Genomic DNA, 67,599 nt, shown 5'->3' with positions numbered 1-67,599 from the left:
GGGAGCCGGACTCCCGCCAACAACTTCACGCAAGGAGACTCCGCCCGGACTCCTACAGGAGCCGGGCTCCATCCCCAACACCAGCTGCCGGTAAAGCCTTGTCCGGTCTCCTACGGGAGCCGGACTTCGCCCTAAGCTTTAATTGCAGGAAGACTCCGCCCGGACTCCTACGGGAGCCGGGCTTCATCCTCGACTCCAACGGCTGCAGACAGACTTCGTCCGGACTCCTACGGGAGCCGGACTCCGCCAACAACTTCAACCGCAAGGAGACTCCGCCCGGACTCCTACAGGAGCCGGGCTCCGTCCCCAACATCAGCTGTCGGTAAGCCTTGTCCGGTCTCCTACGGGAGTCGGACTTCGCCTTAAGCTTTAATTGCAGGAAGACTCCGCCGGACTCCTACGGGAGTCGGGCTCATCCTCGACTCCAACGGCTGCAGACAGACTTCGTCCGGACTCCTACGGGAGCTGGACTCCACCAACAACTTCAATCGCAAGGAGACTTCGCCCGGACTCCTATAGGAGCCGGGCTCCATCCTCAACATCAGCTGCCGGTAAGCCTTGTCCGGTCTCCTACGGGAGCCGGACTTCGCCTTTAACTTCAATTGCAGGAAGACTCCGCCCGGACCCTACGGGAGTCGGGCTTCATCCTCGACTCCAACGGCTGCAGACAGACTTCGTCCGGACTCCTACGGGAGCCGGACTCCGCCAACAACTTCAACCGCAAGGAGACTCCGCCCGAACTCCTACAGGAGCCGGGCTCCATCCCCAACATCAGCTGCCGGTAAGCCTTGTCGATCTCCTACGGGAGCCGGACTTCGCCTTAAGCTTTAATTGCAGGAAGACTCCGCCCGGACTCCTACGGGAGCCGGGCTTCGTCCTCGACTCCAACGGCTGCAGACAGACTTCGTCCGGACTCCTACGGGAGCCAGACTCCGCCAACAACTTCAACCGCAAGGAGACTCCGCCCGGACTCTTACAGGAGTCGGGCTCCGTCCTCAACATCAGCTGCCGGTAAGCCTTGTCCAGTCTCCTACGGGAGCCGGACTTCGCCTTTAACTTCAATTGCAGGAAGACTCCGTCCGAACCCCTACGGGAGCTAAGCTTCGTCCTCGACTCCAACGGCTGCAGACAGACTTCGTCCGGACTCCTATGGGAGCGGACTCCGCCAACAACTTCAACCGAAGGAGACTCCGCCCGGACTCCTACAGGAGCCGGGCTCCGTCCCCAACATCAGCTGTCGGTAAGCCTTGTCCGGTCTCCTACGGGAGCCGGACTTCACCTTAAGCTTTAATTACAGGAAGACTCCGCCCGGACTCCTACGGGAGCCAGGCTTCATCCTCGACTCCAACGACTGCAGACAGACTTCGTCCGGACTCCTACGGTACCGGACTCCGCCAACAACTCCAACCGCAAGTAGACTCCGCCCGGACTCCTACAGGAGCCGGGCTCCATCCGCTGATGAACTTCGGCCGCGGATCTGCACTCCCTAGCAGGCCACAATAACGGCCACGATCCTGCTCCACTTCCTGCGACGGATTTCGCGCAGCTCCATCACTCCCCGACAGGCCGCAGTAACGGCCGCAGCTCTGCTCCACTCCCTACGACGGACTTCGCGCAGTTCCACTACTCCCTGGCAGGCCACAATAACGGCCACGATCCTGCTCCACTTCCTGTGGCGGATTCTGCACAGCTCCATCACTCCCCGACAGGCCGCAGTAACGACTGCAGCTCTGCTCCACTCCCTACGATGGATTCCGCGCAGTTCCACTACTCCCTGGCAGGCCACAATAACGGCCATGATCCTGCTCCACTTCCTGCGACGGATACCGCACGATTCTCCCATCTGCTGGCAAGTCGTGGCAACAGACGCCGCTCCACTCTCCGCGACAGACTCCACGTGGCACTCCCCGGTGGTAGCCACGCGTCCACCCACTACTCTTCGCAGCAAACTCCACCTGACCCTGGGCAGCCCACTGCCAGACGGTTATAGATGTCGCTATCAGGTTACTGTCCCCTCCGCCTATAAAAGGGGGCTCCAGATACGTTATTCTATAAGCTCTCATCTTTTTTATCTAAAAACTCTGCTAAATTCTCCGTTCGAGCACTCCATTCTTGTTGAGGCAGAGAACTGACTTGAGCGTCGGAGGGTCTTGCTGGAGCAACCCCACCTTCAGTTTAGACTTCCTTTGCAGGTCCCAGCGGCGACCGCGACTTCCTCGACTCCAGCTTCTCCGGCGCAAGCAGATTTTTTGCACCAACAGGATTGGCGCTAGAGGAAGGGGCCTATGTCTTCGCAGCACCCTTGTTCTTAAAGGAGCGCTCAGCGGATCCACCTCCGATCGTCTCCTCCGGCACCCACTCCTTGTTTCCCCCCATGGGAACCGTACTTGATGCCTCCTCACAAGGCGTCCACGCGACGGTCCACGACCTCCGCGGCCAGATCTCAGGCTCCGGCCTCCCCTCCTGTTTCTCAACCCCCTCCTCCTCCTCCGACGGCGGCGGTCGGCGCGGAGCAGTTTGACCTGCTGGCGCAGCAGGTCAGAGGCCTCACCGAAGCTGTGCAAGCTATGCAGCAGCAGCAGCCGCAGGCATCGGTATGCCTGGTAAGGGCATCCCCGGAACACCAGAATCCGGTGGTGGGGCGGGCCACCTGGGCCAGCCGCTCCGTCCTTCCTGGGAAAATGAACCCGAGGGTAGAGAGCCCTCAATCAGACCACGACTCCACCCCTGGAAGATCCCTGCCCCCATTCTGCCAAAGAACCCTCGAGACTCAGAGTCGAGAGGATTTCCTGGACCGGAGGCTCCAGGAGATGAACCGACGGATCGAAGAACTCCGCCATGCACCTCCCGCTTACGGTGAGGATATTTGTACTGACCCTCCCTTCTCCCAAATGATCATGCAGGAACCGATCCCGCCAAACTTCAAGCTTCCCCAGTTCGAAAGCTACGACGGAACTTCGAACCCGGTTGATCATCTGGAGGCCTTCCGGATGATGATGCTGCTTCACGGTGCTCCTGATGCCATTCTATGCCGGGCCTTCCCGTCCACCTTGAAGGGAGCGGCAAGGAACTGGTACTCGGCTTTGAAACCGGGTACCATCTTTTCCTTCGATCAAATGAGCCACCAATTTGTGGCCCATTTTGTCAGCAGCCGGCGCCCCCGGAAGGGTTCGGAGTCCCTCATCAACATCAAGCAGAGGGAGGGGGAGTCCATACGGCCTACATCAACCGCTTCAACATCGCGGCGCTGGAGGTCCGAAACTTGGACCAATCAGTCGCTATGGCCACCCTGAAAGGCGGCCTTCAGAAGAATGATCTTTTGTTCTCCCTGGAGAAGAAGTATCCCAGGAATTTTGCTGATTTGCTGACCCGGGCTGAAGGATACGCCCGAGCGGAAGAAGCCTTCAAAATGAAGGATGAAGAGACGGCGAGGGAGCGGCAAGCGGGAGACTCGAGTAAGCCCGCAATGAAAAAGGCCAAAGGAAGCCCGGTTGCGTTCTCGATCCCCTCCTGGGCATAAGCGCGCCCATACTCCACTCCGGGCACGCAGGCGGAGAAGCCCGGATCGTGGGGTCCGGCGTGGTTCCCCACCAGGGAGATTCCGCAACTACGCCCCCCTCAACGCCTCGAAGGCCCAGGTGCTGATGGAGGTCAGGGAGCAGCTCCCTAGGTCAGAGAGGATGCGCACACACCCCGGGAAGCGTAACCCCAACAAGTTCTGCCTCTACCACCGCGACCACGGCCATGACACAGAGGAATGCATCCAGCTCCGGATGAGATCGAGGAGCTCATTCGGCGAGGTCGACTCGATAGGTTCATCCGTCGCAGGCCTGAGGGTAGAGGAGATCGGCCAAGGGCCCTTCCACAGCCTGAACCGCCAAGGAGGGAGGAGCAACCTGGGGACCGGCCTCCCATCGGGATCATCGACTCCATCATCGGAGGGCCTCAAGGAGGAGCGGGCCACCCGTGACCATGGAACTCAAAAAATCTGTAAATGTATCACTTACGATTTCACCTTAAATCTAAATTTCTTTCTACTTGACATACTCTTCTCATCTGGTGCGGATTTATTACGACTGGATAAGACCCCTCCAAACGCCTGAAACAAAGTTATGTTAGGAACAGGGGAGAACCCCGTCCTAACATACCTGAAATGAAAGTCCGACTATCTCGAAATTGAATCGGGGGAGAGGCCTTACAGCGCCCTAATGTGCCCCCACAGCTATGTCAGGAACAGGAGGAGAACCTCGTCCTGACATGAGCAAAGTCGAAGGCCTGGTTCTTTTAGACCGGATGGGGGGAGAGGCCTTACAGCGCCCTAATGTGCCCCCACAGCCATGTCAGGAACAGGAGGAGAACCTCATCCTGACATGAGCAAAGTCGAAGGCCTGGTTCTTTTAGACCGGATGGGGGGAGAGGCCTTACAGCGCCCTAATGTGCCCCCATAGCCATGTCAGGAACAGGAGGAGAACCTCATCCTGACATGAGCAAAGTCGAAGGCCCGGTTCTTTTAGACCGGATGAGGAGAGAGGCCTTACAGCGCCCTAATGTGCCCCCACAGCCATGTCAGGAACAGGAGGAGAACCTCGTCCTGACATGAGCAAAGTCAAAGGTCTGGTTCTTTTAGACTGGATGGGGGGAGAGGCCTTACAGCACCTTAATGTGCCCCCACAGCCATGTCAGGAACAGGAGGAGAACCTCATCCTAACATGAGCAAAGTCGAAGGCTCGGTTCTTTTAGACCGGACGGGGGAGAGGCCTTACAGCGTCCTAACGCGCCCCCACAGCCAAGCCGGGAATGGGAGGAGAACCTCGCCCTGGCTCGAGCAAAGTGGAAGGCCCGGACTCCCACGGGAGCCGGGCTCCGTCCACAACGCCAAGGAAGACTCCACCCGGACTCCCACGAGAGCCGGACTCCGTCCACGACGCCAAGAAAGACTCCACCCAGACTCCCACGGGAGCCGGACTCCATCCACGACGTCAAGAAAGACTCCAATCGGACTCCTACGGGAGCCAGACTCCGTCCACGACGCCAAGGAAGACTCCACCCGGACTCCTACGGGAGTCGGGCTCCATACACGACGCCAAGGAAGATTCCACCCGGACTCCTACGGGAGCCGGGCTCCACCCACGACTTCTGCAGCAAGAGCTGATGGTGGCGAAGCCCGGCCGCCCAACAAGATCGGGTGAAAGGAAAAAGTCCCTCATCGGCACCTCCTCACTCCTATGCAACCCCGCAAAAAGCGGGGGGAGGGCCCTCACTCCAAGAAGAGGAGGAAAATTAAAAAGGAAGGATGACGAACTACGACGGGAACAGATGAAGGATGAACCACACCAAAAGACCTAAAGGACTTCGTCCCAACTGAAATGGAGAGTTCCTACCGAACACCTCCGACCGCTAAAAAGACTTTCGACACTGGTTAGGAAGGCAACGACATCCCCGAAATAATGCGGAGCCCGGACGGCCAAGCTCGGGCATGCGGCCATATACGACGAGAAAGGCGAGCTAATGCATCGACGACCGGGCGCCCCCTAATGACGTCTACGTCAGGCAAGTCAAATGACAAGAAAAGTTCAGCGGATGGCAATTTAGTGCAACGCGTGGACGAGGTAACATAAATCGCCCGTTTCATTCCATTTCCGATATACACGCTACAAAGCCCGGAAGGCCAAGGAAAGAAAGGAAAAATGACAAAAAGGAAGTAAATACATGAAAAGACAAAAGGACGAAAAGAGCTCTAAGAGGGCCCGGCTCCCTCCGACCTAGAATTATCTACTCCATCCCTTAACCAGGACTGCCTTAGATTCTCAATTTCTTCTTCTAGCTCTCCCCTTTTCTGCAGTGCGTCATGGAGCACCCGACGAAGTTGCTGGCTCTCGGCCTCCGCCTCTTGATGCCTCTTCTTCAAGACCTCGGATTCCACCTCCGCGTCCGCGACGGCCCGCTGCTCGTATGCCAGTTGGATCTTCAGTTGTTGAAGTTCAGCTGTCTTTTCCCCGAGGGAGACAGAAATCTCCTCAACGGTGCCTCTTAGGGCTTGGAGCTCATCAGAATCTCGGGCGGAAGTAAGCTGCGCCCTGCTAGCCAGCTGCCTCTGGAGACGGACGACTTCGTCGGCCGCCGCCCTGAATCTCCCTTTATACTCTTCCACCTGCCTGCGCCAGCTAGCCCGATACACGTCGTGGCTCACCTCGGTGTCCTGAAGCTGCTGCTGAAGGTCAGAGACCTTCTTCGACCACTTCTGGTCACCGTCGACCCGGGCCAAGAGTCGGGATGAATTTCCTTTCAGCTGGCCGATCTTCCCCTTCGTAGCTGACAGTTCCACCTTGAGGGCGCTGATCCTGGCGGCTTGGGCCCAAATTCGATCGCTGGCGCTCTTCTTGCATTCCTCGAGTTCCTTCGAGAAGTCCGCCTTCCTACGGCTATACTCCATGATCCCCTTCACGTGGAGATTCTGAAAGTGGGTGGCCTCAGCGGTGGCTTCAGAATGACCTTTTCTCGATCGACGGAGCTCGCCTTCCATCTTCTTTAACTTCTTCGTCAGGTGAAGGACTTCCTTCTTCAGCCGCTGGATCATCGATTTCAGCGGGACCCCCAGGGGCAGGGGGAGTGCTTCTGCAGGATACTGCCATCGGAAGGCAAAAGCGTCAAAACACGACTCATTACAGGGAGGAGAACAGAGAGAAGGAGGGGGGGGAGGAGAAGCCGTCCGCAACAAGAAATTCAACTTTATTGATTGGATGATTTTTGAAGACAAACAGAAAAGAAAAATTGCGATAAAATAAAGGTACAAGATCAGAGGTCTCAGACCTCGGGGGCGGGGGTTGGAGAATTCGGCGTTCCCGGCAAGGGGGCTGCGACGGCAGTGGCGGCTGGCGAAGGACCGGTCTCGTCTTCAGACTCCTCGCCTAGGAAGCTGAGATCAAGCTCTGGAAATTTTCTGGCCACCTTCTCTTGGCAGAGCTCGAACCCCTTTATGAACGCTTCCTGGCCGAATTGGACCTTCAGATCCCTCATCTCTACGGAGGCCTTGAATTCCTCTATCGCAAGGGCTCTGGCCTTCGAGACCAGGGCCGAAGTTTGCTCAACCAAGTTGGCGACCTCGACCTCCACCTTCCTCGCCGATTCCTCCAAGATCTGCCTCTCCTCCTCCCGGGCTCGCTTCTCTCTTTCCAGGGCCTCCTGGAGGGTGGCTACTTCAGCCGTCTTTGCTTGGAGGTGAGCGACCTCGGCCTGACAGCGTTCTTCCACCTGGAGGATGTCCCTCCTCGTGCGGCTCATCGCCTCGATATAGGCGAGGAGCTGGTGCCCAATCTGCAAAGGCGGCTAGGGAATTAGAACAAAGGCCGAATAGCCATGTAAATGAAGATCCGCTTACCTCAAGGAAGGACCCCAAAGAGTCCCAGGCCCGCTGCTCAGGATCGGCACGGTCGATCCTCTCAACGACGTCAGGCAGAATGCAGCCGTCGATCAGCCACCTGATCAAGTCCCTATCGTTGAAGGGATTCTCCGACCCCTCTTCAGAGCAGAGGGACTCGTCTGCAGCAGTTCGGCGGCTACTTGCCCTGTGGGCCACCGATTTCCTTCTTCGCCCCGCGGCGGGCGCCTCCGTGGAGCAGACCCCCAAAATGGGGGCCCCAGTCGGCGGACTCCTCGAGGAGGCCCGGGGAGCCGTTGGCTCGGCATCCGAGGGAATGTCGATGGTCGGGGCCGCTTGGACGGGTGCAGCTAAGCTCGACTCCTCCGCCCTGGCCCTCTTCGCCGATCCGGAGGTCGCAGCGCCCTTTCTCTTGTGGGCCCGAAGGCCCCTGACTAGCATCCACGCTGCTTCGGCGTCCATTCCTAAAAAAAAAAAAAAAAAAAAAAAAGGAAGGAAGAAAAGAAGTAAACCAATCAGTCAAAAAAAAAAAAGAGAAAGAAGAGAGAAAAGAGGGGAGGAAAGAGAGAGAGAAGGAGGAAGAAAGAAAAAGAAGAAAGGCGTGAAAAGAGAAGATAAGGTAAAAGATGAATACTCGCTGGATCCTGGGGACTCAGGCCGATGTTGAAAAGAAATTGCTCCCTCAGAAGATTGGGAAGGGAAGGAGCGGAGTAAGCTAGAAGCTTCCGGGCAGCCTGGAGGTCATCCTCCCCCAGGCTAGGGGCCCGGCGGACAGAATCCCTCAGAGAGCCCCAAGGGGGCAGGCCCAGTCTCAGGGTCGGGCAGTGGACGAAGAGGTATTTCTCCTTCCAATTGTGGATCGAAGAAGGGGCGCCTTTCAGCAACCCCTTCTTGCCGAACTGGGGGGAGAAGTACCACCAGTCCTTCATCGAAGGATGGCGCTTGAAGGTATAGAAGTGCCTAAACAAGGAGAGGACGGTTGGACCTCGACTACGTGGCAGAGGAAGAGAAATCCTATCAAGAACCTAAAAGAATTCGGGGCCACGGAAGCCAAGGAGATGTCTAAGAAGCGGAAGAGGGCAACAATAAAGGAAGGAAGTGGAAGCCAGAGTCCGGCACGGAATGCTTTCTGGTACAGACAAAAATGACTGGAAGGGGGAGTGCTGGCCCGGTCAGAAGGGCCAGACAGCTCCAGGTCGTACTCCGGAGGAACTCCATACTGAACCCTTAACAGAAGGAGTTCCTCCGAGGTCAGGGAGCATGGAATGGCGCCCGATGCGAAAACCGGGCGGAGCCCAGCCCCAGACGCAGGTTCGTCTACAGAGCCGGGGACCTGGGGGTTTGAGGCGGAAGAGCTCCCGGAACTGCAGGGGGCAGAAGAGCCAGAAGATATTTCGAGTAGTTTCGAAGGGGGGCTCTAAAGGTCCCTAAGAAGACGGACAGAAGGGGGGACGAGAGGCCACAGGAAACTAACTCGGAGGGATGCAAAAAAATAATGACAGAGAAAAAGTCCCTAAACGGTGGAAAGAAGGTTGAAGGTGCTGGAACTAACCTATATCGCTCTGAGGGACCAGAGGGACGAAGACAGAGATGATTTGGAAGACACCTACGGCTCGAGAAGATGCCCACTGAAACAGGGCTCTCGAAGAGAAGGCAGACACTGGTAGAAACTCTGGAATGGAATAGGGCGCCTAAAGGTGGGAGGACGGGTTTAAATAGACCCTGGGATCCGACGTCATAATGATCACGAATCCCTCCAAGCCAGTCCACATCCGGCACGTGTCCCACTCCCCCCGGCAGGCGGCTAAAAGCGGAAGATGAATCAGCAGGGCCATTATGGTGCCGTACCTGGGCCAGTGTACCGGCGAGAATTTCGAAGGGTCGCTTCGTATCGCCCCGATCCGAAAAGACTCCAGCATGCGCATATTTAATGCCAAAATATCTGGGGGCAGCAGTGCGCAGGATTCGAAGGGACGGTTTCGGCTGTGCCCCTCTCTCTCTGTACTTCCTTCGTTTGAAATTTAAACTTGAAAGTAGGGGGACTGGTGTTGGGTATAAAATACCCACAGCCGAAGTCCTCAGCAGAATCGGCTCCAGGAGGTCCGTCCGGACTCCTACGGGAGCCGGGCTTCGTCGCCAACGTCAACTGCCGGTAAGGTTCGTCCGGACTCCTACGGGAGTCGGACTCCGCCAACAACTTCAACCGTAAGGAGACTCCACCCGGACTCCTACAGGAGCCGGGCTCCATCCTCAACATCAGCTGCCGGTAAGCCTTGTCCGGTCTCCTACGGGAGCCGGACTTCGCCTTTAACTTCAATCGCAGGAAGACTCTGCCCGGACTCCTACGGGAGCCGAGCTTCGTCCTCGACTCCAACGGCTGCAGACAGACTTTGTCCGGACTCCTACGGGAGCCGGACTCCGCCAACAACTTCAACCGCAAGGAGACTCCGCCCGGACTCCTACAGGAGCTGGGCTCCATCCCCAACATCAGCTGCCGGTAAGCCTTGTCCGGTCTCCTACGGGAGCCAGACTTCGCCTTAAGCTTTAATTGCAGGAAGACTCCACCCGGACTCCTACGGGAGCCGGACTTCGTCCTCGACTCCAACGGCTGCAGACAGACTTCGTCCGGACTCCTACGGGAGCCGGACTCCACCAACAACTTCAACCGTAAGGAGACTCCGCCCGGACTCCTACAGGAGCCGGGCTCCGTCCCCAACATCAACTGCCGGTAAGCCTTGTCCGGTCTCCTACAGGAGCCGGACTTCACCTTAAGCTTTAATTGCAGGAAGACTCCGCCCGGACTCCTACGGGAGTCGGGCTTCGTCCTCGACTCCAACGGCTGCAGACAGACTTCGTCCGGACTCCTACGGGAGCCGGACTCCGCCAACAACTTCAACCGCAAGGAGACTCCGCCCGAACTCCTACAGGAGCCGGGCTCCGTCCTCAACATCAGCTGCCGGTAAGCCTTGTCCGGTCTCCTACGGGAGCCGGACTTCGCCTTTAACTTCAATTGCAGGAAGACTTCGCCCGGACCCCTACGGGAGCCGGGCTTCATCCTCGACTCCAACGGCTGCAGACAGACTTCGTCCGGACTCCTACGGGAGCCGGACTCTGCCAACAACTTCAACCGCAAGGAGACTCCGCCCGGACTCCTACAGGAGCCGGGCTCCGTCCCCAACATCAGCTGCCGGTAAGCCTTGTCCGGTCTCCTACGGGAGCCGGACTTTGCCGTAAGCTTTAATTGCAGGAAGACTCCGCCCGGACTCCTACGGGAGCCGAGCTTCATCCTCGACTCCAACGGCTGCAAACAGACTTCGTCCGGACCCTACGGGAGCCGGACTCCGCCAACAACTTCAACCGCAAGGAGACTCCGCCCGGACTCCTACAGGAGTCGGGCTCCGTCCTCAACATCAGCTGCCGGTAAGCCTTGTCCGGTCTCCTACGGGAGCCGGACTTCGCCTTTAACTTCAATTGAAGGAAGACTCCGCCCGAACCACTACGGGAGTCGGGCTTCGTCCTCGACTCCAACGGCTGCAAACAGACTTCGTTCGGACTCCTACGGGAGCCGGACTCCGCCAACAACTTCAACCGCAAGGAGACTCCGCCCGGACTCCTACAGGAGCCAGGCTCCGTCCCCAACATCAGCTGCCGGTAAGCCTTGTCCGGTCTCCTACGGGAGCTGGACTTCGCCTTAAGCTTTAATTGCAGGAAGACTCCACCCAGACTCCTACGGGAGCCAGGCTTCATCCTCGACTCCAACGGCTGCAGACAGACTTCGTCTGGACTCCTACGGTACCAGACTCCGCCAACAACTCCAACCGCAAGTAGACTCCGCCCGGACTCCTACAGGAGCCGGGCTCCGTCCGCTGATGAACTTCGACCGACGGATCTGCACTCCCTAGCAGGCCACAATAACGGCCACGATCCTGCTCCACTTCCTGCGGTGGATTCCGCGCAGCACCATCACTCCCCGACAGGCCGCAGTAACAACCGCAGCTCTGCTCCACTCCCTATGACAGACTCCGCACAGTTCCACTACTCCCTGGCAGGCCACAATAACGGCCACGATCCTGCTCCACTTCCTGCGGTGGATTCTGTGCAGCTCCATCACTCCCCGACAGGCCGCAGTAACGGCCGCAGCTCTGCTCCACTCCCTACGATGGATTCTGCGCAGTTCCACTACTCCCTGGCAGGCCACAATAACGGCCACGATCCTGCTCCACTTCCTGCGACGGATACCGCGCGATTCTCCAATCTGCTGGCAAGTCGTGGCAACAGACGCCGCTCCACTCCCCGCGACAGACTCCACGTGGCACTCCCCGGTGGTAGCCACGGGTCCACCCCACTACTCTTCGCAGCAAACTCCACCTGACCCTGGGCAGCCCACTGCCAGACGGTTACAGATGTTGCTATCAGGTTACTGTCCCCTCCACCTATAAAAGGGGGCTCCAGATACGTTATTCTATAAGCTCTCTCTTTTTTATCTAAAAATTTTGCTAAATTCTCCGTTCGAGCACTCCATTCTTGTTGAGGCAGAGAACTGACTTGAGCGTCGGAGGGTCTTGCCGGAGCAACCCCACCTCTGGTTTAGACTTCCTTTGCAGGTCTCGATGGCGACCGCGACTTCCTCGACTCCAGCTTCTCCGGCGCAAGCAGATTTTTGCACCAACAGCTAGCTTCGTCAGTGCCACTTCAGATGCCTCATCGTTGGAGTTTGCAGTGGTGAAGGAAGAGGTTGATTTATTAAAGTATTAATCAGAGTGGATAGAGAGAAATAATGGTGAACTAGCAAAAGAGCTCGGCTTCTTTGAGGAGGCCCATCAGGAAGCCCAGGAGAATCAATCATCAAGATGATGAGTTAAGGGGGGCTGAAAGAAGAATTGAAAACCTCAAGAGGCTGAGGTCTAGGACCGAAAGAGACTGGCACTGCGCTCGAAATGACCTAGAGTGCCTAAAAAGGATACTCGAAGGGAAAAGAAGTTGAGACCATACTTCTCCTAGGGCTCATGCTCAGAGGAGTCCTAGCGGAAGCTCAGCTAAGAGGGCTAAATCCTTGAAAAAGGAAAGTCACAGCGAGAGAACACCTCAAAGGGGGATAGGCTCCGCTTCCAGAAGGGTTCAGGCGACTCTGGAGCCATCCATCGAGCTTCAAGAAGTTTTGCCAGAGATAGAGTATTGGAAGAAGGAACTGCAGGAGGCAAAAGAAAGTCATGATCGTCTCTGATGCCAATTTAGAGAACAGGAGCTTTTGAGCATGTATGTCAAAAAAAGGATAGGTTAGTTGGCAAAAAAAGGGGCTAAAATTATAAACCAGACCTGCAGGATGGTGTTCTCAGCAGGTTTTGAGAGGTGCAAAAGAATGGTCCGAGCGCACCTCCCTACTGACAGCATTGGGCTTCTTTAAGCTGACATTGTGGATAAAAGCCTGTTGCCATAGCGGTGGATAGCACGAAAAAGTTCATCAGGGCATCTCGCCACTCCGCTGAGGTGAACAAGATCAATGTAGCCATCCAAACTGAAGAAGTTACTAGCGCTAAAGGAAGCCATTTTGAAGCAAGTCATCTTGATGGTGCTTCGAGGTGATAACCTATATCTCCTTTCTTTTTTCTTCTGCAATTCGAACTTTATAATTGCTTTGATATAAATGAATGAAATTCACCTTTATTAATATCCAGTGCTTGGATGTGTGAGTGCAAATTTTAGACCACAATGGTTAAATTTCTAGCTAAATCGAGAGTTTAAATACAATTAAAATAATAAAATATGATGTAAATCATAAATCAAGTTCTGATCCAAACTATATGACCCATACCTATCACACAAGCCTTGAAATGGTAGGAATTTGAATCGCATCCGTGTGGCAGGTATTGATCCGAGCTATATAACTCATACCTATCATGCAAGCCTTGAAAGAATAGAAATTTGAATCGTATCCATGTGGCAGGTACTACCGCATGTCTCCATACATCCCTTCGAAAGTGGTGTAGAATATGATTTACCAACCACTGGCATTAACTACCAAATCAACGACAGAAATCATATCCATCAGGGATTGCCATGCGTCGAGCGTCTGTTCGCACCTTGTCGATTCATGCCTCCTGCACTTAATGCCGTAATAGGAGGTGTTCTTTAGAGGCTCTACTGAACCTAGGACTATTTAAAGTTCTAGACAAGATCAGATGCAGATCTCTTTGGATTTCAGATTGTCCTCTCTTCTTTGCCACAGGTTCTCCTTCTCCCTTTGTTTTTCACTTTCACGATTTTCTTTTTAAGTGAGAGGAATGGCCTCCAGAGATCCTGACTTCATGCCACTGGGGTTCTAATCTGAGCTAAATGAGAGGGATATAGTACTACTCTATGAGCAGTTTCAAATCCCTCCAGCATTCTAGCTGGAAGTCCCGAGGCCTGATGATCATATCTGCCAACCACCCCTAAGCCAGATGAGCCTCTATGAGGAGTGCTTTTGGGCTACATTGCAGCTTCCTCTTCACCCTTTCTTTATGGCTCTCCTTCAATATCTCGAGATGTCGCCATGCTCGATGGTCCCGAACTCATGGCAATATATCGTGGTTTTACTGTAGTATGCGTGTTGGCAGAGATTGACCCCAACATTGTGCTCTTCCATTCCCTTTTCAGCTTCAAAAGGCATCTGAAGTCTCACGATTGATGGTACGTGATGCTACAGAGAAAGAAGGACATCCACCCACTATCGAAGATCCCCATCATCGTTCATGGTTGGAAACCATGATTCCTCTTTGTCTCTCAAACATTCGGTGAGGATTAGAGGTTTGTCACTTAGGGTGAACCTCAAGAGGCCGCACTAAAAGAGCCTTCCATGAATGAATGCTTGAGGCAGGAGTTGGCAACCATGCATGACTTCAAGATTTTGAAGTTGAAGGAGTTGCTATCGATCCAAACACTATTCAATATCGGCATCAGCCAAGTTGCCCCTCGAGGTGCATATCGCCCACCCCCAGGGTTTTATATTCTTTGATTTCTATCATGTTCTTGCTGATAACTTACTTGCCCTAGTTGTAGAGGTGATCACGGAGAAGGATATGGCCTCATCGGATAAGCTAGATAAGAAGGCCCGTCGAAAAAAGGTAGCTGAGCCTATGGGTAGTTGGAGCATCCGCATCAAGACTAAAAGTCCCCTAGCACTGCCAGCTTCTAGATCAGGAGGTCCTGAACCTCCCTATGCCAGCGACCTCAAAATGGTAAGGGTTGGCTCGACCTCTCTGGCCTCCAATGGAGATCGAAGGAGCCAAACGAGTCAGGCCTCTGAAGGCATAGTTCTAAGCTTGCCAGCTCCTCCTACCATTGCATTCCCCCCAGTCGAAGAGTCAGCCGAGGAGGCTAGAACTTTTGAGGCTGCATCTGGGGTCTCTAAAACTACACCGGCTAGTTTGAGGCTCGAGGCCTCAACCTTGAGGGACTATGAGCTAGCAAGCGAGCTTTTCTTTAGGATAATCCTTCCGACCAACGCAAACGAACTACTAGATGTACGATAGAAGGAGGTGAGGAAAGCAGCCATGGGGTGCATCATCTGGGTAAGTTGGGGCTCCTACAATTTTATTCATTTGCATATACATTTATGGTGATTACTAATAAGAACTACCTCTTACCAACTTTTTCATTATTTAAATGGATACATTGAGAGCTGCCACAACCTCTCAACTGAGGCAAAAAAGTACCAACTCGAAGCTGACATGCTCGAAGATGCTAAGGACAAGACGGTAAGGGAGGCGGGAGAGGCCTCCCTGAGAGCTGATGCCATCGAGAGAAGAGTTGAAGATGCTGAGGCAGTGTTGAGAGGGGCCATCGAGGAGAACTCTTAATTGTTAGAGAGAATAGAGGGCTTGAGGCTCAACTTGAGAGGAGTACGACCGCAGTCGAAGAGAACTCTCGATTGCAAAGAATAATAAAGAAGCTTGAAGCTCAGCTGGGGGTAACGGATAAGAAGGCAATGGAGGTGGCTTCCAAGGCCATTGCAGACTTTTAGGCATTAGTGGAGTATGAGGATGAGAAAGTAGAATTTTCTACTAATGCCTATGATACTAGAAAGCAGTCAATCCGAGACAGAGTCACCGCCAAGTATCCGAAACTAGATCTGGACTTCTTAGATGAGATTTGGGACCCTACTGCAGTAGATGCCTCCACGTCCGGCACCTCAGCTCCAAATGTTGCTTCATAGGCTCTTGTTTTCTTTTTTTTTGTACCTTGGACCTCTCGAGGTTATTATAAAAGCTTTTGAAGGAATGAATAAAATTTATTTTCTTTCATACCTTGTCTTTACTTGTGGTGTGCATACTAATCTGAGGTAACTTTCTACGCCTGCCGATCTGGGATAATTATTTGAGCACACCGATCTTAGATGAATATTTAGCAGCACTTTCATTCTATTTTCATTCTGCATTAGTGCGATCAGTCATGGAAAATGACAGCCACTGACTCTTCTAATAGGACAACGCATAAGTCTTGTAAAAGCATGCCATGTAGCTATGCTCCAGTTTGTGAAGTGTCACTTGAATTTATTTTTGGTAGTGGGAAGGCATGCAATTAATTATCTGGTGGATGGCTACACCCTTTCCAGCCATCGATTGGCAATTGATGTGGATGTTGGCACCTATAAATAAGGGCCAATAGGTGGAGAAACCCAATCTCTCATCTTTTTCCTTTGTAGATCCTCCTTCTTTCTATCGTGATGGCATCATCCCTGCATCCCCCTTTGCATCCTCCTTTGCCAGTGGTGAAGGCAAGGGTGAAGGAGAGGTGGGCCTTTATAAGAGAAATCTAGAGAAGAGCGAGAGCCAGGGGTGCTGGTCCATCTTCTTCTCGTCGGGCACATTCCACCTCATGATCTCTGTCGAGGCTCAGGGGTCATCACACCCTCCAGTTCGAGTAGATTTCTCTTGACATCTAGGCCCACTGTATTCAAGAGTACTAAGACTTTACAGAGTTCAGGAGGAAGGCTATCAATATTGTTGTCAATGGATTTATCGACGGTTTTGAGAACTGCAAGACCCACCTGCTATGGATGATGCCGTATTTGGAGCTCCAATCTCTCCAACCAAAAAATAGCAATGAGGAGGCTTCCTCATTGGATGAGGACTGAGCTTTCTCATCCTTGAGTTGGGGATCGAGGAAAGCATCCACTATCTGATACTACCATTGTCTACGATGATGAGAGCTCTGAACTGGGTCTGCTGATCGATGGGGATCTACTTCTGGACTGACGTGATCTTTGTGGCTTTCTTCTATTTTGCAGCACTTTTTTCCTCTCTTGTTTCTGTAGTGTGGAGCAGAGGATGCCATCCTCCTTGTAAACATTTTTCTTTTGTAAGATGGCACTGAGGACGCCATCCTCCTTTTTATAAATATCGAAATGAATGAATAAAAGATTATCTTTTGTAAACTTGCGTATTTTAACCTAACACGTAGAGGCTAACCTCAACCCAAGGCACTTAGAATTATTTTGATCTAAGTCAATCCAAACCTAAGGAATTTAAATGAACTCATTTCAATTCAAGATAAAATCACTCCAAATGAACTTTGTTGAAGGTGGTTTCGACTAGAGGGCCACTGGTTCTGCTCGGTAAGCAACATCTTGGCTCCACTCTGCAAATAGCGACTTGGCTCTGCCCTACAGGTAGTGGCTTGGATCTACTCTACAGGGAAGAGGTAGTGTGTGCTTGGCTCATCTTATGAATGGAGCAGCATGTGCACTCTTCATTTTTATGCGAGAGGCAGTATGTGCCCGTAGGCAGCATGTGCAAACTTCTTGTCTTCACATGAGAGGTAGCGTATGCCCGTAGATAGCGTGTGCACTTCTCGTCTTCATCCAAAAGACAGCATATGTCCGTAGGTAGCGTGTGTACTTCTCGTGATCATAGAACGAGGGTCCTATAAGTTAACCCTCTGGAAGTCCCTTAGGGTCGCCCTCTGCTTCTCGCATGACTTGGGCTCTGATGGGGTTTTGTAAGTTAGCCCCACCTCTAAGTCACCGATGACTCATCATCAATCAGTGAGGGTCCTTATGGTTAGCCCTCATTTGTTAGATGTAGTTCCCGTTAAAGAAATTCTTCCCAGCAAAAGAAGTTTCGATCATTCATCATGCTTAAGCAAGCAGAGACTAGTGAATCTGAGCATTTATATTGATATATAATGACATAAAATTACAACATCACTGATGATATACGTACACATTGGCAAAGTTTCATGGTCTAGGGAGTGGAGTCTCATCGAGTTGCTCGAGCCGATAGGTCCCTGGATGTACTACCTCATCCACTCGATAAGGACCTTCCTAGTTGGGCAATAGCTTTCCCTACTCAGTGTGTTATGAAACTTTGGCTCGCCGTAATATTAGGTCACCAAATCAAAATTCCTAGTTTTTGACTCAAGTGTTGTAGTATCTGGCCACCCTCTGATAATAGGCAGCCATGCTGATGTGATACGCTCCCTACTTTCTTCAATCAAGTCGAGGTTAGCTCAGAGCCATACAGAGTTGATATCTTCATTATATTCTTTGACTTTGAGGAAGGGAAGCCTAAATTCCATAGGGATGACTGCTTCAATCCCGAATGTGAGGTTGAAAGGAGTTTCACCTATTGGGAGCTTCTGAATAGTTCAATAGGCTCACAGCACATGATGAAGCTCGTCTACCCAAGACCTCCTAGTTCGATCTATTCTGGCCTTCAAGCTTTATTGGAGAGTTCTGTTGGTCACCTCTACCTCTCCATTCACCTGCGAGTGGCCAACTGAGCTAAAATAGTGCTCTATTTCATATTCTCTACAGAATTCATGAAGTCAAGCACTGCTAAACTGCCTGTCATTATCTGTGATAAGTACTCAAGAAAGATTATAATGGCAAATGACTAATTTTCAAATAAAATTCTTCACTTTTGTCTCGGATATATGAGCCTGAGGCTCGACTTCGACCCACTTTATGAAATAGTCGATGGCCACCAGTAGAAATTTGCACTGACCAAATATGAAGGGGAAAGGACCAAAGATATCCATCCCCCACTGAGCGAATGGCCACGGGGTGCTAATGAGAGTTAGGAGTGCTACCAATTGATATTGAATATTAAAGATCCTTTAGCACCAATCATATTTTCTGATGAAGGCACCTGCATCTTGCTGTATAGTGGGTCAGTAGTAGCCTTACCAAAAGATTTTGTAAGAAAGGGATCTACCCCCAAGTGGCTTCTATAGATTTCTTTTTGGACCTCCCGTAGTACATAATCTGTCACAGATGGGTGTAGACATTTCAAGAGGGGTAGAAAGAACGACCGCTTGTATAGCTTGTTATCATATAAGACATAGTGGGCAGCCAGTTTCCTTATCTTTCGTGCCTCCTTGTGATCAATGGATAGCTCACCTGACCTAAGATACTTGAGCAGGGGATCAATCCAGCAGGGTTCATTATCAACTTACTGGACAATGAGAGGCTCCTCAAGAGCCGAGGCTTTGAGCACCTCAAAGTAGGTTCCATTCTCCAAATCAACGGACAACAAGACTGCTAGTTTTGATAGCATATCTGCGCTGGCATTGTCTGCTCTGGAGACCTGTTGAATGTCAAAGTTCAGAAAAGCTGAGGTTAAATCTTTTACCTTCTGGAGATACTTCTTCATATTCTCCTCTTGTGCCTTATATCCACCCTTTATGTGTCCCACCACCAACGGGGAGCCACTGAAGACCTTCAAGTGCTGGGCTCCAACTTCTCTCACCATCTTAAGACCGACAAGTAGAGCTTCATATTCTACCCCATTATTGATGGTTGAAAATTCAAAGCATAGTGCGTATCCTGCAACATCGCCTTTAGGACCGATCAAGATCAGCCCAGCCCCAACTCCAGAAGTATTCGATGAGCCGTCAATGTGCAGCATCCATAATTCCTCAGGATCAGATCCTACATCGGTCTTCTCACCCCTTGAGCTTTCACCAGCTTCTGAGCACCCCCCAGCTCTTAAGCATTCTCCATCTCGTGACCTCTATCCATTCGGGATGGTACATTCTAGGATGAAGTTTGTCAGCACTTGGACCTTGATAGTAGGCCTTGGACAATACTACACGTCTAGCTTGACAAGTTTTAGTGCCCACTTTGCAATCCACTTTGAGGTATCCGAGTGGTGGAGAATGATTTTGATTAGCTAATCTATGAACAGCACCACTGTATGAGCTTAGAAATAAGGCTGTAACTTCCTTGCTGTGACAACCAGTGCAAAAATTAGTTTTTCAAGCTTAGAGTATCTAGTGTTCACATCATGAAGGACTTTACTGGTGTAGTATATTGACTTTTGAATTCATCCTTCTTCCCAAATGAGAACTGCACTAATCACCACTGTAGAGACAACGAGGTATAGCAGTAGCTCCTTACCAGGCTGAGGCTTTGTGAGCAACGGTAGAGAACTGAGATATTGCTTTAACTCTTCAAATATCTTTTGGCATTCAATAGTCCATTGAAAGTCTTTTGACTGTCTAAGGGTCTGAAGAACTGAGAGATACCTCTTAGTCGATCCGGAGATGAAGCAGTTGGGTAAAGCGATCCTACCAGTAAGACATTGCACCTCTCCATCTCAAGAATTATCCTAATCTTCTCGGGGTTCACCTCGATGTCTCTTCATGAGATCATGAATTTCAAAAATTTTTCGATGGTAACTCCAAAGGCACACTTCGCTGGATTCAACCTCATCTAGAATCGATGGAGGATGCCAAAGGTCTCTTGGAGGTCTGCAATATGGTCTGGGACCATATCATCATGTACACCTCCATATTACGTTTGAATTTATCTTTAAAGATCTTGTCCACCAGTCACTGATAGGTAGCCCTTATATTTTTCAAGCCAAAGAGCATCATCTTATAACAATAAAGCCCATGATTAGTAATAAAGGCTATTTTTTTCTCATCTTCAGACTCTATTCGGATCTGATTATAGTCAGAAAAGATATCCATGAAGCTGAGAAGCTCTTGTTCAAAAGTAGCATCCACCATTTGGTCTATCTGAGACAACTAATAGCTATCCTTTGGGCAAGCCTTGTTCAGATCGATGAAGTTGATGCACATGCACCATTTGTCATTTGTCTTTTTGATCAAGACAATATTCGCTAGTCAATCTGGGTACACTGCTACTCTAATAAAGCCAGCTTTGATTAATTTATTTACTTTCTCAGATGTAGCCTTCTGAAGCTCTGGGGAAAAGCTCCACTTCTTTTGTTTAACCGGATGGCAAGTTGAATCCACCTTCAAGTGATGGGACATCACCTCAGGATCAATATCGGGCATGTCTGTAGCTACAAAGAGATTTGTATTTTCCTGCAAAAGAGTAGTTAGCCGACTCTTCGTTACCTCATCTAAATGTGAGCCGATCTTCACAGTTTGTTGTGGATTCTATTTCCTCAGTAGTATCTTTAGGAGGTTCTCGGATGGTTGGGCTCGTTCCTCAGATAGATCATCTTGGGCATCCAACCCAATAAAAAATTTAGATTGCGCCCTTACCTGGGATGGGTGGCTTTCTATTTAAAGTTTGACAGTAAAATAATGTCGAGCCATGGCCTGATTGCCTCTGATTTGCCCTCCTCCATTCAATGTTGAAAACTTCACCATCAAGTGGTAGCTTGACACCATGGCCTTTAGAGTTCATAAGCTCGAACGGCCAAGGATTGTATTATACACTGAAGGGAGCTTGACCACCAAGAAGTCAACTTGGATCGTCATCCGATTTGGTGCAGTACCCACTGTGATGGACAGCCTAATTGTTCCCTTCGGGATTACTGAATTCCCACAGAAATCCTAAATCAGGGTAGCAAATCTATTTAGTTGACTTAGTGTAAACCCCATTTGGGTAAAGACAGAAAAATACAAAATATCGATCAAGCTTCCATTATCAATAAAGATACGATGTACATTAAAATCGATAATATTTATCGTTACAACCACCGCATCATTGTGCAGGGCAAATACACCTTCAGCATCCCACTCGATGAAGATAATGGCATCCTCACCCTCATTAAGTCTTGGCCTCTTCACATCCGGAGGCTCCACCGACCCAGATGGTCCCCCAGTTATCATGTGGATTTTGCCTCAGATGGGTCGGTCTTCTACTATTGCTGGTCCCCCTACTTCCTGCCTCCCCAGGGGCACTGGTGCTGGCTATGACTGAGGTAAAGAAAATGGCTACTGAGGCAAAGGAGGTGGCTACTGAGCTTTCAAAGGAGGTCGTCAAGGGGGCACTCTCCTCGAACAAAATGATTCAATCTCCCCTGCTTGATGAGCCTCTCAATCTCATCACAGATCTGCAGGCAATATTCAATGTCGTGATTGTGGTCATGATAATAGAGGTAATACTTATTTGGATCTCGATGGTGCTTTGGCTTCATCCACATCTATGGAGACTTAGATAGCTTGATCTGGATTTCCATCAACACCTCCCCATGAAAATAATTGTGTGTAATTATTATAACACCCAGGGGGTGAGGGTCGCCAATCCTTTCTTTAAGGACTTCAAGATCGATGGTTTCAGCTCCCATTCCTCCATCTCTAGAATGGAGAATGGGAGTGCTGGTGATTTCTCTCCTCCCACCTTAGAGAGTGCTCCTTATTCTGTCTGACTACAATAGAACTAGCCAGGGTCTTCTCTGCAAAGGCCTCTTTTGTGCGGGCATGCTTCTCCGCACGGGCAAGCATGTCTAAAAAATCTCAAAGATAAGTCTTGATCAATGACTTCTTTAAGTCATTCTTCAGTAGGCTATTCATCATCGTGGCCATTGTGATCGACTGATCTAGATCACGGACCTCCAGAGTCACCATGTTAAAGTGATTGACAAGAGTGCGATCGACTCACCCTCCTTCTGCTTGATGGTGTGTAGGTAGTCGGACCGCTTCTACTATCATCGACTGCTGACAAAGTGACTGATGAATGACCGACATAGATCCTCGAAGGAGTGGATGGATGCCAGCTTCAAATTTGAGTACCACTGCCAAGTCGCCCCTTTGAGAGTCAGAGGGAACCCTCGATAGAGGATCGCATCAGATGCTCTCTGGAGAGTATGGCTGCCTTAAAGGTTTCTAAATGGTCGATGGGATCGATGGTCCCATTTATTAGGATTTGATACCTCAAGATTCGATCTATAATGAGCCCACAGTGAGGTCTACGATGACAAACAAAGTCCAACAAGCCCAAAATCAGTCCAAACGGAGTCCAGATGAAGAAGTTACACATTAAAGAAGCCCAAAGAAGGTGACATGGCCCACGAGATGGTGGAGGCCACAATGGTGCACAACCCAGCCATGAGCATGCAGCCCAGCGCACGGACATGCTGGCATGCATAGGGCATGGCCCTAGCCCTGGCGAGCGCACATAGCACGGCCCGTGCGATTTTCTCACATAATCCACACACAGTGCATGGACCGACGATCCATGGTGACTCGTGTGGATTGGACAAGCATTTTCTCTAGATTTTATGCGGTCCACGATGGATCGATGGGCATTTTGGACTGGTTTCTCATAGTCCACTATGGATTCTTATGAATCGGTATGTGATCGGATGGTCTGCAGGGCTTGCGGTCAAGATCCAATGGCTTTGAGCTGTTCCAAGTGATCAGAGGTCATGATGGGGTGCGATCCAATGGCCAGTTTCAAATCTAAGATGCAATCAGATGGCTAAGAAGCAACAGGAGTCAATTCAGAGTCTGATTCCTATCTCAGCTGGGATTCAGGTCTTTAAAAGACCCTATGGTGAAATAGAGAGCAGACTGGTGGCTTTGGTTGTTCGATACAGGACCCACAACAGTACTAGATTGAGAAGCACCAATAGAGAGCAGGAGCAGAGTGCTTCAGGCAGACCATCAGACAGCGGACAGCGATCGCTTCAAAGGTTTAAGAGGATCTTTCTAGAGAGAGCTTTTGTGAGAAAGAGCTTCTTGTGAAAGAGAGATTGGGTGTACGAGGGTTGAGGGTGTGATCTCCTCTTGTAATTTTTTTTTTATAGTGAAGCTTGCATGCCCCGTAGAGGCAAGTCTTTTGACTGATCTATGTATTTGATTGTTTTTATTTTCTTTCTTCTTTCTTTTTGCTGTGACACATGGTATCGAAAAGGTTCTATGAAGGTGGTGTCCTAGCCAGACATCCCCAACACCATCGTAGACCTCTAGCTGAGGCAGCTTGAAGTGTCGAGGGAGTGGCTCCTGCACTATCCTCGGGATAAAGGGTGACTCACTATTAAATCCTTTATAGGGTTGCATCGAGGAGTGGTTATTATTGAGTGTAGTTTCAATTTTCTTTTCCATCTGTTTATTGAGAGCCTAGAACTGCCGTTCGATATCGAGATCTCGAGCGGTGTAGATCTTGAAATACTATGGAGAATGATGATCGAGGGTTGAATCATGCCCCAATACAGACTAAGAGATCTCCGTCTGGCTGGCTGTTGAGCCGTAGAATAGCTCTAATGAATGTGCCTCCTGTCCAGGCTCTAAGGAAGCACATGCGGCTCTGGCTGTGCTGGAGGCTAATGAGCTTAGGATAGACCTAGATTCGAAGGAGGCACCACCACGGGAGGCACAGAAGGTGCCACCGAGAAGACCACCGGTTGCACTGCTGAAGGAGGTACAGGAGTAGCCTGAGAAGGCTACGGCACCATTGACGGAGGTGCCAGAATAGTTTGGACCACCAGAATGGTGACCGTCAAGTTTTAGACCTACTGGAAGAGTAGGCTGAATTGATCCGTCATGACCAGTGCTGGCTGGGCTAGCAAGGGAGTCTCAATTGTCAGTTGCTGTGCCTGGCTGTTGGCTTGGCTCTCCATCCGATGAGAAGCAGCAGCATTGGAGAGCTGAGAGGATGTTCATTTTGGAGGTATAATGAAGATTGAGTCCTTCCTTTATATATTGCTGCTCGATTTGATCGAGGTCGGAGAGAAGGCAACTGAGCCTCGTGCAAGGATGCTGGTGTTGGAGTGACCTGCAAAATAAGTCCAAATCAAAAATTTCTCCAACGAAGACCCTTCAATGCTCAAGTCAGATTCAGAGAATAATAGAAATAGCAATGAATTCTCTGAGAGAGATTGATTAACTTATCTTAGTCTTCGGGGCTTTAGTTGCTTATATGAAGGGCTATCGAATAGCTGGTTGAACAGTTGTGAGATCGTACGATCCTCAGACTGCAGGATCATTGAACTTGCCATTGTGGATGAGATAATTTAGTCTTTAATTACTCTTGTGAAATCAGGAGAGTTGGTTACACCTGAGTCCATCCACTCGGGGTGGATAGTTATTGCGCACATCATGAAGTGAGTCGATTGTGATAACAAAGGCAACCCATGTGCCAAGGCATTAGTCCTACTGAGGCAACAAAGATAGCCAATGCACCGGACAGACCATGCGGCACACCAGATGCAAGTAGCTCTATTCTACATATGGCTCTGCTCTTAAGTCAATGGTTCTGGTGATAACTTGAAGACCTGAGTTATCCCATTATTGTCATGCTGATTCGAAGTACTCACGGTAACCATCGTAACACAAGTCAAATTTGAATTCAATTTTGAACCAAACTTATCCAACTACTTAAGTGTTGAGGAGGGGCAAGAAACTTCATCTGGCGTGGAAATCTTTCACGCAAAATCTAAAATTTGCATGAAGGAATGTTGGGCATGGATAACGTAGGGTGTAAGGGGAGAAAGTCCAATCCAATTGGACTCTAGATTTATCCAATTAGGTCTAATCCAAACCCATTTGGTTAGAGCCAAGAGAAGATCAAATCTAATCTTATTAGGCACATAATTTACTCAATTAAATTCTAATCAAATTAGGATTTAATTGAGCCCAAGTCCTAATCAAATCAGAAATCAATCTTCCTTAGCGATTAGGTCATCTTATAACCTAATCATATCAGAGCTAATTGAATCTAATTCAATGAGACTTGATCCAAACCTTCTTGCTCAATTAAATTGAGCTAATTAGTAATCTAATTATTAATTAATTTTTTATTAATTTATTAATTTTTAGCAAATTATTTTATCATAATTTTTGCATAAGATTAATCATCAATCATATTGATGATTATATCCTTGATTGATTCTCAATCTTGATCGATCATCTGATCAGACAGGAACCTCTTTTATATGTGATCCCATTGGTTCAAACCTAAGTCAGTAGTACAGAAATAAATTTTTATACTAATCGAAGTGATCATCTAGCAATAATACTTGACATTCGGATAGGCCGAATGGTTGCAAAGTAACATCCAAGAACTTTTAGCATATGGTTACTATATAATTTATCTCTTTGACCTTTAATGCTCAAGATGACTTCAAAGTTAAACTATCAACTCTTGATTAGTACATCCGAATTGTGTCTCAACCTTATAAATCCTATGACTTCTCACAAAGATTATCTTGGTCAAGATTTTACTAAATTGAAATACATTATAGCATTAACTCCTAAAATTAGGAGCGGTTAATTCTCTTTTGACTCACATACAGACTTTACAAGTACTTGACTGTGCCCAAAAATCTTTCGTCACTGAATTAAAAATTTGGATAGTTTGGTACTAAAACATAGTGAGTTGCTTCAAGTCACCATGGTAATCTCAGATCGGAGGGACACTTATAATCATATCCTTCACGAGCAGCTCTTGACAGTAGAGCTCTCTATAATTTGATCACGTTCAGTGAGATGTACTCCTACATCTCACCTGCATGCCATACCAGTATCTCCACACTCTTTAGTTACGAGGACAACCAACCCATATAGCACACAATGACCTATACTTGATAAACATTATTATCCTAGTAATAATATATCGTTTGATCGTGAACAAATTTAAGAACTACATAATAAATCCTCTTTTATCGATTAAAAGTAATTCTAAAGACTTCATCATAATATAAGAGTTCAATAAGGAAGATGCAAAATTTATGATGAAAATATTAAATATTTTTTATTAATTTATAGTTCATATATAATTTACAAGGAGCACAATCGTTTATAAATAGATGATTGATTTTAGGATATATTTTCTAACATGAGACAAAGTCGACTCGATTTTACTTTGAGTTGACTCGATCTCAGACTGTAGAAATTAGTCTTCTGTTCTCTGAGATGGAGTTGATTCGATTTGATTCTGAGTCGGCTCGATGCTGTGCCATTTCTGCATGCCAGCTTTAAAATGTACTGGAGTCGACTCTATTCCACCTTGAGTCGACTCAAACTTCTTCGAATGATCTTTTTGTATGGAATTTGACTCCAACTCATGTCTCATTAGCTCAAGGTATTCTCAATTGGTTTCAATCCTATTTTAATGGTGCTTTGTATTTACAAAAATATTCTTAAAAAAATTTTGAAAGATATTAGTATACTTTTATGCTTCAATATTTAGTCATCATCAAAATTATTCCTGGGTCAATAAAAGGGATAGAGAGGGTTGGACCCCGACTTTGGAACAGAGAACTAAAAAGCGATGATAAAATGGAAGGAGTTTGGAATGATAGAACATAAAGGAAGATTGAAAAAGTAAAAAATTTCGATAACAAAAGAGTGAATAGGAAGCCTAAGTCTAGCTTTAAAGGCTTTTTCGTATAAATTTATCCTACCAGGAGGACGATTGCTTACTCTGCCACTGGGATCAGGAGACTTTAATTCAAAAATAATTGGGATCCTATATCGAGTATGAATGCGATTCAAATCTTTTACTCCCAACTTAGACTCAATCTAGTCTGGGGCAAAGGATGTGGCATCTTGTTTCTCACCTCCATTAATAGGAATACCTCCAAAAGAAGAAGGAAGCGACTCAGAAGAGCAACTTTCGCTATGACTCGTAGAATCTGTCATTGGAGATGCAAGAAATAACCAAACTAGAATGATGAAAAAGAGACAAAAAGAAAAGAAGGGAAACCAATTTGCTGTGGCACAATAAGGGGGAAGAAAATGATGATTTTTCTAGAGATGAAAATGACTGCCAATAAGAAAACCACCGATGAACCAAAAAACCCTCAAGATAGGAAAGAAAATTGGAAGAGAAGAAAGAATGTCTGAGAATGTATGAAAAAAGTCAGAGATCACCTCCTTTTTAAACACGAAAAATCGAAACCATCCGGATACCCAATCCTGTTCGACTGTTTGATAGTCAACACGTAGTACAATCCATGGATGGTAAAGAGGCATCAGTCAGCCAATTAATGATTGTGCGGAAAATGAGGCACGTCATTCTCTTGACTCTGCTGATTGTCCTTTAGCTGTGATTGCAGTTTGAAATGGCTCTTCAGTTCACCCAAGAAGCATATGCACTACTCTTGCGGAAAGGATGATGCATCTTCGGCCAATCAAAATTCTGATACTCCCTTTGCTCCAATTGAACTCAGGAGTTAGGGGTATGTTTTGGGAGGATATTTCCTCCTTGCATCGAAGACATGAGCCAGTGGCTAAATATGGGCTGTTATGCATGGTGATGTAATTCAATCTTAGTTTTGGCTTGTGATGATCCTGAGGTCCGGACCGCCATCCTGAACGAAATTCTTAGGATCAGTCATTTGCGACTTCGACATCAAATATTTACTCCTGTCCCCACAGTGACTGGCCTCTAATACAGACGGCAAATGGTGGAATATCTGAGTATGCTGAGTTTTGACTTTGGCCGTAAGCATACATCCGCCTCTTTTAGATTTTATCTCATAGGGTAAGATCCAACTTAGCCATTTCTTCTTCTCAGCATCCGCTTTCATTAAATTAAACCGAACTCTTAATTAAAGAGATAGGGCCAATCCCACCTGTGCCCTATTTCAAAAATTCAAAAGCATCCACGACTTTCAGTTGATCCCAGAATGGAAAAGGTAGATACAATAATCATTCCATCAATCTCGATCGAAAGTTTCGCCACGTCACGTGCTATGATCTTTCTAAACGGTTGTATAGCTTTAACCTATAAAAGAATCTATAAAAATCTCCCTAGATACATAATTATAATCTTCTATATTTTTTGTGATATAACTTGAGCATCGGAGGGTTCTCGTCGAAGCCAATTCCGATCAAAATTTGCTTGTAAATTTTTTTTAGAAAGATGTGCCATCGCTCCAATAATTTTTGATCGTGATCTAAATTTTAATAATATATATAGATAAAATTGTAGAAGAGGACTTTCTAATCATTTTCCAAACGGTGGAACGCAAGCGGGAAAAACAAAAGCATGAATGCAATGAACAATATGAAAAACGGAGACATGGAATCTTTGCTGGTGCTTCGTTTAGGATGAGCCCGTGACTAATATTTATACTCATAAGAAGTTATTGATAATTTATGAAAAAATATAAAAAATTTAATATCTAATATTATATTTCTTTTCGTATATTTTTTTAAGCAGTTCACAATTAAGTATATTTAAATATATTATATTTGTAAATTTGAATTTTTTTAAGTATGATTACAAAATTTTGTCAAAAAAAATTCGCAACAAAATATTAAATTATAATAAATTATTTTTATATATATTTAATTTTTGTTTCAAAAATTTTAATATGTATGTAAAATTAAAGCACATAAAAATAGATAAAAATTATATTTTTTATATAAAAAAATATATTTTTTTTAAAATCCATCGTTAGATTGCCCATAAACAATTCTGAAAGTTCTCCAAAAATTATTTTTTATCTATATGCATCCATTGCGAAGCGATTTATGGGTGATCCAATGGTATATTCGGCAAAGGATGGTAAATTTTTTTTGGTCCGATGAACCGGCAACTCATATGTCTTATCAATCTCTCTAACAACGTACAATCAAGCCTAGTCGGGAGAACGTCGACATATACGGCCAGGATTGTATCATCAATGCCAACAGAAATAAAATGGAGTTAGTTGAGCAGTAAAAAAGTTGTGGGTGGTGTCACTCGGCGCTGCGTTGGCGTTATGATATTATTCACTAACGGACAAAGTTTCGATAGGCGTCTAAACACAAAACAATATTTTAAAATAATATTATTTATCATTTTATTAAAATTTAAAAACAATTGTAACGAATAAAAATACATAAAGGTCCAACAAAATAACCTCCCTTCCGAGGATATAGTTTTTTAACTTATTGACAGGAGATTAAATAATCAGCTTTTTTTTTTCTTACAAACGTATTTGCATGTACAATTTCACGTTCAACCCCAAAAAAAAAAATTGTACATGGATATAATTGCAACTTATTCACAGGAAATAATGTAACAGTTAGGTTTTTAAATTTATTTTCAGAAAGCCAAATGCCCCCAAATCCGGATAAGTAATCATCCGGCTCCTCGCATATTTTTTATTTAAATTATAATATTTTTATTATATTTAAAATATAAATTTATTTAAATTCAATCATAAATAATAAAAATTAAATCTAAATGAAACTACAAAGATTACATAAAAATTATTATTTAAAATTTTAGATCTTATACATAAACTCAAAATTTATTTATTATATAATTGATATAGAATTAAGTATATATCCATACAAATCTTATAGCATGGAAGAACGATTTACCTTTCTTCCATCACCTGGATTACTCATTGCATAGATCTCAAAGTAAGTAGTAGGTGACTCTATAGTCTATTTATCTTATGGAATAGCTCACGATATTGATTAAAAATTATTTAATGGATAATTTTAAAAATAAGAATCTAAATATAAAATTTTAAATTTTAATAATTATATTTATGTAACGTTAATTTTTAGTTTTAATAATTTTTATAGATGCAGTTTAAATTTATCCATGAAAATCTGGATAATCTAGGAATAGCAAATCCAAATCAAATACATGGAGATGAGATACTATTCCATGTGCTGAAGTATCAAGTCGGAGACGAAAGATGGCTAGTATCCCATCTATAAGGAAATTGGACAGTTCTGTTCTACAAAGATTTAAAATCTTAACCCAAATACAAAACACTAAATTTTAATAAACATAATTTACATAACATTAACTTTTTCGTGAATAAAGGTCTAAATTTACTCAAACAACAGGCAAACTCTAACGTGCATGCATTAACTTATCCTGTATTCTCTGCCTAACTTAAATCCGAAGCCCCAGTCTTGCATCCCGCGACGTCCTCTAAAACCTAACAGGAATCATGGAAGTACGGCCAGGATTGCATCCACATTTTTTTCAACCCAATAATCTTCAAAATAAAATAAAATAAAATAAAATCACACGGAAGTAAAAGAAAGAAAAAAAAAAAAAAAGTGAGAAGCAAAACCAGGCAGCGTTAAAGTCCGAGCCAAGCTGTGGGTGGGGACGGTTTGTTGAGCATCCCGGAAAAGGACGCCGGTAACGGAGGAAACCAACGGCGGGTTCTGGTGGCACGTGCCAAGTGTCACCAAAAGCCCAGCGTCTAATGCGGTCCGTTCCACCTGTGGGTAGGTATTTCACTTCCCTCCAAACTCGAACTGTAGACTCCCGGAACTATAAAGCCGCGTCCTTTTTCTTTATCTAAAGATTACGGTTGATATCAGTCGTAATTATAGTAATATTTATAAAATATTCATGATTTCGTATTGATGATTATTTTATGGTTTAAGTTAAAAAGCTGAGTCCCAACAGAACTCTTCTTCCTCTTGTTGGACTCTTCCTCTCCGCTTCCTCCTGCGCAGTTTTTGTTTTTATTTTTCCTCCATTATTAGGTGTTGTTCCTTTCCATTGTACAGCGTAAGGGCTCTTCTTCCAGAGGGTAGATTGCCTTTTTTTTTTTTTTTCTTTTTTTCTTCTTTCTTTTTTTTTTGTTAGTTTCCTCCGTTTATCATGTGGAATGACTGAAAGAGATCATAGCACAGAGCAAGATTCAGTTCCAAAAAACATTCGTGAAGATTTGATTTTGTTGCTGATTTGTTTCTTTTTTTTTTTTCCTTCTTTTTTCTCTATTTTTTGGGTTGTTGAAGTTTCTTTGGGATGGATGGAAGTGGAGAAGATCAGCATCAGCGGAAGCAGGATTTGGAGCGGGGTCCCTGGGTTCCGCCTACGCCTTTTTCTGAGAAGAAAATCCTCATCTCAAACAATGGCCAGGGGATTCCTGTCTGCAATTCAATCTCTCCTGAGCCAGGCTGTGCCGCTGCCCCCTGTGGGTGGAGTTCGCGCTCCGATTCAAGAGGTTTTGGCTATCGCATTCCAGAACTCTATGGCTCAACGTGTGCTACTTCATCTTCCATAGCACCGGCTCACGGTCACAATGCCAGTTTACACACAATACCCAGGACCGATCCAACAGCATGTTTTTCACAAACATCCTTCAGAAATATCCCTTTGGCATTTGATGCTAACAAGAATCTATCCTTTTCGCCGAATCACTTTCTTGCAGATGGGGAAGTGTTGATGTTTTCCAGTTCTTCTAACAAGGGTGAGTTCTTTTTCTCCATGTTCTATAGAAATTTCAATTAGTTTTACTCTAGAGAACTCCATATATAGCATACGGGTTCATGTTTTATTCTTCTCAGTTTATCATTGGAGTAGATTGTTATTTAATTGTATGGATGCAGATGGTCTTTCTGCTCCATTTCTTCCAAATCTTAATTTCTTGCCGGAAGAAGCAGCAGGTATGAACATACCAATGACAGCCAAAGGTAAAGAAACACAAGGTTCTGCACCTGGTGCACTGGTTGGTTTCTTTGAGGAGTTAAACAGTAGGGAGAGCAACCAAGAGACCGACGTACTGCAATGCTCAGCAGAGGAGATTGCCAACAATGTTTCCTTACCTGTAACCCCCAGATGAGGAGAAGAGAGTGCAAGATTGTACTCTTCCACAGGTGATTATGGTTTGTCAAGAGTCAATTGATGGGAAAAATAATCAGAAGCTCAGTGATCAATGTTCTAACTGCAATTCCTCAATGCCAACAACTGCAACCGAGCGAGGCTCTTGTACACCACAGCAAGTCGAACCGCATAGACAAACATTGTTGGCTCCTTCCCAACAACCGGAATCTGGAAAGGATGAGCAGAGGAATGACCCAGGACTAAGCTTGAAAAGCACACGAAGGCGGAAGACAAGAAGGAAAAGGTACATGCCAAAGGTTTTTCAAGAAGGCAAGCCAACCAAAACCCCACAGCCAGCAACTCCAAAGCCTGTTACGCCCATGCGAGTCGGGAAACATGCAAATGAGACTGGTAAGAGGAGTTATGTCCGGAAGAAGAAAGGCCTAAATTCTTCCGACACATCCCCAGACACTATAAGAGAAAATGTTGGCATATCAAGTGCAGAAGGAACAAGTGCCAATCCGCATGCCGTAAATGGGATCAAACCAGTCAGGCGGAGGTTGAATTTTGAATCTGAAGGTGGAGCAGCAAATGTACACATGGAATCAATGATGACCAATGCACAACCTCGACGTAGAGGGAGACCTCGAAGCACTCCAACCTCCAGAAGTAAATCAAAGGCAAAGCTCAGCCAAGGAATGGAAATGGTGGTGGAAAATTCACCAGGTTGTATGGCATTCGATCTCAGTCATTCACTAAACCAAATGCTGCAAGACTACGCAATGTTGCCAAAAAATCCAAACTCACAACCTCAGTCTATTAAAAGGGGATTGTTCAAAGAAGCTTCGAAGCATATTACTGGCAATGCAAATAATACGAGCAACCCCATTCGTGGTCTACAACCAAAACTGAAACCTGGTGAGAAGCAGGTAAATCGAAATAGGCAGGCAGATTGGATCTTAATAGAAGATGACAATGACAAGACAGGAACAAAACGGGACTATAGTCATATTGATGGTGCTCAAACTGGTTGGACACTTTCAAGAGATGCCCACATCATGCAGGCAAATAAGGAGATAAATCAGGCTAACAGATTTGATGAAACAAGCAGCCACAATTCATACTCTCGAGAGATGCATAAAAGGATAAGGACAAAGAAGCCGGACTTGGAATATCATCAATGTATGCAACATTGTTCCGAAGAATTTGCATCTGCAGATGTGCAAAAGTCACTGATCTCAGATAAATCACAATCTCCAGAATGCACATTGACGTTTGGCCACATCAAAAGACCGACAAAGAAGAGATCAAAGATACCAGTCCGAGCCCGTAAAATAACTTCAACTGCTACCATCATAGACTGCAATCAACTATTGCCAACTCCTGAAAAACCACCTCAAGCATGTCTTGAAGCCCTGTTTGCAGACAACAGTATGAGGATGAAAAGAAAAAGGCGCACAAGAAAGGCGCAAGCTCATCTTGTCAAGATCATGTCTTTCAATGCGGATCATGAAAATAAGGTTGAGCTAAACACTTACAGTTCTCTGGAGCAAAAATCTGTTGGATTACCAGCATCAGGAGGACATTTTCAAGAAATGAATTTGCATCATCTCCAAATAATCCCCATACAACAATACCCGACGAGCAGCCATGTTCAAGAACTGCCCTACACTGACCCCATATCTCAAGAAATTGTTCCATATGTAATTAATGTGAATGATGTTATTTGGAAGGTACAGAATCTGGACATAGAGGGGGGGCAGGTGCACAGTGCAGCTGAACCACAAAATGCTCTTGTTCCTTATGGTGGTAGTATGATTGTTCCATTTGAGAAGCCCCTTGATACAAGCAAGAAACAGCGCGCACGGGCTAAGGTTGAATTGGATGATGAGACACATAGGGTATGGAAGCTTTTGATGGGGAAGGAATGCAGTGATGAAGCTGAAGGGTTGTATGAGGATAAAGAGAAATGGTGGGAAGACGAAAGGCAAATTTTTCATGGCCGTGTAGATTTATTTATTGGACGCATGCGTCTTGTCCAAGGTACCATTCACAATATCTCCAACTATTGAGTTTGTCAGATTAGCAACTTCTATGCCTTATTAATCTTTGTTCATGCTGTCTAAAGAAAGGAAAGAGGTGTTAAATCAACCGGTGCTAGGTCAGTAGTCCTTCCTACTGGCATAGCATACCATTCCTGCTTAGTTTTCCTCAGGTACCTTGCATTGAAGAAGGTAATTCATAATTAGAATTAGGAAAAGCAGGACATATGATGTATCTCACTGAATAATGATAATTTGTTTTAACTACAATCCAACGGCTAACTAAATTTAGAATTTTTAGCAGAGTTTTTTTCTTTTGTTTTGCCTAATGCTAAATCATGATGTATCACGCTTATATGACTAAAAACAAATCATGTAGACAGCAAAATTGCAGAACTTAACATCTGGAAAATGAACTGGGATAAAGGCTGTTCCATGAAATATTAAGTTTGCCTCTGAATTGTTAAACCATAAACACAAACTATGAACATTGCATAAAAATGCAGCAGGAACTTGTTTCGATTTTGAGTTTGCCTAACAAAATTTCATCGAAGAAACCAAAATGTTAACAAAGGTGATGAAACATAAAAAAAAAAAAGTAATTCTGCCAGGATCTTGGCTAGGAGACAAAATTCCAACCATCAAACAAAATGAAGTTTGAGTTAACATGAAAGTTAATGAATCAGAGAGTTCCATGAGTTCAATAACAAGATTTACGAACATATAGGTCATTTATGCAAACATTATCTATTCATCTAATGTTCCTACCCACTTCTTCAAGAAAGTTGAAAAATGCCTGCATATACAAATTGTCTTTTTTCTTCCTTTTAGGTGAAAGATGCTTCTCTCCATGGAAAGGGTCGGTAGTTGATTCTGTGGTAGGTGTATTTCTTACTCAGAATGTTTCGGACCATCTTTCCAGGTAATTTTAAGCTGGTCAAGTAGCAATTCTGTTTTACAGAAGTCAATCTTCAGAGTGTCACCAGGCTAATTTTCTTTGCCTGGGCTTAGCTTTTTTCCTACAAATGTGTTTATTAATTCCCAACTAATGTAATGTCTTTCACAGCTCTGCCTTCATGGCCCTTGCTGCAAGATTTCCCATTCGGACAAGGAGTAACAATGCAGATCCTAATGCAGAAAAGATGAGCAGAACAGAAAAGCAAGATGGAACCAGTCTTGCTTCTGATGCTATTAATTGGCAAGAAAAAGGGTTCTGTCCAGATGTGTGTGACCAGGGTCCTCTGGAGATCCATGATGCTGATTATGTTAAAGAAAGTGAGATGGCTAGTAGTAATGAATCAATAGGAAGTAATGCTAGAGGCAACAAGTTAGATGATTCAAAAGGGGTAGGTTTGGACATCCATGTGAGAGAGCCAGAGATAGGTTTTGGAACAGCACACACCACAATAGACACATTAGTTGCAGTAACAGGAAGCACAGAATCAGAAGATAGACAGTCCCTTGAGGATGTAGTTTCATCTCAAAACTCTGTTACTTCACCCGGAAACTCTTTAGACTACCAAACTCAGACCACCAATTTAGTAGGATCAACTGCAGGGTCACACTTTGGAGCCAATATATTCACTGGAAGTACATCAATTGCTTTGGGGAATTCTGCTTTCCTGGAGGAGAATGTGTGCATGGCAGAGACGGCCCAAAAACAGGAAATGGACAAGCATGGCAATGACAGAGTTCTGTTAGAAGAAAATTGTAGTGGATATGATAAGGAGGGATGTAAAGAGGGTGAAAACAGTACAAAATTTTCTTATGGCTTAAATTATCTCAAAAGTGCTTGTAGATCAATTAGTTACGCACCTGACTCCCATCTCAAATGTTCAGAACATAATACAAGTGGTGTGCCTTCTGTCCCTTCTGCACCTTCTCCTTCTGACAACTTGTATTTCAAGTCAGTGGGCATGGAGAATATCAATGTTGTAAGAGAAGAAAGCATTTCAAACTTGTCATTTACTGCTTCTGGGTCCATCAAGACTAATAACATCAAATGCTGCGATCCTTCATCAGAAAATACAAATAATTCTGCAGGTGAGCAATCAGCATTGCTCTCTAAAATAACGGAAGCAGTTGATTCATGTGCATGTATAAGCAGATATTCTTTGCAATCACAAACTTGCTCAAGGGCAGATCAGGATAGAGCTAACTTTCAGCAGGAAGATTTCCCAAACAAATATACTCAACATGTAGTTGATGATCAAGCTCAATACCACACATGCAGGAGCATCAAACATGTTGGAACTCATGTAATAATGAAACAGAAACTTTAGAGACTGCCAAGACAATTAAATCTAATTCAAAAGATGAAGTTTGCAGTTCCCAAAATGTTCCAACAGAAACAGCCAAAAGCACATTAAGAGCAAAGAAGGCAAAGGTTCAGGCTGAAAAGGCAGAGACTTTTGACTGGGATAGCTTGCGAAGACAGGCCTATTGTGATGGTTATCAGAGAGAGAGAAGCAATGAGAGTATGGACTCACTGGACTGGGAAGCAGTTAGGTGTGCCACTGTAAATGAAATTTCTGAAGCAATTCGTGAGCGAGGAATGAACAATGTTCTGGCTGGGCGAATTAAGGTACAATTATAAATGCTAGTTATCTGATGCCATTATTGGAACATGATGGATTGGCACATGTCATGCAAGAAAGCAATAACAATAACAATAAGAACAACAACAAAACTAACAATACCGTCAATTTGATTATATACTTACATGATGTTGCAGAATCACCAGCTTCATTGATGAACAACCAAAATCAACTTCACTTATTTTTCTGTGACTGTATGTCATGACTCAGTTGTAGGTTTGGTATCTTAAGCCCCTTAGCAGACATGCACTGAATGACCAGTTTACTAGGGATTCAAGTAATTATCGTTATTGGTGGGTTTGTTGGGTATTTTATTATCATATCACTTGCTCTTGCAAAATCTTCTAAGAACCATCAAATTAGGCTTCTTACTCTCCAAATGATGGCAATCAACAAGAAGATCAAAACAGCAATTTTCAAACTCATCATGAACCCCACCCCCTTTGAAAAATATGAAAATTTAAAAGGAGGACCTTTCAACCTGTTGCAAAGATAGATCTTCTCTAGATTAACATCATGCAACGCACCATGTCTTTTACTTGATATCAGCACACAGTTTTACTGTCATGTAATTTAAATTATCTCGTGATATAGAATTTCAGATGCTAACATTATAATCATATACCTCCATCAAAATTTTAGAATTAACAATAATTCAAAGGCTCCACAAAGCACAGGAAATGCTCCTTGTGATAACAAATTATTTAGCGCTATTCATTTAATGCAATTAAAGGGAAATAATTAAACCAAATTGTCTCAGTAGTTTCTTATGTACCAGGCACCTCATGTAAAATTATTATCATTTCTAATCATAGTTCACTGATGTTATCTCAGGATTTCCTTAACCGCCTGGTTAAAGATCATGAAAGCATCGACCTTGAATGGCTAAGGGATATTCCACCAGACAAAGCAAAGTAAGACAACTATATAGCTAAATTCTGGTTTCTTTTTTTTTTTCACTTTTACATATGAAAATGTTGCTCGGGTTTCTACTGGAAAGACAAGACATTCATGGACTATTTTTCTTGTATGTGCATTTGTTAGTAGATCTATCGGATTTCATAATTTCTAGGAGAAAGAGATTGAATAATTTTGTCGCAACCTAGGACCTCATTCAAAAGGCTAGTTGGATGGTATTATTTGGGTTCCTTAGCCCTGTATAAGTATCCAAGATGTACCTAGTACAAAGTCAAAATAGGACCAAACACACACATGCATGAATCCTTACATACTCTCCCCAATTAACATCCGGCATCTTTACTACGCTAAGGGTCCAAATCCATTTGCAAATACTACAAATCTAATTACAAACACCATAAGTAGCACAAAGATAGCCCAAATGGGCCTATGCTATAGTGTCGCTTAGTCCACATGGTCCATGGGCCAACTCCACTCTAATACCATTTGCAACAACCTAGGAGCTCATCTAAAAAGCTAGTCTAAAAAGATTATTTGGGTTCCTTGACCTTACATAAGGACCCAAGATCCACCCAATTCATGGCTGATTTGTGAGTAGACACACATCTACCAGAGTCCTCACAAATTTAATATGACCAAGGTTCCTTTTCATGCGAGGAAAACAAGGCCAAGAAAAATTATTACTAAGGCCGAAAAGAGATGTGAGTAGGCTCTCTTAGTATGACTACTGCAGCTACTATGATGTAACACTCTGTTGGGAAGGGATTTGGATTTGTATTAAAGAAGAGAGAAGGTCAAGATTAGCTAGCTTGAAATCAAATGAATGACTTTTAGGGAGCTCGCTTTGATAGAAGATGTAACCTTGAAGAAAGGTTGTTGAAGTAGGATTCATATAGTCAAAAAGTTGCATATATTGAAGCTCGCTTATCTGGTTGTGGAGACTATAGGATCAAAAATATTTATGACTTGAAACTAGCTTAAGTATTGTGATGCTTACAGGGATTACCTTCTAAGCATACGAGGATTAGGACTCAAAAGCGTTGAATGTGTTCGCCTTTTGGCACTTCATCATCTAGCTTTCCCGGTAAGCCATTTGTTTAATAAATTGCTCCATTGCAAATCATTTAGAAACTATAAGTTAACATGGAACTCCATTTGCTGATCAGGTTGACACAAATGTTGGTCGCATATGTGTAAGGCTGGGATGGGTACCACTTCAACCCCTTCCTGATTCCATTCAGTTGCATCTCCTAGAAATGTAACTTTGTTTACATCTATGGTTGCCAGTTCTTTCTATATACTTATGTTGAATATGTGAAACAGCTAGTTCATGACAGATCATTCTAACGCTTCCTTTCCTGTTTCATCAAAGGTATCCTATCATGGCGACAATTCAGAAGTTCCTTTGGCCACGATTGTGTAAACTTGATCAAGAAACACTGTAAAATCTTTAACTCCAATCCAAATAATTCACCCATTTTTTAGGTGTTACTTTAGTGGAACACAATGCAGATAATGATCCTTTTTTGCTCTTAAAGTATGACAAACTTTCGTATATGTTTTACCTATCCAATACCAAATAAATTACTAAAACACTGAACTCACACCATATACATGATTATGCAGGTATGAGCTACACTATCAAATGATTACTTTTGGAAAGGTATGCCTTTGAGATGATATAGTAAACAGAAACATATTTACATGAATGTGTAAATTATTTTGAGAGAACATGAATATACAAATTAATAGTTCAAACAGGCAACCTGATGCAAGTGCACTGAGTATCATGCAGGTATTCTGTACCAAAAGCAAGCCAAATTGTCACGCATGCCCAATGAGAGGAGAATGCAAACACTTTGCAAGTGCCTCTGCAAGGTAAGTTTCTTAAACTCTAATAGATCCATACTGGCATAATACCATTAGTGATGGATACTTGCATGCATGATCGTGAAGATGAACACATCTGATTCATTAGTTGAATGCCTTTGCATATTCAAGAGTGAGTTATTACAAATAAAGATGGAGCTTAAATAGGCAAATACAAGATTATTATCAGGTTAACTGAGATTACTTTTTAAGAAGCAAATCTTTTTCAGAAAGTCATAGTTTTTAAAAGAAAATCAAGATGAGAAATTGCAAACAATTCTGGAGATATTGAGTCAAGATTCATTATATTTTCAGATTGCTTGCAACTTTACAAATGATGCCAGAATTTGGAGATTGTTTGGTCCATATACCACCTGAATCTTTTACTGACCCTTGGAATATGATTGGCATGGATAGATCACTTGGCAATTAAAATCAATATATGTTATAGCTCCAAAAGACTTGTGATTATTTGTTTTACATTCATATCATGCTCACAAGTTGAAAAATCAGCTTCATATATGAAAGTCTGAGGTATGTATTTTAAAATAATACTAATAATGTAACTATTCCTGATGCAGTGAAAGATTTGCACTCTCAGGACTAGAGGAAAAAAGCATAGTGAGCTCGACAACTCCCCTTGCCTCCAGAAATGATAATATTCACATATCTAATCCAGCGCTCCTGCTTCAACCTGAGGAAAGCAATTTCGCACAAGGAGTAACTGCTAATAATTGTGAGCCTATCATCGAAGAGCCAGCAAGTCCAGAGCCAGCACATATGGAAAATCTCGAAACGGACATTGATGATGCATTTTACGAAGATCCTGATGTAATTCCTACAGTCAAGATCAACTTTGAGGAGTTCGAAAGGAACTTGCAGAATTATATACAAGATTATAGTATAGTGCTCCAAGAAGGTGACATGACTAAGGCTATAGTGGCTATCACTGAAAAGGCTGCTTCAATCCCTATGCCTAAGCTAAAGAATGTGAGCCGCCTCCGAACAGAGCATCAAGTGTATGTACTGATAACTTCCTCGCTAGCATAAAAGCTTCAAGGACGTAGCATAATGTATGTTTGTGCATGTGTGTGTGAGAGAGAAAGTGTCATCCCTAAGAAGGCAATGAAATGTTTGATTTAGGAATCAGTAGTATCATCCCAGATGCAGAATAATGTGAGCTAATTACATTTTGTGGCTTGTTGCAGATATGTTATTCCAGATTCACACCCTATTTTGGAAGGGGTCAGTCATGTCAATATAATGACCACTTTTTCTTTCCTTTACATGGTGGTGAACTTCATTTCTAATTCTTCTATCTACTGAATGAATTACAGCTGGAACAAAGACAGCCTGATGATCAAAGTCCCTACCTCCTCACTATATGGACTCCAGGCAAGTTAGTATCTTAATGTACCAACAGTATTATGCTTGTACACTGTATCTGACTACTTGTTTATGATCAATGTTAAATAATAGGTGAAACTGCAGTATCTACTGAGCCACCAGAAACATGTTGCAACTCTCAAGACAGAGGTGAACTGTGTGACAGTAAGCAATGCTTTGCTTGCAGTTGTAGACAAGAAGAACAGGCTCAAACTATCAGAGGCACAATTTTGGTAATGCTTATAATTTACCATTCCTACAACATATGCCAATAGCTCATAACAGAAAGAAACTGTGACAGGCAAAAAGGCTAAAACAAAAGAACATATGTAGATAGAAACAATAGATGATCATAGGGAGTGATAATATAGGAAGGAGACTGTGACACTCAACCAAAGATAAGGCCCCTGCTGAAACCTTAAGTTTTTAGGCACCCTAGGCCCTAATAAAATTGGCTCGAATAAAAGCTACTATATGGCATGTAGATAATACAGGCACAAATAGCAGCTCCCACAAATACGGAAAAGGCAAGGAGTGAGAACTAAGACAGGAATATCAGTACAGTTGTGGAGAAGGTGAATTTGAGTAGGGCATGTATTGGCAATAATATCATGCTTCTTCAGATATCCTTTGGGGAAAGTCCTCCCATCAATATGTTGTTATATGGTACAAAAGCAAGCCTCTAGTATAGTGGATTTATTAATGTTAACATTATAGGTAGTCAATAATCTTCATCTATAGGAAACCTATGGTTTTCTTGTAGGATTTTGTAATCTGGGGGTCTCAGAACTTTACACGATTGTAGATTTGTTGGACAATTTTGTGAGTTCTAGTGTCTCTCTGTTATTTTCTGTATTTTGGGAATCAAACATTAATGAAACTATTCTAGTCTTTCTAGAGGATATACTGATGCGTGTCGTAGCACACCAAAATTAACCCTACTCACTACTATGTAGATAGGGTGAGTCGAGATGTATCTACAGGGATCTTAGTTGATTGTTTCGAAAATGCAAAAAAAAAAAAAGATTGTAAGAAACTAAGAAAAAATATGAAAATTACAATAAAATTATTTTTCATTAATCAAATAAAGAAGCACACATAAAGAAAAAGAAATAAAACTGTGATACAAGACAACTGAATCAAGTTGATCTTCTTGCTGCGTCCGATGGTGGATGTGTCTCTTGAATCCTTCGTCTTCCTCCGTGCAGATAGCGGCAGGATGGCTGGAAGGCTTGGTACAGAAACTCCAAGGAAGAAAGATAGATGGAAGAGGGTATGTAGAAGAGAAAGGGTAGCGGCACTAGGATTAGAACCTCTCCTAGATTTGATGGGATGTAGAAAAGGGATCTGTGGAGGAATATGGTGTCATGCTAGGGTTAGTGCCTCCCCTGGACTTATGGAGAAGAAGAAGAGGAAGAGAGAAAGAGAGAAGCTTGAAGAGAACTTAGGATTAGCTTGATTGGAAGAGAGAAAGAGAAGAGCTTTAATGGAGGAGAGGAGGAGATGATCCCCACAAGAGGGCTGATGTCTTAAGAAAGAAAGGCTAAGGTTTCATGAAAAGAAAGGTGGGAGCGTGAATAAGGACCCTTGGATCTTCATATTGATTCTCCTCCGTTGATCTTTAAGTCATGTTCACACTGGAATAGGAGCTGGTTGCCCGGTTCACTCAAGTCTAATCCAATTTGAGTCTAATTTGAGTCATATGAACCCAAACTCCCAATTATCTGCAAAATAGACTAGAGAGCATCAAATTTCAATAAAATAACATCAATTATTACAATATTTATGCCTCTAGTGACTTAAATTAAGTATTCATCATATACTAGGTCTATCCTAAGGTGAGAGTTGGAGCTCAAGAGTTAGGATTCTCCGGTAGCATAGGATTGTTAACAAAAGCTCATGGTGTTAGATGGGTGTTCATGGATGAACAAATACACCTGGCAGATGTTTTGGGATATTTGAAACATATGATGATGCATTGGACGAGATGTTCAAAAAAAAAAAATAGTGCAGTTAAACCCAGATCATAAGTAAAGAATGCCTGAACTAAATTTAATACAACAAGGATGAACTCCCCTTGTTCTGCTTCTTCAAAGAGTGAAGAACTTGAAGATTTTATTTATAGTTGAAACTTGAAAGGGTATTTTGATCATTTTATCTTAGGTGGAGTGGCATGGATCTATTGGAGAATGGAACAAAAAATTTTCTAGTGGCATGGGTCATGTAATATGACCAGGTTTCGAATAGGTCTTTCTTCCTTTAAAATTAAGGATTTTATAGAAAGTTTCTTGTTGAAGGGTTTATTGTTTACTTTAATTTAAGAAAGAAGTTCAATGATTGATGAGTAATTTTAAGTACAACATTAAGGTTTTTCATTTGAAAGGAAGTCATGTAACATGATGAGGTTGTTGAAGTTCTTTATTTAAGGGTAAGGAAATTATTAGGTTAAATATTTGGTAGCTAGCAATTGTCTTCATGTAATTCTCTCTTCATTGTGCTCTTTTATTACATAGAGAAAAAGTAGGTGGAGCATAATTGTCATCTTTCTATGTGTATTATGGACTGAATTATAATAAGCAAGATTAGAGAAAGGGATTTTATGACATGTGAAGAAATTAGTCTAAGATTTAAGCCTGAGCTTGCAAGGATGGGTGTTTTGTGGCATGATTTCTTACATGAATATCAGAGAGCTAACTCTACTCTAGAGGCATCTTATTTTCAAAAAAAAATTAAAAAAAAAGAAGGTTAGCGTAGGGATTAATGTAATAGGGGAGATAATGTTGGATGAATATGTTCATCTAATCTTGATAATAGCTCTGATTGTAGAAAAGATATACAACAAAAGACATTAGGTTTACAGTACATGAAGGAATTCTGTGGGTAAGTGGAACCTTAGTAGCAGAAATCTTCCATTTAGGCAGCACATCCATTTTGGAATCTCAGAAACTTGTATCTGCAACTGCTTTGTAAACATTTCTTATTCGGCTCTCTTTTTTTTTTTTTTTTTTTTTTGGGTGAGAGTCACTTTCATACCTGCTCTCTGCACTTGCAGCCACTTCGATATTGAATGATGTATGGGTGAATTTATACCAGAACCTAAAGGCCTAATATGTACCTCTCCTCAGTAAGGCAATTTCTACATTTCCCTATGAACAAGGGTCTAGATTGGAATAAGGAGAGACTCATAAGGGGTTTTGATTTGTGCATGCATCATTTGACTATGTATGTTATGGAGATAGGAAAGCATGGTTTAATTAATATGTGCTAAGTTAGCTTAAAAAGAAACAAGAGTAGCTAAGCCTACCCTTAGGATTCGATCCCAATGTCCACACCTGAACAGTTCACGAGCAGATCAGGACTTACTATGGTTGCAAATGGTATTAAGAGGTCAAGCGTGGAGCTTTTCAGAAATAGCAGGTTAAGAGAAACAGTAATGTTGCTTGGACAATATAAAAAGAGATAGTTGAGAGAGGCTGAGTCAATAGCGTCCATACAGGAGTGACATAAGATATAGCAGCTTAAGAGAAACAGTGGTGTGCTTTTGAGGACCATTATAAGAAGAGAAAGGTAAGAGTAGGCTAATTGGAGTGTGACTTTGCATATACGAGTGACATAGAGTACAAGTGTAGGATGGGCTCGAGATTTGTATATTGGACCAAACTGGATATATGAAATAAGTGTTGGATGTCATTCTCAAAGCAGCCACAGCATACATTCCAATGATGGAGATGATAAGGAAGCTTATCAATCAAGTTCATGTGATGTGTGAATATGAGCTTAGAAGCAGTAGTCAATGCTTAGATAAATCATGACTTTTAGATTAGATATTGGGTAAGCTTAACGTAACGAGTGTCATGGATTTTTTATTAACATGCAGTCCTCTACAGGATTCCATGAAAAGTTCAGGTTTAGGCAATGCTTATGGATATAGAGACATGGGATCTTGTTGGAACTTAAAGATATGAGGGTTATCAAGTAGGAAAAAGACGTACATGACTTTCAAACATGAATCAATATTGGCTATTAAGGAGCATGAATTTCATGTGTTTGTTGCTGATTGAAACCTCACCATGAACAGATACCATGTCGAACTGCAATGAGAGGAAGATTTCCACTCAATGGCACTTATTTTCAGAAAAATGAGGTAATTGCAGTTTTTGTTTCCTCATCATAGTTTACTGTTACCATATGATATTGCAATTGAGGACCAAGCAACCCAGACTAATACTCCATATTTTTCCATTTTATTAGCCTATAACAAATGTAAGAATGTGCAGGTATTTGCAGATCATGAGACTAGTATTTCTCCCATTCACATTCCTAGGAAGTGGATATGGAACCTGCATAGGAGGACTGTTTACTTTGGAACATCTGTAACCTCAATAGTTAGAGGTAGTGAACTGGTGCACTTGTATTTAAAAAGGTTATTATGATAGACAATATTGTGACATCAATCTATTTATCTGTGTTAGGTCTAACAACAGAAGAGATACAACAATGCTTCACGAGAGGTATGAAATGATAAGTACACTTTTGACGAATAACTTTCTGAAATGAAAGCTTTTGTTTCAAAGTGAATTTTGCTTCTTAATAAGAAAAATTACAAGATTTATAGTTGAAATTAAGATGATAATGAAGTCTAAGGCTACAAATACTGAATGACAGCATTTTCTTTCTTTGACCACTGCAATTTTACAAATAAGTGTCAAGATTTAAGTAAGACTCAAAATCTATCAACTAAGAGCTTTTTTAATAAACAAAAGAAAAAGAAAAAAAAAATGAAGAAGGCTATGCTCGGCTAGCTCCACAGAACTACTTACATGATTGTATGTTGCTTCTGCTGGCAACATTTTTTTTTTTTTTTTTTTTTGCTCATTATAAGGTGTTATGAGGACTTTTTGTCCCCATTATTGAACAACTAAGCTGATATATAAAATGACTCAAGAATGCATTATATTGTGGGCTTTAAACAATCAAACGACAAGTAACAATCTTGGGGAGATTTGACATGTTTTCATGAGCTACTATAGGCACCATTCTTGCCCCTGAAGTTGTTGTGATAGATGCCCAAGCACTCACATTAAACCAGAGTTTTAAGTGGTAAATAGGGATGTAGTTAGTTACAAACTTAAGTCATTTAAACAAATGTTTAAATTGACTCCTAACATCTAATATAGACAAAGACAAACTGATACAGCAAAATGGCTTTGTTTGTCTTCCTTGGTCTAGCAAACAGTAGAAGCAATAACTTTAATGAGATAGAGGGCATCAAAATAGATTGGAAGATCAATTTAGCAGAATCAGTACCAAAAAACCCTTTTTGAATACTTGTAAAAAGAAGTATGCGAAGAACGTGCATACCATGAAAGTTAACCCCATTATTAGGTTTAGAGCTTTAACAGATCATAAGATATGTCTTGTTTTATGAAACAGATAGACTAGCGTCTTTGAAATGTATGCATATTGAAAGGCAGAACAATGGAGCAAAGGAAATTTTTAGTAGATATCTTCTACCATGTACCATGTCTACTTATGTTTCTTTCAGAACACTGATAGGAATAAATTAGCTGTCATTGATATCAAAATTAAAGCAGAATTTGATACATTTCATATATGTATTTTCTGTGTTAGGCTATTATACTTCATGTCTTATAGTTGGTGACCCACTTTTGTCTTTCAAAATCTGGTAATAAGCCTGATATCTATCACAGCCTCTCCATTTTCATACTTCTTATTTTTAAGCCCATACTCCTGTAATCCATACCTATACTAGTTCTAAACTTGAAGTCTCTTTTAGCGAATCCATCCATAAGGAGAATTTCACATTGACCCTTAATCTCGTCATTCTTTTTCATCTTGGGAGGAAAACTCTTGGGAGTTCCTGAAATCCCAAGGCTTAATCTTTTTCCCCTGTTTAGTTGCCTATCTCTAGATCATGTTGTCAATTTGTCTAAAAACACAAATGGGATTGCTAATATGATTTAGGTCTTTTTTAGGCTTAAGAAAGCTCTATTGAATTTTCATGACTTCAACCATAGAAGATTTACAGCATAAGCTAAGAATGGTCTCTAGCCTCTAGGTCCTATCTGAAGAGATTAGTGATCTTAGTGTTCAAGTGAGCTTGATTAGTCTAAATTTCTTCTAAATGATAATTCACTTTATGCAGGTTATGTCCACCAAAGTGACAGTATGCATAACTGATCCATGACGCTTTCCTGAGAAATGATATATAATGAGTCTAGCTTCCCTGCACAATGATTTCACTTATGTCAGAACACACAGAATAACTAACATACGTGTGCCCATAATTTTTATGCAATTGTAATTCATCTAATAGTTTCAAGTAAATATGTGGGTGTTTCAGTGTATTGCAAAAGTTGAAATCCCTGTTTGGCTCATATGGTCATTACAATATTCTAATCTAAGTGGTTTTCAGCTGGTAACAGATTCACAGTGTAAGTGGATCTAACTAATGTTTGATAGTGTTGGCAACCATAACTTTTGTGCTTATCATCAAATACATTAATTGTACATACCCTCACAATTAAATCAAAATTCCATAATGTTTGTTCATGCACACACGTGACCAATGTTGCTGTCATTGACCAAGACAAGTTTATTTTGAAAATTGTAAAAATGAACAAATGCTTACATACATAGCATTGAGTCAGGCCCCTCTATTTAAAGCCAATATAACGTAGTGACCCATGGGAAACAACAGGTTCACAAAGGTTAGCTTGGATAGGCTGAAATGCCAAATTGTGCTAGAAGGCTAGTCTCAATCTCTGAGAGGCGTTATTTAGTTAGAACATTACTTTTTATTGCCAATCTTTTTCCAGCTCAATTTCATATAAGTGACTTCGTAATAACAATATAATGCAATAAATCTGAACAGCATTTAATACTCTAGCTTTAAGCCAGGGGATTGTGGAAAGTGTCATTTTAACCTCTCTTACACTTGCTCGTCCTTTGGAAAAAATAAATTGTCTTGCAGGAAATATTTGTGTGAGAGGGTTTGAACGGAAAACAAGGGCTCCAAGGCCTCTTTGTGCAAGACTTCACTTCCCGGCAAGCAAAGCACCGAGGAACAAGAAGACACCGGTCAAGGAAGCAATTTAGTAGGTTAAGCAAAAGATGGCAAGTGAACAGCCCTCCTAAAGAATGGATCATTGACCAGGATATTCTTATATGGCACCTCTATAAGAGAAGCCAAACAAATGGCTTCATATGGCGATCATTCAGAAAACCAGTGTAATCTTTCACATGTTTATTATTTCATTGCATTCTAGAACAGGAGTCATTCTTCTTGGAAACCAAAGGCATGGTGTAAACTAGTGGGAGAGGGTGTTTATTTCAGAAACTGAGAAGCTCCAGCCAATTTGCTCTGTACAATATGTAGCTCCTGAGAGGAATTGGCCTATTAGACGGTTTCCACCAGAGCTTCTTGACTGAGGAATGTAGTTTAATTCCAACTATGTTGGGTGTTCTAACCAAAAACTCAATCTGTTTCATTTCTCAAAAATTTTAAGCATTGGAGATGATAAAATTTATCCAACTGCAGCTGAGAAATCACCTATTTCGAGAACCTAAGAAGTCGCCTATTTTCGAGAACTAAGAACTCAAATATTAAAGATGTCAAATCAAAGGAAAATTATCAAGAAATCTGCAATGCTCTGGATCTTGAAGAAAGACCTTGTCTTTCCTAAGTTCTGCGGATTGAACAAAGCTACAGAGGCACCATGTTATCATAGAAATAAGGACCTGTTAGAACTAATTGATAGAAAGAGAGTCTGCCAATATACGAAACCCAGAGGAATACAGGAAATCAGCCTTGAAAAGGAAATTGAAATGCAGGAAATCCTTTAAAACAATCTGGGGCTTCTCCGGTGGCATTGATCTCTCCTCCATCACTATTACTCTCTTCATGTTTGAATGCAGAAATAAATTATCATCAAAACATGGGATGGATAGTTTATGGAAAAGCAGCGAATAAAAAAATGATCCCACACTATCTATAATTGCCGAACCTAAACCTATAAGAAGTGATCTCAATCTTGGCAAAAAATATTGTTTTACAGATCAGAATAAGTTTTACGGGTCCAGCTGATATTTTCTGGCTATTAACCTCAAATGCTATTGTTTGGAGATATGCTTGAATCAATCATATTCTACGCAATGCAATAGCATATACCATTCAAGAAAAGAAATAGAGCAATGTAATGAAATAATTGGGGCCTGGATTTTGGAAGAAGAAACTTATCTTTGCGGGCTAGTGGAGTCTCGGGGGGGAACCACAGCTTGCTTCTATGGAACATTTGGGCCAAGAGAGAAACGAATATCTAGAGAGAGAGAGAGAAAGGGAGGGGACAGATGGAGGGACTGTGGGATGTTTCATGGAATAAAGAGGAGGCCATGGCGGAATATGAAGGAGCAGGATCGAATTGGTTCGCTTCCTGACCACATCGCCGGTCATGACTTTTTATTCCCGCCAAAACTTTTTTTTTTTTTTGTGGTTGGGATCAAATAGGGAGTTGCGGATCCAATATTTTTAGGGTTTTTTTTATTACTTTTTTATTATATTTTTTAAAAAACCTTCTCTCCCAACTTATTTTCAAAACTACCGTCCACATCTGAAATCGCCATTCAGCCCATCTCCAGGTGGTGATTTCACAGCCACCTCAGTCCATTTCCAGGCTAGCTGAACACATGAGGTGGAAAAATTAAAATCACTGTTCCAAATGGCGATTTCAGTCCAAATGAAGTCCAAGTGGCAATTTCACCAAAATCACTGATGGTGATTTCAAGTTCCTTTCTTTTGGGGGGGGCCGAATGGAGAGGGCGGCTGGGGGCGGCACGGGCAGCCGGAGTCGGGGTATGGTGCTGGAGATGCAGAGCAGCGGCGGACAGGAGGGGGGCAGCACAGGGGTTGGGGTGAGTGAGGACATCGATGGAGGCTGCCATGGAGGGCGCAGATGCGGGTTTACCGAGGGGCCAGGGGCCGATGGCGGAGCAGCCGGGGGTTTTGGGAGGGGGGAGTTGTGGCGTGCGGGGAAAGGAGAAGGAGAAGAAAAAAATAAAAGAATTATTTTTAAAAAAATTATTTTTAATTTTTTTTAAAATTAATAATTTATTAATAAAAATAATAATAAGTATTAAAAAATAATAATGATAAAATATTATTTTTAAAAATAATATTAAAAAAATACTTAAAAATAAGAAAAAATTAAAATAAATAAAATGATAAATAAAATAAAATAAATTATTTAAAAATAAATTATTTTTTGTAATGAAAATAATTAGGTTTTATTATTATTTTAGAAATTTATTTTTTTTCATTTTTTTCTCCTCCCGTAGCTTCGTGCCAAATAGTATTATTTTTTTTTCATTTTTTGCTTCTCCTTCTGTGGCTCTGCATCGAGCACCCACCCCTCTTGGGCACTACCCACGGCTCCTCCGTTCAAAATTTATTTTTAAATTTTTTAAAACATATTTTTTTAAAAAAATAATTTTTAAAATAAATTTTTTAAAGTTATTTATAATTTATATTTCATCAGGCGGACGGTCGGAGGCAGAGCAGTCGGAGGTTGTGGCGTACAGGAGGTACTGAGGAGCGGTGGCCTATGCTTTTAAAATTATGGTGTCAAGACAGTGATGCAAATAAAATGACAGAAAGAGAAAATGGGGACTGGATGTAAAATAATAATAAGATGCGATTTCAAAAAATAATATTTTATTATTAATTAAAACAATTAATTTAAAGATTTAGTAATAAAAATTGAAAAAATATATTTTTCAAAAATAATTTGAAAAAAATGAGTAGGTGGGCGACTTATTTTTAAAATAATTTATTATTAAAAAATATGTCCTAAAGTCAATCATCTAAGTAGTAGATGATTGAAATTAGTATAGAAATTATCTAATAATAATAGTTATTTGCAGGTTCATCATAAAAGTTCTATCTTCCTTAAATGAACTCCTAAATTATGATAAAGTCCTTAGAACCACAATCAATCGATAAAGAAGATTTATCGGATGGCTCTTAAATTGTTCACGACCAAATGATAAGTTATTAACAAGAACGATAACTTATCAAGTGTAGGTCGCTGTATGCCATATGCGTTGGTTGTCCTAGTAACCAAATGGTGTGGAGACACTGGTATGGCATCTAGGTGAGATATAGGAGTACGTCTGCATTGAACGTGACCAATGTAACACTCTACTATCAAGAGTAGTTAGCTAAGGCCAATGGGTATAAGTGTCCCTCCGACCTGAGATCACCATGGTGACTTGCAAGCAACTCACTATGCATTGATGCCAGATTGCCTGTATTTTTAATATAGGTTCGAAAAGTTTTTGGGTACAGTCAAATACTTGTGAAGTCAGTGTATGAGTCAAGATAAGATTGACCACTCCTGATTAACTTCAGGAAGAGAATGTCTCGCTGTGTTTCAATTTAGCAAAACCTAGGCCTAGATAATCCCCTGAGGAGTCACGAGATTTGTAAAATTTTGAGACATAATAGAGATGACTTATATGAGTGTTGATAGCATACTCGAAGTCATCTTGAGCATTATTGATCAAAAGGATGAATTATACGATAATCATAGGTCAGGTTCTTAAAATGTTGCTTTGCATACATTCGACCTATCTGGATGTCGGAAACCATTGCTAGATGGATACTTCAACTGGTGCAGAAATTGGTTCCTATACTACCAGCTTAGGTTCGAACCTATAGGGTCACACACATAAGAGGTTGTAACCTAATCAGATGGTTAATCGATGATTGAAAATCGTTCTAAGGTTAAACGATCAATGTGATTGATGTTTGACCTAATGCAAGTGTTGCAGGAGGATCAATTAGCAATTGGATTGCTAAATGGCTCAATCTGATTGAGCAATTGGGCTGAGATCAAGTCTAATTAAATTTGATTCAATTAAAATTAGTTTGAATTTAATTGGATTAAGTCTAATTGTTTATTGGATAAGCTAATTACAAGGGAGAACAAGTCCATATTTGACTAGGACTTGTATGCACCTAATGTTGGGAATAGTATCCCAAAGCCAATCGTCAGCCTGTTAACGAATGTGTTCTTTTTTGTATTAGTATATGAATTATAAATAAATAAAATTTATTTTAATATTTTTCATCATAAATTATTTCATCTTCTAATGAACTCCTGTATTGTGGTGAAATCCTTAGGACTATTTAGACTCGACAAAGGAAGATTTGTCGTTTAGTCCTTAAACCTGTTCGTGACCAAATGATACGTTGTTACCAAGGATAACAACGTTTATCAAGTATAGATCGTTGTGTGCCATATGGGTGTGGGAAAAATTCAGTGCAGGGGTAAATTGGTAATTTTAAGACTTTTCAAAATCACTATTTTATGATGAAAATTATTAATTAATTTAATTAATTAATAAGAATTTATCCTACACTAGGATCTAAATATGATATATAGCATACATGCATTTAAATTTGAAATTCGAATTTGAACAGTAAACACTTTACTGTAATGTGTTCAGAACACAATACCTTTGTGCGGATAGTAGATCGCCACAATCTGATCACCGTCGGAAGAGTCTGATCATCGCGATGCAGCCACATAGCGTATCTGGCCTCTACGGATTGTCCACACGAAGCTCCCGATCTGATCGACTCCTCACGAGTGCTAGCTCGTTGTAGAGCCCTTTCGATGGTCGATGCTGATCGAACTCCTTCGATCGATATTTGCGATTTTTTGGATCTCTGGATCATCAGCAGACATGCTTGAGAGGATGTTGAAGATCTTCCTAAAATTTGGTGGGCTCACGACACTCGTAGCTCATCTTCTCACTTTCGAACTCCAGGTTGAAACCCTGAAGAACTCACTGAAACCCTGCGCACACTTTTTCTTTCTTTTCTTTCTTTTTCTCTTGGAAGGATATAGACTTTCACCTTGCACACAAGGATTCCTCATGCCCAGATTTTCTCTTCAAAATTTTTCTTTCACACACCCCACTCTTCTCCTCCTTTTAAAATAATATCAAACGTCTTATCCACGTGAGAGGATAAAGATGAGTAATTGCACATTTGAATTCAAATCAAATTTTGAATTCAAATGAAAACAATTTATCTCTATCCACTAAGGACGTAAGAAGAAGAGGCGTGGCTTAATTTGTGCATGAGTGATTTCATGAGAAACATTTTCTCATGTAATAAATGGGGCGCTAAAAGAGGATAAGGTCAAGGCGCTAAGATTGGTTGCTCATTCAAATTCAAACTTTGTTTTGAATTTGAATGGCCAACCAATCATCCTTATCCACTCATTTGGTGCATTAAAGTAGGGTGTGAGGAGGGCTTTGCGTGAGGAAAAATTTATGAGAACTTCCTTCTCATGAATTCAAATGGGCGCAGTGGAAGTGAGGTGGCGCAGGGAGAATGGGTCAAGGTGGTTTCATTATTTAAACCAACCTAATTAAACCAAATAAATTAGGCCCAATTAGACTAATTTAAACCCAACTTAATTAGGCTTAATTAGGCTTAATAAAATCCTAATCAAATCAGAAATTGATTAAGCCCAACCCCTGATCAAATCAGGGACCAAACCATCTCGATGATTAGGTCAACTCTTAACCTAATCAGGTCAAACCCAACAGAATCCAATTCAATTGGACTTGATCTAAAAATAATTACTCAATCAAATTGAGTTAATTAGTGATCAAATCACTAATTAAATCTCTCATAAATATTGAGTCCAAATCTGATGGATAATCGGGCATCAAAATTCATCGATATGTAACCCTGATCGAAGAGTCCCAAACCAGTGGGACTCTTGATCCCGGTACCCAAAATGTGTGGGACTCATGATCAGAGAATCCTGATTCTCGATCACAGAGTTCAGACACGTAGGACTCATAGTCCATGATCATTAGGACTCTTCATCAGCCATCAGATCAGATAGGAACCTCTAATGTGTGTGACCCCGCAGGTTCGAACCTAAGCCGGTAGCACAGGAACCAATTTCTGTACTAATCGAAGTGACCATCTAGCAATGATATCCGATGACCGGATAGGTCGAATAGTCGCAATCGCAACACTCAGAACCTACGTGAATATGGTTACTGTATAATTCATCCTTTTGACCTCTGTGTTTAAGACGACTCAGGGTTAAACTGTCAACCCTGATTAGATCATCCGAATCATGCTCAACTCAAACAGTCCTGTGACTCCTCACAAAGACTACCCTGACCAAGGTTTTGCTAAATTGAAACATGACTGTACACAACTCCTGAACTGAAGTGGTTAATCCCATCTTGACACACGCACCGACAAGTCAAGTACTTGACTACACCCAGCAGCCTTCCGTCACTGAATTAGAAATTCAGGTAGTCTAGTGCCTAAGTGCAGTGAGTTGCTTGCAAGTCACCGTGGCGGTCTCAGTCGGAGGATATTTATACCCATATTCCATTGGAGTAAATCTTGACAGCAGAAATAGCACCGGAGTCAGTCACATTCAGTGCAGATGTACCCTTACATCTCATCTGTATGCCATACCAGTGTCTCCACACTCATTGGTTAAGAGGACAACCAACCTATATGGCATACAATGACCTATGCTTGATAAACATTGTCGTCCTTGGTAACAACGTATCATTTGATCGCGAACAGATTTAAGGACTCAACGACAAATCCTCCTTTGTCGAGTCTAAATAATCCTAAGGACTTCACCACAACATAGGAGTTCATTAGAAGATGAAACATTTTGTGATGAAAAATATCAAAATAATTTTTATTAATTCATGTACATATACAAAAATGAGCACAACCGTCAACAGGCTGACGATTGGCTTTGGGACACTATTCCCAACAATCTCTCACTTGGCCTAAAGCCAATCGGTGTAGTATCTAATACCTATCTTTGACTTGTAGTCGTCGAACTCCTTCACCGCAATGGCTTTAGTGAATGGGTCGGCCAGGTTCTCCTTTCCGTCGATCTTCAGAAGGTCGACGTCACCTCGATCCATAATTTCTCGGATGAGATGGTAGCGGCACAGAATATGCTTCGTCCGCTGGTGTGCCTTGGGTTCCTTCGTCTGAGCAATGGCTCCAGAGCTGTCACAGTAGAGCAGAACTGGACCAATAAGGGAGGGTGCTACTCCGAGCTCGGTGATGAATTTTCTCAGCCACACCGTTCTTTGGCAGCATCTGATGCAGCGACATACTCTGCCTCGCAAACTGAATCAGCCACTATGTGTTGCTTGGAACTCTTCCAGTAGATAGCCCCACCATTAAGGATAAAAATAAATTCCGACATACTTTTGCTGTCATCGTGATCAGACTGAAAACTAGAGTCTATAAACCCTATCAGTCTCAAGTCTGATTCACCATAAACAAGCCACTGGTCCTTAGTATTTCTTAAATACTTCAGGAAGGTTTTAACAACCTTCCAGTGATTCTTCCCTGGATCAGATTGGTATCTACTCACTACCCCTAGTGAGTATGCCACATCTGATCGTGTACATGTCATGGCGTACATGATAAATCTCACTATCGAAGCATATGGAATCCTACCCATACGCTCTCTCTCTTGAGGTGTTGTCGGACAATCCCTCTTCGAGAGAGAAATTTCATGGCCTATCGGTAGATAGCCTTTCTTGAAATTCTCCATGCTGAACCTCTTCAGCATAGTATCTATGTATGTAGACTGAGATAAACCAAGCAACCTTTTAGATCTATCCCTATAGATCCTCATCCCTAGGATGTAGGAAGCTTCTCCCATATCCTTCATGGAGAACTGTGACGACAGCCAAATCTTTATTTCCTGTAATGCAGGGACATCATTCTCGATTAAGAGAATATCATCCACATACAATACAAGAAATACCACTACTGGACCATTAGCCCACTTATAAATGCAGGGCTCTTCTCCATTCTTAATGAAGCCATACGTCTTGATCATTCTATCAAAACGTATGTTCCAACTCCGGGATGCCTGCTTAAGTCCATAAATGGACCTCTGTAGTCTGCACACCTTAGACTCATTAGTGGATGTGAATCCTTCAGGTTGTATCATATACACCTCTTCATCCAGCTCTCCGTTTAGGAAAGTTGTCTTCACATCCATCTGCCAGATTTTATAGTCCAGATGGACAGCTATCGCAAGCATAATCCGAATGGATTTGAGCATTGCCACAGGAGAAAATATCTCGTCATAGTCTATACCATAACGTTGACGATATCCCTTGGCAACCAGACGGGCTTTATAGGTTTCCACCTTTCCGTCTGCTCCCCTCTTCCTCTTGAAGACCCACTTACACCCTATGGGTTTTACTCCTTCGGGTGGGTCAACCAATGTCCACACATCGTTGACCTTCATGGACTCTATTTTGGATTTTATGTCTCTAGCTATTTCTCAGAGTCGGGTCTCTGTATTGCATCTATGTAGGTGATCGGATCCTCATCGTTTTCATCAAGTTTGATAGGATCATCGTCCCGGACCAAGAAACCATAGTATCTGTCCGATTGATGTGGTACTCTACCAGATTGTCTTAAGGGTGCTTGAACAATGGGCTCCGGATCTGATCTAATCAAATCCGATTCAGGTTCAGCAACTTGTGTCGATTTTTTCACCTGTCGAACTTCGTCAAGTTCGACCTTAGAGGCAACAGTCTCTTCACCAAGAAACTCTTTTTCCAAAAAGATTGCCTTAAGGCTGACAAACACCTTTTGCTCATCAGCCAGGTAGAAATAATATCCTTTGGTCTCTTTTGGGTATCCTATAAAATTACACAGGTCAGACCTAGATCCTAGCTTATCCGTAATTAAAATTTAACATAAGTCGGACACCCCCAAACCCTAAGGTGCGAGAGTACTGGCTTACGTCTTATCCATATCTCATATGGCATTTTGGTTACAGACTTACTCGAAACTCTATTTAGAAGGTAACAAGCGATTCAAGCGCATATCCCCAGAGGAAGATCGGCAGACCAGCAAACCCCATCATGGATCGAACCATGTCCAACAAGGTCCGATTTCTCCTTTCAGATACACATTATGCTATGGTGTTCCAGGAGGAGTCCATTGAGAGAGAATCCCATTCTCCCCAAGATATGTCAGAAACTCATTGGAAAGATATTCACCTCCTCGATCAGATCGAAGAGTTTTAATATACTTTTCGATTTATTTTTCTACCTCATTTCGAAATAGTTTGAATATTTCAAACGACTCTGACTTATGCTTCATTAAATAGACATACCCATACCTCGATAGGTCGTCTGTGAAGGTATGAAGTAGAAATATCCACCTCTTGCACTTGTGCTCATGGGTCCACATACATCAGAATGTACCAGACCCAAGAGTTTACTGGCTCGCTCATCTTTTCTAGTAAAAGGTGACTTAGTCATTTTACCAAGAAGACAGGACTCACAGGTTGGAAGTGATTCACAATCACTTACTTCAAGAATTCCTTCTTGAGCCAACCTGTTTATCTTGTTCTTATTGATATGACCTAGCCTACAGTGCCAAAGGTAGACTTCTGACACATTATCTATTCTAGGCATTTACCGAAGGTTTGAACCACATTAACAGGTTGTGATAGAAAGTTAATTCCATTATAAAGTTGTCCAATAAATATTGTAATACCATTCAAAATGATATTGCAAATTTTCTTTTATTAAAAATTGATAACCGTTCATGGCCAAAAGGCCTACAGAAATAATATTTAATAAAAAGCTTAGACAATAGTGACATTCACTCAGAATTATATTTCGAGAATTGATTACAAGGTTCATGATTCCTAATGCTAGAACTGGAACTTTGCTTCCATCTCCAACATTCAGGAACCTCTCGCCTTCATCAAATCTCCTACTGACCCGTAGACCCTGCATCGAATTGCAAATATGATAAGGGCTTCCGGTATCCAATACCCAGGCAGTAGTATCACAAATGAAAAGTTGCAAGGTGTTATCATATAAGTACCTTGCTTCTTCTTTGGCCTGTTCGAGTCCAATGAGGCAATGTATAAAGGACAGTTCCTCTTCCAGTGCCTCTATTTCTTGCAAAAGAAGCACTCCTCTGGCTCTGGTCGGGCTTGCGCTTCTTGGTCTGACCCTCTGCAGACGTCCCAGCATGTAGCTGCATCTTCTTATTCTTCTTCTTCTTGTTCTTCTTCCCTTTCTTAAAGGTTGACGACCAGAAGAAGATCCTCCCACAACATTCACCGACTCCTTATGGAGCTGGTGATCCTTCTCAAAGTTCTGCAGCAACCCCAACAAGCCATGGCAGTTCACTACAGGCTTTGTCATTCGAAAATGAGTAAGGAAGGGAAGGAAGGACTTGGGCAAAGAATTAAGGATCGCATCCTTACCGAGCTGCTCATGCAGGGGAAAACCCAGTTTACTTAGGCGCTCAATCATTTCGATCATGTACAGTACATGATCAGTGACTGAGGCTCCATCCCTCATCCGAGCATTGAAAATGGCACAACTAGTTTTGTGCCTTTCAACATCGTCAGGCGTGCCAAAAGAGTTGTTCAACATTTGAAGCATCTCCTGTGGCTGGCGTTCTCGAACCTACGACTGAACTCATCATTCATTGCCGCCAGCATTATGCACCGGATGTTGGTGCGGTCGTTGAACCACTTTTGGTAAGTGTCTCGACCGTCTCTCTAGCATTCAGGGCTGGCTCTTCAGGTGCCAGATCCGTTACTACATAAAGGATCCGCTCATGCTCAAGGACGATTTTTAATTTTCGATACCAACTATCGAAATTAGGTCCCATAAGCTTGTCATTATCTAATAATGACCGGAGGACAGGGTAGTGGCCATAGCTACATAAAGGAAAACCAGATCTATATTAGTACATAAATTATTAATACTAAAGACATAGACTTTAGTCTAAAGTTTCTCCCAATATTTTTATGAATTGGTAGCCTCAACCTCCAATTCGAGAAATTACTTTAATTCTTTAGTGGGTACTAGAATCCACACAGACTACACATGAGCCCAACTTTGGTTGGTCAACCTATGTGCATCTATGGGTAGGTTTATAACCAGTTGTTTCTCTAAACAACTTCTAGTAATTAATTTTGCCCCAGAACCTAATCAGTGGGCTTTGGCCTCCACTGAAAAAATCTGGTTAGGTCCAACCATTAACATGATTTGATTTGGTGAATCGAACCAATAAATGATCAAGCCCGATTTTGGTCGGCCAACCTAACCACCATCAGAAAGACTCAAACCAAATTATCATACTATGAATGATAATTCCATTAGTCAATAAGCACCAGGCCTTTGGGCCTCCAATGATTATTAAACTAATGGACTCATTATCACTCACTTAATGGGAGGCTATGACTTAGTTATCAATATAACTTAATCATTTTTAGGACCTAATAATTTTTTTTTGAGAATTTTATTAAAGAATAGATAAGAAGAAAATATCCAGCCAATTTCAATCCTCCCACTGACTTCATCAAGTCAGATTAAAAAGGATTTACTTAAAGCTGGCACTAGGAGCACCTAAATCAGTCAAACTGATTTACCTAATGACATGGGTGAGCCCTAATCACCAAGTGATCTAATCAAAACCTAATTCACTAGATTGGCTAGGTAAGTGAGATCAGTGGTGGGGATAAGCCATTAACTTGTCAGAGATCAAATCACTGCGAGTAGCTCTCGCTTAAAAACCACTGGTCAAACTGTCAAACTTACCTTAGACACCAACCGGTTCATTAGTTTTAATTTGATCAACTTAGTAAATAAGGTTCCACCGCATAGCCATGAATTAAGTCCATCTTGGTCTAGTTAAAGATATGGACCCATTCAACTACAACTATTGGAGTTGAGTCTAGAGTATTCTTGACCTAATCTAATTCAACTTTTGATTAGATTTGATCAATTACTCTAATTTAGTCCATTTCTTTAAGCTAACCTTAGGTCTAACCCAATTATGGACCTAATCCATCTAACCCATTGACCCACAAGTTTATGCAATTATTTTTGGTCTTAACTCATAATTCTAGACCTACTAGACAACACTTAATTCTTTTAATTAAGTATTTGGGTTGATAGGTCAGGGTTTGGCATTTCAAAAATAATTTTCAAATTTGAAAGGTTTTATTTTCTGCTCATCAAATATGTTGACTTATTACACAAATATATCAGCACATTTCATAAATAGCAATCCTATTGCTAATTACATAACAGAAAATAGCTCAATCAAAATAAATCATGAATATTCCTTTTGCTGCTTTATCTGTATGAGATATAATCGCATCGGCACCCCTACCGCCATAGGAGACCCCATCGAATGGGAAGAGAGGGCCTTTAAACCCTATTTTTCTCCTATGACCGGACGGCCATGGCAACCAACCCAATTCGATTACTTGCTACTTGGATCAAGTATATCTAAATATACCAATTTCAAAATTTAAATTTCAAATTTCAAATTTTAAATTTTGAATTTCAAATTTCAAACAAATTTCAAATTTCAAAATTTTGAATTTTAATTTTTGAATTTCAAATTTTGAATTTTAAATTTTGAATTTCAAATTTGAAATTTCAATCAAATTTCAAATTTTAAATTTTGAATTTCAAATTTTTGAATTTTGAATTTCGAACAACTTTCAAAATTCAAATTTTAAATTTTAAATTTAAATTTTTAGATTACAACTTAATCTACGCATGCAAATATATATATCATATCTAAGAACCCGCTCTGATATCATTTGTGGGGATAATTCAGTGCAGGGGTAAAATGGTAATTTTAAAACTTTTTTAAAATCACTATTTTATGATAAAAATTATTAATTAATCTAATTAATTAATAAAAATTTATCCTACACTAGGATCTAATTAATTAATCTAAATATGATATATAGCATACATACATTTAAATTTGAAATTCAAATTTGAACAGTAAATACTTTACTGTAATGTGTTCAGAACACATTACCTTTGTGCGGGTAGTAGATCGTCGTAATCTGATCACCGTCAGGAGAGTCTGATCATCACGATATAGCCATACAGCATGTCTAGCCTCTGCAGATTGTCCACATGAAGCTCCCGATCTGATCGACTCCTCACGAGTGCTAGCTCGTTGTAGAGCCCTTTCGATGTCGATGCTGATCGAACTCCTTCGATCGATGTTTGTCGATTCTTCAGATGTTCTAAATCATCAACAGATGTGCTTGAGAGGATGTTGAAGATCTTCTTGAAATTTGGTGGGCTCACGACACTCGTAGCTCATCTTCTCACTTCCCGAACTCCAGGCTGAAACCCTGAAGAACTCACTGAAACCCTGCGCACACTTTTTCTTTCTTTTCTTTCTTTTTCTCTCGGAAGGATATAGACCTTCACCTTGCACACAAGGATTTCTCACGCCCAGATTTTCTCTCCAAAATTTTTCTTTCACATGCCCCACTCTTCTCCTCCTTTTAAAACAATGTCAAACATCTTATCCACGTGAGAGGATAAAGATGAGTACTTGCACATTTGAATTCAAATCAAATTTTGAATTCAAATGGAAACCAATTTATCCCTATCGACTAAGGGTGTGAGAAGAAGAGGGCGTGGTTTAATTTGTGCATGAGTAATTTCATGAGAAATATTTTCTCGTGTAATAAATGGGGTGCTAAAAGAGGATAAGGTCAAGGCGCTAAGATTGGTTGCTTATTCAAATTCAAACTTTGTTTTGAATTTGAATGGCCGACCAATCATCCTTATCCACTCATTTGATGCATTAAGGTAGGGCGTGAGGAGGGCTTTGCATGAGAAAAAATTCATGAGAACTTGCTTCTCGTGAATTCAAATGGGCGCAATGGAAGTGAGGTGGCGCAGGGAGAATGGGTCAAGGTGGTTTCATTATTTAAACCAACCTAATTGAACCAAATAAGTTAGGCCCAATTAGACTAATTTAAATCCAACTTAATTAGGCTTAATTAGGCTCAATAAAATCTTAATCAAATCAGGAATTGATTAAGCCCAACCCCTGATCAAATCAGAGACCAAACCATCTCGATAATTAGGTCAACTCTTAACCTAATCGGGTCAAACCCAACTGAATCCAATTCATCTGGACTTGATCCAAAAATAATTGCTCAATCAAATTGAGTTAATTAGCGATCAAATCACTAATTAAATCTCTCATAAATATTGAGTCCAAATTCGATGGGTAATCGGGCATCAGAATTCATCGATATGTAACCCTGATCGAAGAGTCCCAAACCAGTGGGACTCTTGACCCCGATACCCAAAATGTGTGAGACTCGTGATCAGAAAATCTTGATTCTCGATCACAGAGTCCTAGACACGTAGGACTCATAGTCCACGATCATTAGGACTCTTCATCAGCCATCAGATCAGATAGGAACCTCTAATGTGTGTGACCCCGCAGGTTCGAACCTAAGCCGGTAGCACAGGAACCAATTTCTGTACTAATCAAAGTGATCATCTAGCAATGGTACCCGATGATCGGATAGGTCGAATAGTCGCAATCGCAACACTAGAACCTACGTGAATATGGTTACTGTATAATTCATCCTTTTGACCTCTGTGTTTAAGATGACTCAGGGTTAAACTGTCAACCCTGATTAGATCATCCAAATCGTGCTCAACTCAAACAGTCCTGTGACTCCTCACAAAGACTACCCTGGCCAAGGTTTTGCTAAATTAAAATATGACTGTACACAACTCCTGAACTGAAGTGGTCAATCCCATCTTGACACACGCACCGACAAGTCAAGTACTTGACTACACCCAGCAGCCTTCCTGAAGCAAGAAATTCAGTGCAGGGGTAAAATGATAATTTTAAAACTTTTTCAAAATCACTATTTTACAGTAAAAATTATTAATTAATCTAATTAAATAATATAAATTTATCCTACACTAGGATCTAATTATGATATATAGCATGTATTCATTTAAATTTGAAATTCAAATGTGAACAGTAAACACTTTACTGTAATGTGTTCAGAACATAATACCTTTGTGCGGATAGTAGATCGTCGCAATCTGATCACCGTCAGAAGAGTCTGATCATCGCGATGCAGCCACACAGCATGTCTGGCCTCTGTGGATCGTCCACACGAAGCTTTCGATCTGATCGACTCTTCACGAGTGCTATCTCGTTGTAGAGCCCTTTTGACGGCCGATGCTGATCGAACTCCTTCGATCGATGTCTGTCGATTCTTTGGACACTCTGAATTATCAACAGACATACTTGAGAGGATGTTGAAGATCTTTCTAAGATTTTATAGACTCACGACACTTGTAGCTCACTTTCTCACTTCCCGAACCCAGGCTAAAACTCTAGGAAACTCACCGGAAACCTTGCACCCACTTTTCTTTTTTTTTTTCTCTTGGAAGGATATGGACTTCCTTCTCACGCACAAGACTTCTCACGCCCCAAAATTTTTCTCCAAAAAATCTTCTTCTTGCACGCCCCACTCTTCTCCTCCTTTTATAACAACGTCAAACGTCTTATCCAAAAGAAAGGATAAAGATGAGTAATTGCATATTTGAATTAAAATCAAATTTTGAATTCAAATGGACACCAACTCATCCTTATCCACTAAAGGCGTGAGGCATGGCATAAATTATGAATGAAGTGATTTCATGAGAAACCTTTTCTCATGTAATAAATGGGGCATAAAAAAAGGATAAGGTGCAAAGATTGATTGCCCATTCAAATTCAAACTTTATTTTGAATTTGAATGGCCAACCAATCATCTTTATCCATTCATATGGCACATTAAAGTGAGGCGTGGAGAGGGCTTGGCATGAGGAAAAAATTCATGAGAAGTTCCTTCTCATGAATTCAAATGGGTGCAATGGAAGTGAGGTGGCGCATGGAGATTGGGTCAAGGTGGTTTAATTATTTAAACCAACCTAATTGAACCAAATAAGTTAGGTCCAATTAGACTAATTTAAACCCAACTAAATTAGGCTTAATTAGGCTCAATAAAATCCTAATCAAATCAAGAATTGATTAAGCCCAACCCCTGACCAAATCAAGGACCAAACCATCTCGACGATTAGGTCAACTCTTAACCTAATCGGGTCAAACCCAACTGAATCCAATTCAATTGAACTTGATCTAAAAATAATTACTCAATCAAATTGAGTTAATTAGCGATCAAATTACTAATTAAACCTCTCATAAATACTGAGTCCAAATTTGATGGGCAATTAGGCATTAGAATTCATTAATGTAACCCTGATCGAAAAGTCCCAACCAGTGGGACTCTTGACCCCGATACCCATAATGTGTGGAACTCATGATCAGAGAATCCTGATTCTCGATCACTGAGTCTCAAACATGTAGAATTCTATATCAGCCATCAGATCAGATAGGAACTCTAATGTGTGTGACCCCGTAGGTTCGAACCTAAGCCGATAGGACAGGAACTAATTCCTGTACTAATCGAAGTGACCATCTAGCAATGGTATCCGATGCTCGGATAGGTCGAAGAGTCACAATCGCAACACTCAGAACCTACATGAATATGGTTACTATATAATTCATCCTTTTGACCCCTGTGTTTAGGATGACTCAGGGTTAAACTGTCAACCCTGATCAGATCATCTGAATCATGCTCAACTCAAACAGTCCTGTGACTCCTCACAAGGACTACCCTGGCCAAGGTTTTGCTAAATTGAAACACGACTATACACAGCTCCTAAACTAGAGTGGTCAATCCCATCTTGACACACGCACCAACAAGTCAAGTACTTGACTACACCCAGCAGTCTTTCGTCACTGAATTAAAAATTCAGGTAGTCCAGTGCCTAAGTGTAGTGAGTTGCTTGCAAGTCACCATGGCGGTCTCAGGTCGGAGGAATATTTATACCCATATTCCATTGGAGTAAATCTTGACAGTAGAAATAGCTCCGGAGTCAGTCACGTTCAGTGCAGATGTACCCTTACATCTTACCTATATGCCATACCAATGTCTCTACCCTCATTGGTTAAGAGGACAACCAACCTATATGGCACACAACGATCTATGCTTGATAAATATTGTCATCCTTGGTAATAACGTATCATTTGATCGTAAACAGATTTAAAGACTAAACGATAAATCCTCCTTTGTCGAGTCTAAATAGTCCTAAGGACTTCACAACATAGGAGTTCATTAGAAGATGAAATATTTTATGATGAAAAATGCCAAAATAATTTTTATTAATTCATAATTCATGTACAAATACAAAAATGAGCACAACCATCAACAGACTGATGATTAGCTTTGGGACACTATTTTCAAAAATCTCCCACTTGGCCTAAAGCTAATCGATGCAGTATCTAATACCCATCTTCGACTTGTAGTTGTCGAACTCCTTCACCACAATGGCTTTAATGAATGGGTCAGCCAAGTTCTCCTTTCCGTCGATCTTCTGAAGATCGACGTCACCTCGATCCATAATTTTTCGGATGAGATGGTAGCGGTGCAGAATATGCTTCGTCCGCTGGTGTGCCTTTGGTTCCTTCGCCTGAGCAATGGCTCCAGAGCTGTCACAGTAGAGCAGAACTGGACCAATAAGGGAGGGTGCTACTCTGAGTTTGGTGATGAATTTTCTCAGCCACACCGCTTCTTAGGCAGCATCTGATGTGGCGACATACTCCGTCTCGCAAACTGAATCAGCCACTGTGTGCTGCTTGGAATTTTTTCTACAGATAGCTCCACCATTAAGTGTAAAAATAAATCCCGACACACTTTTACTGTCATCGTGATCAGACTGGAAACTAAAGTCTGTAAACCCTATAAGTCTCAAGTTTGATTCACCATAAACAAGCCACTGGTCCTTAGTATTTCTTAAATACTTTAGGATTGTTTTAACAACCTTCCAGTGATTCTCCCCTAGATCAGATTGGTATCTACTCACTACCCCTAGTGAGTATGCCACATCTGGTCATGTACATGTCATGGCGTATATGATAGGTCCCACTGCCGAAGCATATGGAATCCTACCCATATGCTCTCTCTCTTGAGGTGTTGTTGGACAATTTCTCTTCGAGAGAGAAATTCTATGGCCTATCGGAAGATAGCCTTTCTTGGAATTCTCCATGCTGAACCTCTTCAGCATAGTATCAATGTACGTGGACTGAGATAAACCAAGCAACCTTTTAGATCTATCCCTATAGATCCTCATCCCTAGGATGTAGGAGGCTTCTCCCAGATCTTTCATGGAGAACTGTGATGATAGCCAAATCTTTATTCCCTGTAATGCAGGGACATCATTCCCGATTAAGAGAATGTCATCCACATACAATACCAGAAATACTACTACTGGACCATTAGCCCACTTATAAATGCATGGCTCTTCTCCGTTCTTAACGAAGCCATACGTCTTGATCGTCCTATCAAAACATACGTTCCAACTCCGGGATGCCTGCTTAAGTCCATAAATGGACCTCTGTAGTCTGCACACCTTAGACTCATCAGTGGATGTGAATCCTTCAGGTTGTATCATATACACCTCTTCATCCAGCTCTCCATTTAGGAAAGCTGTCTTCACATCCATCTACCAGATTTCATAGTCCAGATGGGCAGCTATCGCAAGCATAATCCGAATGAATTTGAGCATTGTCACAGGAGAAATATCTCGTCATAGTCTATACCATAACGTTGATGATATCCCTTAGCAACCAGATGGGTTTTATAGGTTTTCAGCTTTCCGTCTGCGCCTCTCTTCCTCTTGAAGACCCACTTACACCCTATGGGTTTTACACCTTCGGGTGGGTCAACCAATGTCCATACATCGTTGACCTTCATGGACTCCATTTCGGATTTCATGGCCTCTAGCCATTTCTCAGAGTCGGGTCTCTACATTGCATCCATGTAGGTGATCGGATCCTCATCATTTTCATCAAGTTCGATAGGATCATCGTCCCGGACCAAGAAACCATAGTATCTGTCCGGTTGACGTGGTACTCTACCAGATCGCCTTAAGGGTGCTTGAACAATGGGCTCCGGATCTGATCTAACCAAATCCAGTTCAGGTTCAGCAACTTGTGTCGATTTTTTCACCTGCTGAACTTCGTCAAGTTTGATCTTAGAGGCAACAGTCCCTTCACCAAGGAACTCTTTTTCCAAAAAGATTGCCTTAAGGCTGACAAACACTTTTGCTCATCAGCTAGGTAAAAATAATACCTTTGGTCTCTTTTGGGTACCCTATAAAATTACACTTGTCAGACCTAGGTCCAAGCTTGTCTGTAATTAAACATTTAACATAAGTCGGACACCCCCAAATCCTAAGGTGTGAGAGTACTGGCTTACGTCCTATTCATATCTCATATGGCATTTTGGTTACAGACTTACTCGAAACTCTATTTAGAAGGTAACAAGTCGATTCGAGTGCATATCCCCAAAGAAAGATCGGTAGACTAGCAAACCCCATCATGGATCAAACCATATCCAACAAGGTCCGATTCCTCCTTTCAGACACACTATTATGCTGTGGTGTTCCAGGAGGTATCCACTGAGAGAGAATCCCATTCTCTCCAAGATATGTCAGAAAATCACTGGAATGGTATTCACCTCCTCGATCAGATCGAAGAGTTTTAATACACTTTACAGTTTATTTTTCTACCTCATTTCGAAATAGTTTGAATATTTCAAACAACTTCGATTTATGCTTCATTAAATAGACATACCCATACCTCGATAGGTCGTCTGTGAAGGTTATGAAGTAGAAATATCCACCTCTTGCACTTGAGCTCATGGGTCC

At 42.5% G+C, this 67,599-nt stretch overlaps 1 protein-coding gene across 1 annotated transcript; it reads left to right on the top strand.

Moving 5' to 3' along the window:
• The first annotated feature begins 30,911 nt into the window (after positions 1–30,911).
• Positions 30,912–48,445, top strand: LOC105036042 (protein ROS1A). Its single transcript, XM_019847520.3, is given in 21 exon segments — positions 30,912–31,062; positions 31,271–31,725; positions 31,865–32,078; positions 32,080–34,121; positions 34,952–35,042; positions 35,187–36,334; positions 36,337–36,704; positions 37,552–37,631; positions 38,635–38,719; positions 38,802–38,893; positions 39,008–39,076; positions 39,262–39,298; positions 39,431–39,513; positions 40,086–40,523; positions 40,713–40,749; positions 40,842–40,899; positions 40,984–41,123; positions 44,969–45,034; positions 45,168–45,282; positions 45,363–45,401; positions 47,885–48,445. Coding segments are annotated over 20 exon segments (5,772 nt in total). The 5' UTR covers positions 30,912–31,062; positions 31,271–31,280; the 3' UTR covers positions 48,010–48,445.
• The last annotated feature ends 19,154 nt before the right edge of the window (positions 48,446–67,599 follow it).

Source organism: Elaeis guineensis, unplaced genomic scaffold (genome assembly GCF_000442705.2).
Source record: "Elaeis guineensis isolate ETL-2024a unplaced genomic scaffold, EG11 Super_Scaffold_1000045, whole genome shotgun sequence".
In the NCBI taxonomy this organism is placed as follows: domain Eukaryota; kingdom Viridiplantae; phylum Streptophyta; class Magnoliopsida; order Arecales; family Arecaceae; genus Elaeis; species Elaeis guineensis.
The sequence above is the reverse complement of the archived record's forward strand: the minus strand, read 5'-3'. Positions and strand labels throughout refer to the sequence as shown.